This window comes from Pongo abelii, chromosome X, assembly GCF_028885655.2.
Source record: "Pongo abelii isolate AG06213 chromosome X, NHGRI_mPonAbe1-v2.0_pri, whole genome shotgun sequence".
Classification (NCBI taxonomy): domain Eukaryota; kingdom Metazoa; phylum Chordata; class Mammalia; order Primates; family Hominidae; genus Pongo; species Pongo abelii.
In genome coordinates this window covers 160,268,674-160,322,360 of record NC_072008.2, presented here as the reverse complement: position 1 = coordinate 160,322,360, position 53,687 = coordinate 160,268,674, and the positions used below count along the sequence as shown (strand labels likewise).

General features: G+C 55.0%; 2 protein-coding genes across 7 annotated transcripts; one reads left to right on the top strand and one right to left on the bottom strand.

The window, feature by feature from the left end:
* Window positions 1-7,643: 7,643 nt before the first annotated feature.
* On the bottom strand, window positions 7,644-28,209 carry ABCD1 (ATP binding cassette subfamily D member 1). Of its 5 annotated transcripts, none has more exons than XM_063721119.1 (10): window positions 28,117-28,209; window positions 23,004-23,184; window positions 16,144-16,286; window positions 15,885-16,053; window positions 15,147-15,241; window positions 12,163-12,308; window positions 11,681-11,826; window positions 9,328-9,412; window positions 9,053-9,178; window positions 7,644-8,910 (listed from the first exon to the last, which is right to left on the bottom strand). In XM_063721119.1, the coding sequence occupies exons 2-10, from the start codon at window positions 23,098-23,100 to the stop codon at window positions 8,664-8,666; spliced, it is 1,254 nt and encodes a 417-aa protein (XP_063577189.1). In that variant the 5' UTR covers window positions 23,101-23,184; window positions 28,117-28,209; the 3' UTR covers window positions 7,644-8,663. The 5 variants fall into 5 exon arrangements, 2 of the variants coding, with proteins under 2 accessions (XP_063577189.1, XP_024096876.1); XM_024241108.3 differs by lacking the exon at window positions 28,117-28,209 and adding an exon at window positions 26,155-27,683; XR_008518218.2 differs by lacking the exons at window positions 7,644-8,910; window positions 28,117-28,209 and adding exons at window positions 10,920-11,045; window positions 26,155-27,694 and having other exon boundaries at window positions 9,107-9,178.
* BCAP31 (B cell receptor associated protein 31) lies at window positions 27,931-51,419 on the top strand. 2 transcript variants are annotated; one of them, NM_001132651.1, is made up of 8 exons: window positions 27,931-27,989; window positions 29,049-29,184; window positions 31,355-31,455; window positions 36,731-36,878; window positions 47,792-47,927; window positions 48,818-48,941; window positions 49,769-49,869; window positions 50,941-51,419. In NM_001132651.1, exons 2-8 carry the CDS (start codon window positions 29,093-29,095, stop codon window positions 50,977-50,979), a joined length of 741 nt encoding a protein of 246 aa, NP_001126123.1. In that variant the 5' UTR covers window positions 27,931-27,989; window positions 29,049-29,092; the 3' UTR covers window positions 50,980-51,419. The 2 variants fall into 2 exon arrangements, with proteins under 2 accessions (NP_001126123.1, XP_024096095.1); XM_024240327.3 differs by lacking the exon at window positions 27,931-27,989 and adding an exon at window positions 28,226-28,829.
* The last annotated feature ends 2,268 nt before the right edge of the window (window positions 51,420-53,687 follow it).

Genomic DNA, 53,687 nt, shown 5'->3' with positions numbered 1-53,687 from the left:
TGCAGCTGAGAAGAAAGCGGATTCTGCTGCTGCTGGATGGAATGTTCTGTGTATGTCTGCTAGGTCCATTTGCTCTAGAGCAGTGGTCCCCAATCTTTTTGGCACCAAGGACCAGTTTCGTGGAAGATAATTTTTCCATGGATGGAGGGCTGGGGGGTATGGTTTCAGGATGAAACTGTTCCACCTCAGATCATCAGGCACAACCTCGATCCCTCACATTCGCAGTTCATGATAAGGTTCGTGCTCCTATGAGAATCTAATGCCGCTGCTGATCTGCCAGGAGATGGAGCTCAGGCGGGAATGCTCGCTTGCCCACCAGTCACCTCCTGCTCTGCAGTCCAGTTCCTAACAGGTGACAGACCGGTACTGGTCAGTGGCCTGGGGTTGGGGACCCCTGGTCTAGAGTGTTGTTCAAGTCCTGCAGCATTATTTTTTTTTAACTTCCCTATAAATGGAATCATACTGGATATATCTTTCTATAACCTGCTGTTTTCACTCCACATGACATTTGTGACAGACATCCAAGTTGATGCACATAACTGTAGTTTATTCAGTTTTTTATTTTTTATTTTTTTAGACTTCTATGGACTGACTCTGGGACATTTCTATTGCTGTATACTCTTTCATTGTATGACTCTAACATAGATCTTTTATCTGTTCTTCTGCTAATGGACACTTGGGTTGCTTCTGGCTTTTGACTATTAAAAAACATTTAAACATTATTTTAAGCATTGTAAACAATGATGCTGTGAACGATTTTGTGCATGCAATCTGGTGTCCAGGAGTGAAATTGTTAGGTTCTAAATGTGCACATCTTCAACTATACTGAATAATGCTCACTGTTTTCCAAAGTGGTTGTCCCAGTTTGCCTGCCCCGGGGAAGTGTGAGTTCCTGCTGCTCTGTAGTACTGCCAACACTTGGTATTGTCAGACTTTACATCTCTGCCAATCAGTGGATGCAAAAAGATACTTCACTGTGGGCCGGGCGCGGGGGCTCATGCCTGTAATCCCAGCACTTTGGGAGGCCAATGTGGGTGGGTCACCTGAGGTCAGGAGTTTGAGACCAGCCTGACCAACATGATAAAACTCTGTGTCTACTAAAAAAACAAAAATTAGCCAGGTGTGGTGGCGTGCACCTGTAATCCCAGCTACTTGGGAAGCTGAGGCAGGAGAATCGCTTGAACCTGGGAGGCAGAGGTTGCAGTGAGCTGAGATTGTGCCATTGCATTCTAGCCTGGATGATAGGGTGAGACTCCATCTCAAAAAAAAAAAAAAGGTATTTTACTGTGGCTTTAATTTGCATCTCCACAGACCTTCTGTTCTATCTCTGGTCTTCTGTACAAAGTGGGGCAGAGATATGGGCATCTAGCATCTTCTTTGTTTTCTTTTTTAATCTGCATAGCCAGTGCAAGGACAGCAGCTTCTTATAGAGACTTCCAATCAATCACGTTGTTCTGCGTTCCCCAACACATACACACACCTTGTTTCTGAGATATCTGGTGCCTCCGATTCTTGTGCAAACCCACCTCTGCCACTGGCTGCCTCCCACTACTTTTTTTCCCCTAAGTGTTAAAACATTTATTTGGGATGGCATAATTGCTACAAGTTTTCCTAGCATGTAATTGAGCAAAATAACACAATTTTTGTAATTATTAAATGTGAAGGGAAAATTCTTATGGACATATTTCTTTTCCTGAAATGCAGAGGTGGAGATGTCAGGTTGGTGAAAGGAGGCAGTATTTCAAATGGCTTCTTTTCCTGGTGCCTGGTAGCCTCTGACCCCACGGCGTATCATGGTGCAACACCCTGCTCTTGTCAACTGGGGTCAGGTTCCTGGAAAAGGCAGGTTAGGTTAGAGGCCCTGTGCAAGCTGAGGTGGGACATTGGCTCCTTGGGACCATCCATGCTGAGCCCCTCCTGGACAGGCCTCATAATCCTCAGGGGAGCATGTGCCCCGGCATAAAGACTACTCTTCTAGAACGTGAAATCAGAGCACTGGCAAGGGAGATGCAGGGTCACATGGTGCCTTCTCCCGCCTTTCTGGCTGGAGACTTAGACTGTTCCAAACAGATGATGATTTACTGCATCACCGCGCATGGGCAGCATATGAGACCGCAAACACCCTCACTCACATCATTCTTGTATTCACCTAGTGGTCGCTGTGTACCTCCCACGTCAGGCACTGTACTACCAGACACTGAGGATCCGGTGGGGAGCGAGAGGGACTTTGGGGACTGAGTCAGTGGGACACGGGCTGGTGGGATAGGGAAGGATGAGGGAGACAGAGGGTCAGATGATCCCCATGGTTCTGCCTGGGGCACCTGAAGGGAAGTCAGAAAGGAATCCAGGTTGAAGAGGGATGGCAACGAGTTTTGTGTTTGGTCTGCAGGACAGGGATGCCGGGTTGGGGGGAGGACAGGTAGGAGGTGTGCGTCACAGGTAAAGGCAATTGCTCTATGGGCCTGGGGTTTGATGGGAAGAGACGCTAAATCATAGTTCATGATTCTTTTTCAAAATTGTAATGCAAAGAGCCCTCATTGAATCTGCATTTTATAGCATGTACTGTGCAAGTTTCGGGGGTATCAGGAAGAAGAAACATGCTCCTTTGTCTCCTGAAGCTCACAGGCTAGTGGACATGGCAGACACGTAAGACAAGGGACAAGAGGTCAGTCCACAGAGAACAGCTTTGGGTTTGCCTCTGATGCTGGCCTTGGCCCAGATCAACCAAACCTAATGGAAACAGAGAGCTGAGAAAGCGGGAGAGTTGAGCTCACTGATGCTCGGATTTTACAGATGAATCCGGAGGCAGTTTCTCCCAGTGCTGACATCCAGGCGCTGCGGGTGCCACAGAGAAACATGGAAGGGCCTTCTGGAGACCACCGCGCCCGGCATCCTTCCCCCTTTTAGAACTGGAGCGAGACAACCATGTGTGCTATCACTACTTCTTTCTTTACAGTGTTGGTCCAACACCGTAATGGTCTGACAATCCTGCAGGCTGGAAGCCCGGGATCACGGTGCCAGCAGGGTTGGTTTCTTCCAAAGCCTCTCTTCTGGGTGGTGGCCTCACGTGGCCTTTTCTCTGTGGGCACGTGCCCTTGGTGCCTCCCACCACTTTTTTCCAAGTTCACGCTGATCCCTTGAATCAGTTGTCACTCCCCCACTTGTTTTCCAGCTTCTGTGATGTTCCTGGCAGGCGCTCCTCTCACTCTCTGCTGTGAACTCTTCCCTTTTACATCTGCAATCCCTTTGCATTCCTTTTAGCGGTGTTTGGAGGAGAAGCAAGGGCTAAAGTTGTTCCCACTCATGTCTTTCGCTCCCAGGTGCCCCGATGTTTCAGCTCTTGGTGGTGCCTGCAGGGAGATCCCTCTGTACTTCATAATATTATTTCTATTTTTTACACTTTTTTTTTTTTTTTGAGATGGAGTTTCGCTCTTCTCGCCCAGGCTGGAGTGCAGTGGTACAATCTTGGCTCAATGCGACCTCCGCCTTCCAGTTTCAAGCAATTCTCCTGCCTCAGCCTCCCAGGTAGCTGGGATTACAGGCGCCCGCCACCACGCCCAGCTAATTTTTGTATTTTTAGTAGAGATGGGGTTTCGTCATGTTGGCCAGGATGGTCTCTAACTCCTGACCTCAGGTGATCCTCTCGCCTTGGCCTCCCGAGGTGCTGGGATTACAGGCGTGAGCCACCGCGCCTGGCCACACTTTTTTTTTCTTTTTTAATTTCCTCGTAGTACTGCTTGGGCTACATGGCTTAAGCTTTTGTACATAGTTTTCATTGTTCGGTTCTAAATGCTTTTAGATTTTCATTCTAATTCTTCTCGGACCAGTGCATTATTTTTCATTTTTTTAATTTAAAAAATAATTTAATGTAGTTTTATAGAGTTGGGGGGGGTCTCACTATGTTGCTCAGGCTGGTCTTGAACTCCTGGGCTCAAGGGATCCTCCTGCCTTGGCCTCCCGAAGTTCTGGGATTATAGGTGTGAACCACCGTGCCTGGCCAGTAGTGTATCTTTAAATTTCCAAACATAGGAGAGCCCTTAATTTTAGTTTGGTTGCCAATTTATGCCTTTATTCTGTTGCATCAAGAACATGGCTGGTGTGATGCAAGTTCTTTTGCTATTTGTTGAGTCTTGCTTTGCAGCCTAGGACATGGTGAGTGTTAGTAAATGTCCAAGGTGAACTTGAAAACAATGTGTGGTCTGTAGTTTTTGGGTGTCCACTAAATCAAGCTTGTTCAACTTTTCCATATTCTTTTTTTATTTTTATTTTTTGACAGAGTCTCACTCTGTTGCCCAGGCTGGAGTGCAGGGGTGCAATCTCAGCTCACTGAAACCTCAAGTTCAAGTGATTCTCCTGCCTTAGCCACCCGAGTAGCTGGGATTACAGGCATGAGCCACCACATCTGGCTCATTTCTGTATTTTTTATTTTAGTTTCAGCATGTTGGCCAAGCTGGTCTCAAACTCCCGACCTCAAGTAATCTGCCTGCCTTCGCCTCCCAAAGTGTTGGGATTACAAGCATGAGACACTATGCCTGGCCTAATTTTTCTATATTCTTACTCATTGAGTCTGCTTAAACCAGCAGTTCCAGTGAGAAGTGGTATAATTTCCTGCATGGAGAATGTGCTCATTTATTAATTTTTCCTTTTCTTGACACTTTTTTGTTTTGTAGTCATTTGAGGCTCTATCATTATGCAGGTGCACACAAGATCAGAATGGCTAATGCTTCTTTTTTTTTTTTTCCTGTCGCCCAGGCTGGAGTGCAATGGCGTGATCTTGGCTCACTGCAACCTTCGCCTCCTGAGTTCAAGCAGTTCTGCCTCAGCCTCCCAAGTAGCTGGGACTACAGGCATGAGCCACCACGCCTGGCTAATTTTGTACTGCAGTAAAGATGGGGTTTCACCATGTTGTTCAGGCTGGTCTCGAACTCCTGACCTCAGGTGATCTGCCCGCCTTGGCCTCCCAAAATGCTGGGATTACAGGCATGAGCCACCATGCCTGGCCACTAATACTTCTTTTAAAATAATTAACTTATTTATGTATTTATTATTTTTCCCCCGCCCCTCCCCCGCCAGTGAATGCTTTGGAATGAATACTCATCAGTATGCTGCAACCACTTTTAATCCTAATAATGATTTTGCCCTGGAGCCTACTTTGTGCGATATGAGCTTCTCTCCATTAGCTTCCTTTTGGATGGTCTTTGCCAGATGTGTCTCCTTCTATCTGTAGTAATTAGAGCCATTCCAGCTACGTGTCAAAAATAAACAAAAGGGGTTTATGATCAAGCATGGGCGACTTACACAATCGTCAAAAGAAATGGAGGAACAACTCCCAGCCCTCCGAATCGGCCACCTCCTGGGATCAGGAATAAATCCTAATCTCAAAATGCAGGTAAACAGTCTACCTCTTGTTCCCTAAATGAGATGCCAAGCATGCCCCTCCCCTCAGCCAGGCTGTCTCCATCCAAACTTCAACGACCACTGGCCTCCCTGCTGACCCACATCCCACTGAGGAGCCCCAAGCTCTGAACCAACTGCCTACACACCATCCCCTCGGGCTGCACCTGCTCCCCAGGCCTGCCCCTCCTTTGGAGCTGCCTCTGTCCACCAAGGGTGCTGTTGCTCACCTAACCTTCCAAGCCAGAACCCAGTGGTACCTTGCTGCCCCCTCCACTCCCTGAAGAAGCTGCCCCCATGCCTGTTGAGTTCTTCCAACTGCTCGAACCTTCTGGAACTTCAGGACTCAGCATGTCTTGTCTGGGTGGCTGCAATGGCTATGCTTGCTTCTCTGTCTCTCTCCATCAATCAGTCAATCGCTCAATCGTATCAATCAACTATCCACCTATTAATCTATAATCAATAATCTATCTATATCATTTACTTATATAATCAATCATTGATCTATCCCATGTATCTTCCTATCTACCTTTTATCATGTCTATTCATCTATCTATCATTTATGCCTCTATCATGTCTGTCTTTCAATCATTTATCTATCACCAGACACAGTAGCATGTGCCTGTAGTCCCAGTAACTCAGGAGGCTGAGGTAGGAGGACTGCTTGATGCTAGCAGATCGAGTCCAGACTGGGCAAGATAGTGAGATCTCATCTCTAAAAAAAATTTTAAAATCATCTATCATCTCTCTCTATTCATCTATCTATCCATGTATCTATCATGTATTTTATCTATCACTTATCACCTATGAATCATCCATCATCTATCAATCAATTATCTGTATCAATCATGTCTCTATATCTATATATCTGTGTATCAATTTATCCATCAATCATCTATCTATCTGTTTTTGAGGCAATATTCACAAAATATACAATCAATCCCTTTAAAGTGCACAATTCAGTGGCATTTAGTATGCTCTATAGTTCCAGAACATTTTCTTTGCAATAAAAAGAAACCCGAGGCTGGGTGTGGTGGCTCATGTCTGTAATCCAGCACTGTGGGAGGCTGAGGCAGGATGATCGCTTGAGCTCAGCAGTTTGAGACCAGCCTGGGCAACATAGTGAGATCCTGTCTACAAAAAAAAAAAAAATCACAAAATTAGCAGGGTATGGTGGCACACGCCTGTGGTTTCAGCTACTCAGGAGGCTGGGGCAGGATTGCTTGAGCCCAGGAGATCAAGGCTGCAGTGAGTTACGACTGCGCCACTGCACTCCAGCCTGGGTGACGGGGTGAGACCCTGTCTGTCTCATTACAAAATAAAAAATAAATACAAATTTTTTTTAAAAGGACTCCCCCTGCCCCATTTTCCTTCCCTTGCCGCAGCCCCTGACACCCACTCATCTGCCTTCTGTCCCGATAAGCCTATTCTGGACATTTGTGTCTGGCTTCTTTCACCCAGCACGAACTCTTTTGAGGTCTATCCGTCGTGTTACGGCGGAATGGCACTGCGCCTTATGGACAGGCTGTTTGTCCATTTGTCTGTTGATGAACACTCAGGCTGCCCCACCTTTGGGAGGCTATGGCCATCCATGCATAAAGGTATGGCCGCACAGCTGTTCTCAGTTCTCGTGCCTCTGAGGCCAGATGGGCTGCCGCACCCTATTCCCACCAGCCACCCTCACATGCAGCCACGTGGCCCGCACTACCTGACACTGCTTCCCTGTTGCTGAAAGCTCCTCGGTGGCCTCTGGGCTAAGTCCTGTCTCTGCAGTGTGGCCTCCAAGGCCCGCCAGCCGCAGCCCTCCCTTCCCCTGCATGCAGCATGAACACCCTTCGCTGTGCTCCCGGCTCCCCCCCAGGCCCCTGCACAAGTGGCCTCCTCTCCCTAGAAGGGCCAGCAGCACCCTGTGTGGCAGCTTAGACATCCCTTCTCTTGCCTTCATGCGCCTCCCACAGGGACCAGCATGATCCCCTCCCCTAATCCTATTTGGGCTCAGCCAGTATTTCTGTGCAATGTTGTTGCAGGTTCCGCCCCGCCACCGTCACGGGAATCCTAAGAGCATTGGCGTGAGGCTCGGCGGAGGGCATGCTGGACCATGTCTTCTGGTGACTTTCCCCCGCGGAGGGGCTTGGGGGTCAGGCCCACTCCTTTCCCAAACTCACTCTTTCCCCCACAGGCAACCCACTCCCTCTCCTCCATCTCTGCCCGAGACCTGCAGCAGACAACACCAGACTCTGAGGCAGGGAGGAAGGACTGCATTTGCCAATGGAGGCTTTTACTGGGGGGACTGGGGGTGGCGCCCGGCCCGAGGGCTGAGGGCCCGGGAAAGGCACACGGTGGCGGTGGGGTCTCTCTCGGGCAGGCGCTGGCTCTGCAGACAGCTCCCCCCTGGTGACCCCTCTTTGGCACTGAGCTGGGAACATGGTGTCCGCACTCCCGGCTGGCAAGCAGAGGCCCGTGTGCCCCGGTGGCGGCTGGCAGTGTAGGCTGGTGGGGTGACGGCCGCAGGGGCTGGGTTTGGCACCGGTGGGAGCCGGGGCCCCGCGGGAGTCAGAGGCTGGGCCGCCCCCGCTGCTGGCAGGGTAGTCACATTGGCCACGGAGATGGCTACGAATAGGGAATCCAATAAATTAGGCTGTAGAAAGAGGAGGTGAGGGGCCGAGGGGGCGGGGCTGGCAGTCTCGCTTGGCAGGCGGTGCTGTGCGTCCCTCTCCCCTCTCCCGTGGGATCTTCGGGGCTCTTGTAGGGGAGAGGATGCAGGTGAGGCGCTCTGTGTGACCGTGGGTCCTACTGGGCGGCTTTTATGGCATCCCATGGTACAGGAGCCTTGGCTGCCACCCTCAGGGGATGGACCATGGGGTCTTTGAGAGACTGACGAGGAGGGAATCATGGGGACTCGAGTCTCCGGAGGGAGGCCACCTGCAGCACGAGGGGCTGTGGCCTGAGGGGCTCCTGGGGCTCGGCTGCGCTGCTGTGTGGCCAGCACTGGGCCCCTTGTACCCCAGCTTCCTTCACGGAGCAAAGTAGAGGACTCACTGCCCTGGACAGGGCCCAGTCACTGTGGAACAGCCCCCCCAGGGAATGGGAGGGACAGGGTGAGGGTTACGCAGGGCGCCACCCTCCACATCTACTTTCCCGGGGTCGGGAAGGGTCTTCTAGGAGGAGGGGCCAGGCATGCAGGGGCGGGGTGCGTGCGCGGGTGGGTGCTGCTGTCTCCTTCATGTGATCCGAGCTTGGGGGCGGGGTAGGGGCCGGGGAGGGTCGCGTCAGGTGGAGGCACCCTGGAGGCCACCAGGGCCTTGCGGGCTAGGTGCCGGCACGTGCGCTGGGGCCACGGCCTCGCCCAGTATCTGGCAGAGCTCCTGGAGGCGCCGCTGCATCTTGGGAATGCCCGCCAGCTGCTGCTCCAGCCGCTGCTTCTCCTCCGTCAGGCTCAGGCGGGCAGCCGGGTCCAGCTTCTCGAACTTCCAGCCGCCCTCCCCATCGAACTGTAGCAAGTGTGTGTGGTACTTCCTGGCCAGGAGAGGGACAGGGTCAGGGGCACGGCACGAGGGCTGCTGATGACAGCCGCCTGCTGCTGCCGGGCCCACCAGGCCACCTCCTTCCCTCAGGCAGCCACTCCCACCGACCCCAGGCAGGGAGAGAGGGCACCTACCACAGGGAGGGCCGGTGGGTGATGGAGAGCAGGGCAATGCCCGCGTCCTTGGCCGCCTGGAAGATCTTGCCTTCCACGTCGATGCTCACGGCGCTGGTGCATTCATCCAGGAGGGCGTACTTGGGCCTGGGGGTCCGGGCCGAGAGGAGAGTCTGTGCACCCTCCAGGGCCCAGCACCCCAGCCCGGCTCAGGCTCCACTGAGCCCAGGCCTCCCCACGGCTGCTACTTCCCCTTCCAGGGGACCCCAGGGAGCCTGCCGGCCCGGAGTGCTCACCTGTGGTAGAACATGCGGGCCATGCCGATTCTCTGCTTCTCGCCACCCGACAGGACGTCCTTCCAGTCACACATAGCCTCCCAACCTAGGCAGGGGCAATGGTCTTGGCTCAGTTCCACCAGCACCCAGACTCGGGGGCCAGCCGGGAAGCTGGGGGAGCTGCAGGAATGAGCTAGCTGTGACGACAGGGCCCCTGTGCCTCTGTGTCCTTGTCTGTCTACCAGGCATTAATCACGGAGGAGTGGGGCCTGGAATCGTGCCTTCGCCGAGAAGAGATATGGTGGAGTCCAAGCCCCAGCACTTCAGTGTGACCTTATTTGGAGACAGGGCCTTCGTAGAGGTGATCACACTAAGATGAGGTCATCAGAGTGGACCCTAATATGACTGTGTCCTCATAAAAAGGGAGTGTGCGGGCAGAGGATGTGCACAGGGGAACATGAGGTGAAGATATACAAGGAGAAGTGGACCATCTGCGAGCCGAGGACAGAGGCCTGGAACACATCCTTCTGTCATGGCACCCGGAAGGAGCCCACCCTGCTGGCACCTGGATCTCGGACTCCTGGATCCAGGAGATGATCCACCCCTGCGGTTTATGGCAGCCCCAGGGCACCCATACAGTTCCTTGGCACAGAGCTCCAGAGCGGCCTGAGTGCTCTCCCCAGACCGGGGGCTTGTCACCCACAGGGGTTGGGCCTCCTGTCACTGCCCCGTGCCAGCACTTGGGCAAGGCTCGAGTGGGCTGCTTGAACGAGCAGGTGAGCCGGCTGCTCCATTAGGCTGGGGCGCTGCGGCAGAAGTGCCCCTCCTGTCTTCTCGCCCATGCTGCCTTCCCTGGCGGCCCAGGGCTAGAAGTGGCGACAGGGTATATGGCCACCCAGAATAGAGATTACACTTCCCAGGTGGCCTTGTGGTGAGGTGTGAGCATGAGACTAAGTTGTGGCCAATGAGATATAACTGTAAGTATTCAATATGGCGGCTTCCTTAAAAGATAGAAGGCACATACCTTTTGCCCCTTCCCTTCTACTTCCTCCATCCTACAGCCTGGGACATGATGTGAGGGCTGCAGCAGCCCTCCTGGATCATGAGGTGACTTTGGGAATGGAGGCCACACACAGCAGAGTGACCTGGTAGAAAATTCTAGAGCCCTGGGGCCTTCACAGAGCAGGGCCAGCCCTGGCAACCGTGGCCTGGCTCTCTTGGGACCTAACAGCTCAGTAGGATAAACTCACAGATGATCTTAGCCACTATTGCGGGGAGGCCGGTTCTGTTCCTCACAGCTAAACTCCATCCTAACGGCTCATGCTGGCTGGCCACAGGCCCTGGGCATTCAGGCTGCCACAGAGGCGAGACGGGCCATGTGCTCCCAGGCCGAGGGCAGCAGGAGCAAGAGGCAGGGCCGGGCCAGGGGCTGCTCCACGCCTTCGCCACCTGTGTCCCTGCTTCCTCCACAGGCAGGTGACAACACCCCGGCCATTTCCTGCAGGAGCCACTTCTTCTCATGTTGCCACCGAGGGAGGGCTTGGTGCCTGTGCCCTTGAACCGTGAAGGGGAGCCCCAGCAAGGCAAAGTCCTTGCCCAGGGCCATCTCGTACCCAGCAGTGGGGGCTGGAAGCAGAATCCAGAGGCTCAGAATTCAAAGACAAAATTGAACACTCCGTCTACTGTGTCCCTGTAGCTGCACCCCGCTCTCCTCCTCCGCTCTCCTGGCCCGACAGACACTGTGGACAAGCAGTATTCCTTGATAAGCCCAGGACAAGAAAACAGCTCAGTCTGGCCTCCTTTTCAGTGAACTCATCTCTGAATCCACCCCAGCCCCCTCCAAGCGTCTGCACAAACCTCCTGACAGTAGCCATCACTGCACACATGTGCCTGCCCCTCCCAGGCTGCCCCTGCCCACCGACCCATGGTCCTTCCAAGAGCGTCTGATCCTGATCAGGGAAAGCCTAGGCTCCCGCCTGGTCCGGAGGGCCCTCTGTGAGTCAGCCTCTCGCACCACCAAGCCTGCGGGCCGCACTCCGCCCTGCTGCCCCTGGCTCCCGGACGGGGTAACCACTCAGCATTCTGCAGGGCTCAGCTCAGACCTCTTTTCTCTGGGAGAGGGTATCCTGGGTCCCCCAATGAGGTGTGCATCCTTGCTAGGTGCCCCCTTCCCTAGAGCACCCATGCCACGTGGGGCCATCTGTGTGGTGCTGGTCTTCCCTGGTAGGCGGGCCTCAGAGGTAGCACCCTCTGTCCCGCCCCTGTGGCACCTGGCACTTTAGACTCCTGGATGTTGAGCTAATCTTCACTCCCTGGAGGCCAAGGGAGAGGCCAGGGTGGGACAAAGGGCGGCTGCCAGCCCCAGGCCTCCTACCTCCCTCCCGCTGCAGGATGTGGTGCAGGTGCACGACGTCCAGGATGGCTTCCAGGTCCTGCTCTGAGTAGCCCTTCCTTCGCATGTCCTCCACTGAGTCCGGGTAGATCACCTGGTCACGCAGGGAGCCCACAGACATGTAGGGCCTGTGGGAAAGCTGGGTGTCCACGGAGGGAAGGGCCGGCCCTGCCTCCCCCAAGATACTCTGCGTCTCCCAGGCAGTGTCCACATGCCACGCTCACACGCACCCACACGCTCACGTCGCCGCCCGTGCACACACCCCACACAGATCCAAAACAGGGCAGTGGATCGGGCGGGTTTGGAGGGAGCAGGAACCACAGCCCGTCTCTGGCTCTGGGGACAGTGCCTCGGTGTCCTCTCCTGAGGTGCTGACTCTTCACCACTTCCTGGGCCTCTGCAGGAAGCCATGTGTGAGCGCACAGGCAGGAAGAGGTGGAGGAGAGACACACGGGCTTCCTCACCTCTGCGGGATGTAGAACATGCGCTGGGGTGGAGGCTTATAGAGCACACCACCGTACGTGGGCCAGAGCCCACCCAGGATCCGGAACAGGGAGCTCTTGCCGCAGCCGTTAGGGCCCGTGATGAGCAGATGCATGCCTTCCTCCACCTGCAGGGGCAACAGCCACTGACGCCAGAAAGCGCAGGCCCCTTCCCGCACCCTATGGCCTCCTGCCCAGCCTTGAGAGGCTCCCAACGCCCGAGGCCAGCAGGCAGGCCATTCTTGATCTCTTGATAAGGGACAGCAGGGCCTGGGGGATGGGGTCCAGCGTCCACAGCCCTAGCTAAATTTAGCTCTCGCTAAATGCCTGGCCCGGGACACAAGAATGGACAAGACCCAGCCCTGTCCTCAGGCCCTGACATGCCCAGAGAACATGGTGCCAGCACAAGAGGAAGGGCCTATTCTGCCACAGCTGAATGAGCAGGTGTGTTCCAACACAGTCAGCGCCGTCCTCAGTCCCATCCGACTCCCACTTCACCAGGAATCCAAGCGCAGGGTCAACTCTCAGCATCCTTTAAGGAACTGCCCTGAAAGGCACTTTGTTTTCAAGAGACGAGATCTCACTTTGTTGCCCAGGCTGGAGTGCAGTGGTATGATCACAGCTCACCACAGTCCCCAACTCCCGGGCTCAAGTGATCCTCCCACCTCAGCCTCCTGAGTAGCTAGGCCTACAGATGCACGCCACCATGCCTGGCTAATTTTTAAATGTTTTTTTAGAGACAGGGTCTTGTTATGTTGCTCAGGCTGGTCTCAAACTCTTGGCCTCAAGCAATTCTCTCACCTTGGCCTCCTGAGTCACTGGGGACAAAAGGGCAGTTTCTTTCTTTTCTTTTTGAGACAGGGCCTTGCTCTGTTGCCCAGGCTGGAGTGCAGTGGTGGGATCATGGCTCACTGCAGGCTCAACCTCCTGGGCTCAAGAGATCCTCTCACTTTAGCCTTTCAAGTAACTAGAACTACAGGCACGGCCACCACACTTGGCTTATTTTTGTATTTTTAAAAATTTTTGTAGAGACGGGGTTTGCCATGTTGCCCAGGCTGGTCTTGAACTCCTGGGCTTAAGCGATCTGCCCACCTCGGCCTCCCAAAGTGCTGGGATGACAGGCATGAGCCACCACGCCCGGCCCAAAAGGCACTTTCTTTATGTCTCTAGACTGACAGCACAGACCCCACTGCCTCCCCAGGTGCCAGAGTGGCCCAGAGATGCCACAGTGGCCCCTGGGCTCTGCATCATGGACCTCAGGCTCCTCAATTCACTGATTCCATGGTCCTCGCTGGAGCTAGGAAATGCCTACTTTAGGAAAATGCCGGCCAGGCTGGAGGCGGCCTGTGTGCAGGGAGGAGGCCAGGGGCCTGGAGTCAGTGAAATTCACGGTAACAACAACAATGCTACACCGGGCTCCTGGGAAGACTTGAGGCCATGGTCTTTAGCTTACCTCAGGCAGTGTCATGGGTGGAACTGTGTCCTCTGAAATTCCTATGTGGGAACCCTAATCCCCACTACCTCAGAGTGTGAGCTTATTTGGAAACAGGGTCGTTGCGGACGTGATGAGTTAGATTTGGATGAGGTCATTCTGCAGAGGGGTGGGCCCTAATGCAATGTGACCTGTGTCCTGACGGAAAGGGGAGACGGAGACACGGACACACCCAGAGGGAGAGCGCCGTGTGGAGACAGAGGCGGAGGCCGACCTGCCGTGGCAGAAGCCAAGGAAGCCCGCAGATGGGCAGCAGAGCAGAAGCTGGGACAGGGGCCCCGAGTGGAGGCGCCTTCTCGGTCCTTGGCAGGAGCCCGCCCCGCCTGTGCCTTCCTCTCGGACTGCTGGACTCCTCAGCCAGGAGAGAGGCCATCTCTGCTGGGAAAGCCACTCAAAGTTTGTAACGCTTTGTGACTGCAGCCACAGTATGCTAATGCAGCCATCTGACTGTCCCCTCCTGAGGGGCGGGGCCTGGGCCTTGCCCCATCTCGCATACCCGGCTTCCTGAGCAGCTGTGGCCCTGCGCACAGGGGCCCCATGAGCTTGCCTGCTGCCCGTGCCTGCTTGTGCTGCCCGCAGCCAGCCTGGAAACCACCCTCCTCGGACTCACTGGTGATCAGCTCCCCCGACATCCTAGGAGGGGCCACTGCCGGCGGTGAGGGATGACCACCTGTGCCGGCCCCCGCCTCCCTGGCATGCCCCTCCTCTCTGCTTCCTCCTGCGTGAGCTGCCCCTCAGGCCCACGTCCCCTCACTCCTCTACCCTCAGCTGCCTGCCCACTCGCTCGCAGCAACTCCTGGGCAAGGCTTCATCCCACCCCCACCACCCCCAGGGACTTTGACCACTCTTCTTGTGACCCCCACTGTCCCTTGAACAGCTGTCTACCTGGAGACCTTTGTAACACTTTAGTGCCCCTCCACAGTGAAGACTCCCTTAGTGCAGGGCTCCTGATTTACCTCGGGTTTCTGGTGCCCGGCTCAGAGTTCAGGGCACATTGGTTAAATGAGTGAATGAATGAGTGATTCCTTGTCACTTCTCTACCTGTCCCTCCACCCCAGTCTCCCCCTCACTCCATTACTCCCCAAAGCCCTGTCCAAACCCCTGGCTGGGGACACAGGTGATCTGTGGATTCCTTGCTGTGGCCTTCCCAGGGAGGTCGAGCAGCAAGGTTTGAACCAGAGCCCCCTCGCCTGGGTCTTGGCTTTCTTAGGAGTGTGGGGAGTTGGCATCAGATGATAGGGCCAGGAACGCCAGGGTGAACCTTGGTCAATCCTGGTATCACTAGTCTCTTTTATCAGCCCTGCCTCTGTTGCCCTAGGATGAACAGTCAGAGACACATTGGTCTCTCACCTTGACCTTGGCCCACCTGCCACGTAGATCTAGGGACAATGGCTATTGCCAGCACAGACAGGCAGGAAGCCAAGGGCTGAGGCTTGCATATGTGCGTGGCTGACACCCTCCCCGCTGGACCTACCCTGATGTTGAGGCTGGCCACCACCACCTCTCCTGAGGGTGTGATGATGGGGATGTTCTCGCAGATGATCCCCTGCTCCACATCCACCACCTGGCCTGCAGAGACAGCACAGTGGGGGTGGGGTGGAGAAGGAGTGGTGGCGACCCCTCTGCATTCTGGGGAGTCTGTGTGCCCCCGGCTGCACGCCCTCATTCCCATCCCTGGCAGCATGGCAGCTGGTTCCTGACCAGAAGCCTGTGGTCCAGGGTCCCTAGGGAACACAGCCAGGTCTTCCAACAAGCTGAACTCTTCCTCCAGTGTCTAGTACGGTGCCCTGGGCCGCCACCCCCTTCTGCAGCACCTGCCTCCCATGGCAGCCAGCAGCTGGCACACTGACTGGAACTTTCTCTTGCTGTCCTGCATGGGTGAGGGGACCACATCCCCCTTGTTTTGAATGAATAATCCAGGCTGGGGCCCTCAAAGGGCGAGTCAGTAGGGTGGCCGGCAGCTACTGTCTGGGAAGGAAGGCGGGTGGACCAGCACCTCTCCCCGGGAAACCTTCCAGGGGCCCAGCTCGACCAGGCCAAAGTCCTCAAAGACCCTGCCAGGCAGCCCTCCCGTCCTGGGTGGACTGGGATGGGCCAGAAGCACATGGAGGTCCCTGAGTGAGGGAGCGGGAATGGGAGGAGCTGGGGCAGCAGGTCAGCACCTGCAGTAGCAGCAGGGGCGGGGTCACTCATAGGGAGGGGACAGCCTTACCTTGGATCTTCAGGGGGCCCTCCACGCGGACACCAGACCGGCCTATGGTCCCAGACCCTGCCTGAGCGTCCTCCAGCTCCCTGGGCCTCTTGAAGTGACAGCGCTGAACATCTTCAAACACCTGGAACATCTCGTGCACCCGGGCTGTGTAGCCAGCCAGCTCCGTCACCTGAGGGAGGGTGACCCTGGCTCAGCCCCTGCCAGTTGCAGGGAGAGAAGCATGGCAAGGATGGCAAGAGTGAGGCTGGGCCAGGGGTACCTCCTTGTACGACGACATGATCCGCTCAATGGCATCTGCAGCCGCTGTCAGGAGGTTGCGGGCAATAGTGAAGGCTTCTGTGCGCTCGCTCACCAGCTCCTCCTCCTTCTTTTCCAAGGCTGCCTTCTTCACAGCCTCTGCATCTGCAAAGCCCCAGAGGGGTGGGTGGCGGGGCGGGGAGGGGCAGGGCAGAGATAGCGTAAAGTCAAAAATGAGCCACTGGAGAGAAAGGCGAGGCTCTTCTGCAAACGGTGCCGGGGCAACCAGATCTCCCTCTCTTTCTCTCCATGTGCAAGAGAGGGACCCCTCACACCATACAGACAAACCAACCCAGAGCACATCAAAGGCTGATGTGTAGTGTAGCCCAAAGTATGAAACTCTCAGAAAAAAATGGGATAAAACTTTATGACCTTGGATATGGCAACAGTTCCTTCACTAGGACACCAAAAGCATGAGCAACGAGAGAAAAACAGATCAACTGAACCTCATTCAACTCAACACTTTTGTGCACCAAAGGACAACACCGAGACAGTGAAAAAGACAACCTACAGACTGGGAGAAAACTCTGGACTGGTGAACCACACATCTGATGAGGGTGCAGTATCCAGAATATACAAAGAGCTTTTAGAACTCAACGACAGAGATAACCCGATCACACATGGGCGAAGGACGTGAACAGACATTTCTCCAAAGAAGACATACAAATGGCCACTCAGCACATCAAAAGAGGCTCAGCGTCATTAGTCATCAGGGAAATGCAAATCAAAACCACCAAGAGATACTGCCTCACACCCACTAGGTGGCCAGAATACAAAGGAGATGATAACCAGTGCTAGCCACGATGAAAAGGTGGAACCCTCCAACACTGCTGGCGGAAAGGTAAAATGGGGCAGCCACTGTGGAGAACAGTCTTGCAGCTCCTTAAAAAGTGAACCGTCCAGTTCCCGTGTGACCTGGCAATTCTACTCCTAGCTACACACACCCAGGAGAAACGAAAATATCTGCACACATAGAGACTTGTCCATGGATGTTCACAGCAGCGTTATTCACAATAGCCAAAACATGAAGAAACCCAAAATGTCCATCAAGGGATGAATGGATAAAGAAATTGTGGTCTATGCACACAATGGAATATTATTCAGCCATGAAAAGGAATGAAGGACTGATTCATCTTATGACATGGACGAATCTTGAAACCATGATGCTCAGTGAAGGAAGCTAGTCACAAAATGCCACAGCCCACATGATTCCATTTCTAGGAAATGTCCAGATAGGCAAATCCACAGAGACAGGAAGCAGATGAGTGGGTGCCAGGGGCTAGAGAGAGGGAATGAGGAGTGACTGTTCATGGGTCTGGGGTTTCTTTGGGCGATAAAATAAAAATAAAACATTCTGGAGTTAGTGGTGATGGCTGCACAGCTCTGTGAATGAATTTAAACTGTACGTGGAAAAGGATGAATTGTATGGTATGTTAATTACGTCTCAATAACGTTGATTTTTAAAATGCACCAGTAGGCATCTGGTTTTGTTTCTGGGTACAGCCAGCTCCTTCTACCGGCCCTCTGTCCTGCACCACTGATGTCGCCCCTCCTGGGGCACATCTGAACTTTGTCATCCAACGCCCAGGGCTGTTTGGCTTTGAAACGACAATTTCTTTTTTTTTTCTTTTCTTTTCTTTTTTTTGAGATGGAGTATTGCTCTGTTGCCCAGGCTGCTGTGCAGTGGTGTGATCTCAGCTCACTGCAACCTCTGCCTCCCAGGTTCAAGGGATTCTTGTGCCTCAGCCTCCCGAGTAGCTGGGATTACAGGCGCCTGCCACCAAATCCACCTAATTGTTTTTGTATTTTTAGTAGAGACGGAGTCTCACCAAGTTGGCCAGGCTGGTCTCAAACTCCTGACCTCAGGTGATCCACTCGCCTTGGCCTCCGAAGATGCTGGGATTGCAGGTGTTGGCCATCACGCCCGGCCTTATGTCCCACTTCCTGACTGCCCCCTTTATGCCACGGTTTTTGACCTCTGGGTCAGCAGCCGTATTGTTTGGTGTCTGCTTCTCCCAGGAGCTGCTCCTGTCTTAATTTGCTTCTCTGTCACACTCTAGGCCCCGTGGCAGCACCCCTGACCCTCATCAATGGCCTTGACTCTCAGTTTCCTGATCCTTAGAGTCCCCACAGGAGCAGAGGTGGGGAGCAAGGGCGAAGGCCGCCTCTGAGGGTGCTGGGGTGTGGCTGAAGTGGTGGGAATGTCCTGTGAAGGACCTGAGGACTGTATCAAGGGGCGTGTGTGATCCTGAGGGGGAAGCCTCAGGTATCATTGGCTGGGGGCTGGGGGAAGACATGCAACGTGGTATCTGCTCAGGGCCATGCAGGGTGGAAAGGGGCCTGGCCCGGGAAACCAGGGAACTAGATTGGGCTGGTGGGGTGGGGACATTAATCCTAAAGGTCGAAGGCCTTGGACTTTCCTTCCCACGGTGCTCTCAAGGACACAGCCCTCCTCCCCAGGTGTTCTGAGAGCTGGACAGTCGCTGTGGACAAAGGGAAGGGTCTGCAAGTCTTTGTGCCCAGGGCATCCTGGCGTAGAACCAGCTGCCCTCTGCGGGTTCTCTTGGAGCCTTGGGCGACTAAGGCCAGGGCCCCAGAGCTGGACAGAGCAAGGCCTCAGGGCTGGAGTGGGAGCCACAGGCCTTGCCCATCTCCTGAGCCCACCTGCCTTGCACACCAGCCCAGCAAAGCTTATCTAAATCTTCCCCAACCGGTAAGAGCCTGCCTTCCTACCCAGTGCGCTCCACCTCCTTGAAGCACCTGGAGCCCTCACTAGCCACCCGGTGTAGGGGACACAGCAGGGACAAAACAGACAAAAATCCCTGACCCCACGGAGCTTGCAGTCCATGGCAGGGAGAGAGAAAAGCGCCACTGACGGGGTGTTGAGTGCTCGGGAGAGCAGTGGGGCAGGGAAGGAGACAGGAAAGGTGGCGGTGGGCAGGTCGGGCCTTGCCTAGGGGGTCTGCACCACAGGGCAGCAGAGGAAAGAGTGCTCCTGGCACAGGCCCCAAGACAGAGCAGGCCTGGCATTTGGGGAAATAAGAAGGCCACAGGACCAGGCACAGTGGCTCACACCTGTAATCCTAGCACTTTGGGAGGCCGAGGCAGGTGGATCACTTGAGGTCAGGAGTTCAAGACCAGCCTGGCCAACATGGCGAAACCCCATCTCTACTAAAAATACAAAAATTAGCCAGGCATGGTGGCGTGTACCTGTAGTCCCAGCTACTTTGGAGGCTGAGGCAGGAGAATCACTTGAACCCGGAAGATGGAGGTTGCAGTGAGCCGAGATTGTGCCACTGCACTCCAGCCTGGGAGACAGAGTGAGACTCCATCTCAAAAGCCTCCCCCCCCAAAAAAAAACAGAAGGCCACAGGACAGAGCCAATCAAGCCAAGGGAAAGGGAGCACTTCACAGCCTTCAAAGGCCGCTGGCTCTGACGACCACCGGAGCAGGGCCAGGAGCCCACAAAACCTGGCACAGCAGAGGCTCAGAAAAGTCCTAGGCCTTCAGGGCAGGGAGCACCCCGATGCAACCAATGGCAGCCATGGAGCGAAGCGGCTGCAGGTGCTGTCTCGCAGGCTGTCTCGGTGCCCAGGGCTAGGTGTGCTGACTGGGCTGGGCACCCATGCCGGCATCAAGGCTGCCCTTGATGTGCAGTCCCTGAATTAGATCCTTCCTCTTGGTGAGTCACCCAGAGGATGACACAGACAGTTGAGGGCATGGAAGCCCCGAGGTGGAAACAGGAACAGGGAGAGAATCAGACTTCTGTTTATAAATTGAAAACCCTCTTCCCACCAAACTGGGTAAACTATGACACTATTTCGAGCAGAGCCAAGCTTGACGGAAAGCAAGGGAAACTCCCGGGAGCAAAGAGAAGCAGACAGCCAGGTGATCCTTTGAAAGCCCCAGAGGCAGGCAGGGCAAAGACCAGGAAGCTTTCCTTGCTTAGCCTGGGCTCTATGCGCAATGAACAAAAAGCCTCCTCTAAGAATTTGTAACAATGTGCCTGGAGTTCAAATGAATTCAAATGAAACCACCTCTCAATTCAGGAACCATCCCCTCTGCACTAACTAACGGCCTCCAACTGCTTACCCTGGAGTGCTTGGGCAAAACAGAAGGAAATATGGACTTATACCCTCCATTGAGGCCACACCAATCCCCATAGAAGTTCTGTTGCAAAACCCACAAGGAAATGATCCACCACGAGTGAAGACCAGCAGACAGAAGACAGGTGAATGATACTCCCAAGAACTGAAGCTAACCAAACCATTGGATAGAGACGGTGGGGTAAGTATGACTAACGTGATACACAGCATAAAAGGAGCAGTCAAAAAGATGAGCAAATAAGACACAGAAACAGCCTGACATTTCTACTTGAAAAAGGAAATGTCCATTTTCAAATTTCTATTTGAAATAGAATGAAATAGAACTTACAAAACAGCCACTGAAATGTGAACAAAATTCCAATTAGACACGGCCAAAGAGAAAACTGGTGAACTGGAAAATGAGCAAGCAGGAAGAAGGCCTCAGGGCATCCCCAGAATTCAGCACAGACAGTGTGAGATGGGAAACAGTAAACAGAAACCAAAAGACACAATGAAGAGAGTCAGAAGTCCAGCACTGGCTGCCAGTTCTAGAAGAACAGGAAAAAAGAATGAGAGTCAGGCAATATCTGAAAAGCTAATAGCTGAGAATCTTCCAGAATGGTTGAAAAACTCAAATATTCAAAGGACATATAACAAGTCTCAAGCAGAATCAACAAAAACTGACACCTAAACATGTCATAGTGAAACTGCAGAATGCCAAAAAGAAAGAAAGTGATCAAAGTACCCAGAAAAAAAAAACACAGGGTACTCAGGGAGGACAATTTGTTAGTAGCTACAGATTTGTCAGCAGCTACAGAAGAAGCAGGGAGACAATGACACATTTTGAAAGGGCTGAGAGAAAAGAACAGTCCACCTAGACTCCATTGCGTAACTCAACTTTAGCTTGGGAATGAGGGCGAAATAGAAACATTTTCAACAAAAACAATCAAGAATTACAACAGGCTGGGTGCAGTGGCTTACGTCTGTAATCCCAGCACTTTGAGATGCCAGTGCGGGAGGACCGCTTGAGCCCAGGAGTTCCACACTAGCCTGGGCAACACAGCGAGAACCTGCCTTTACAAAAAACAAACAAACAAACAAAAAAATGAAACAACACAAATAATTACAATAAAATAATCAAGAATTTCCCATGACAAAATCCTTGCTAAATTCAAGAACCTTTTTAAGAAACCAACCACAACTAGAAGTACTGATGACTGTTTGTCCTGAGTATAGTTGTGAGTTAAAAAACAAATAAACAAACAAAAAACTAAAAACATGTCTATCTGGAGGAAGATAACGGAACATAGAAGAGAAATTGAGATGTAGGAACGAAATGGTGAGCACAGAACTCAGCAAACGTGAGCGAGTTTCAACACGCGTGGATAAGGCGAAAGCAAAGAGGAAAAACTAGGTACAAATCCAACTCTTGGCTGGGCTATGACGCCATGCCCCACGGGGCTGCTTCTGTGTTCTAAGGTCCAGGAGGAGGCGGAGCTATTGATTAACCTAACAAGTATGCGTGTTGATCTTTTATTTTTTATTTTTATTTTTATTTGAGATGAAGTCTCGTTCTTTTGGCCAGGCTGGAGTGCAGTGGCGCTATCTCGGCTCACTGCCAGCTCCGCCACCCGGGTTCATGCCATTCTCCTGCCTCAGCCACCCGAGTAGCTGGGACTACAGGCGCCCACCACCGCGCCCGGCTAAATTTTTGTATCTTTAGTAGAGACGGGGTTTCACCGTGTTAGCCAGGATGGTCTCGACCTCCTGACCTCGTGATCCGCCCGCCTCGCCCTCCCAAAGTGCTGGGATTACAGGCGTGAGCCACTGTGCCGGGCCGTGTGTTGATCTTTTAAAGGGTAACCACTAATGGACTAAAAATCAAATGCAGAAGTTGCAATCCAGCAGAGGAACAAAACAAGAATGCAGGCTGGGTGCGGCAGCTCACGCCTGTAATCCCAGCACTTTGGGAGGCTGAGGCGGGAGGATCACCTGACCAGGAGTTCGAGACCAGTCTGGGCAACATGGCGAAACCCTGTCTCTACCAAAAATATGAAAATTAGCCAGGTATGGTGGCTTGTGCCTGTAGTCCCAGCTACTGGGGAGACTGAAGTGGGAGGATCACTTGAGCCTGGGAAGTCAAGGCTGCAGTGAGCCAAGGTCGCGCCACTGCACTCCAGCCTGGGTGACAGTCAGACTCCTGTTTCAAAAGCCAAAAAGAAAATAAAACAAACAAACAAAAACAACAAGAATGCAGAAACCTAAATCTTGAATCTTATCACTAAAATAACAGGTAGAACAGGCTTCCCACTCCTCTAAAACACCTTAGGGTGGAGGTCTTTCCCTTTGCAACCTGCAAGAGCTGTTTCAGGGCGAGGAAACCAAGGCTGGAGTGATGAAGTGTGGAAGTACCTCTAAGTCACAGTTGGGTTGAGGACAGGGACAGGTGGGTGAGGGTATCTGTGCCTGGAGAAGCGACACGTAGTGTTCCTGACTTGCAGTCCTGGGCTTGGCTGAGTGGTAACAAAGGGCGTGAGGTGTGCGCAGGGCAAAAGGCAACAAGGAGGGGCAAGGCAAGCCCAACCTCTGAAAGCATCAAGGATGGCAGCAGGGCCTCGGTGGCCCCGGCAGCAGAAGTGGGCGGCGGGCTGGCTGAGTTGGGCCCTCGTGAGCTCAGCACCCAGCAGTATGGGGGACGGACCCCTGGCCTGGATCCTCTTGGAGCCCTGGGTCTCACCTGACTCTGAGTAGCCAGTGGCAGTGATGATGGGGACAGCCACCATGAGCAGGCCCGAGGCACTCCACACATACTTCATGAGGAACTGCTCCAGCATGACATACCACAGGCGTTCCAGAAGGATGAGGTTGATCTGCGAGGCCAGGTCCTGGTAGGAGTGCTGTAGCAGGGCCAGCTCCACCTGTGGGGGGTGACAGACACGATGGTCAGGGTCTCCCCGTGCCACTCACACACGCTGTGCCATGGTGGCCATCAGAAGGCCGAGAGCCAGAGGTTACGATTGGGTGGGGCCAGGTCTCCAACTCAAGGTGTGAGGGGGTATAAGGGACTGGCTGATGTCACAGTGCGGCTCCCGTCCCCTCTCCACTCCCTCTCTAGTCACCTTGTTTCTGTCCTCTGCTGAGCCCATTTCTTTCAGCTCCCTGCCAGCCCCCTCCTCCTGGCTCGAGAGATCATCCATCAGCTCTAATTTTTCCCCCCTAAACTAAGCAAAGAGCAGCATAGGACAGTAAAAGGCAGTGCTCTTGGGCTGAGTGCAGTAGCTCACACCTGCAATCCCAGCACTTTGAGAGGCTGAGGTGGGAGGATTGCCTGAGCTCAGGAGTTGGAGACCAGCCTGGCCAACATGGTGAGATGCCGTCTCTACCAAAAATAATTAAAAAAAAAAAAATTAGCCAGGCGTGGTGGCACACACCAGCTACTCGGGAGGCTGAGGTGGGAGGATCGCTGGAGCCCTGGAGTTTGAAGCTGCAGTGATGGCGCCACTGCACCCCAGCCTGGGCAGCACAGTGAGACCCTGTCTCTTGGTTCTGAAAAACTCGGTTCAACAGTCTGGGCCTATTTAGGCCCCCTCTCCCCTCAACTTTCCCACAGTTCCTTTTGGTGAGAAATTTGCATGGCATTTTCCCACTGAAACCAGGAGGATGCGCTCCTGAGCTGGGCCCTACAGGACTTGCCCCAGTGGATATCCCCACTGCTGAGCCTGGACCTCGCTCCCTCAGCAGTGGGTAGGCCTCTCCTGTCCTTCTGTCCCCCTTCCTGCACTGGCCACCACTACGTCAGGACACCAGCAGGTGGGGAAAGGGACATCCGCAGGGAAGAGGTGGCAGCAGCAGTCAGACAGGCTGGGGAGGTGGGAGGTGTTGGGAAGTGCTCCCAGCAAGGTAGCCAAGGGGTTGCGAATTTCTGGGCTCAGTCCAGGGGCACGCACCCCAGCCTTGCCTCCCCACAGCCATCTGATGACAGCTGCCTAGCCTGCCACTGTTTGCCAAGTGCTTTCACGTCTCTGCATCTGATTCTCCCCACGTCCCACTGCATGTGTATTCACATGCCCACTGTACACAGAACACTGAAGCCCAGGGAGGCAAAGTGGCCTGCCCAAGCCCATACAGCCTGATGGTGGCAACCAGTGTGGGAATTTGGACCACAGTGGCAGAGCTGCCAGGAGAACCACATTCTTGTAAATGATGCTTAGACTTATCAAGAGAGCTTTACTTTGTTCTCAAGCAAGAGATCGTGTGCATGTGTGTTTCAATAAGCCTCCTCGTGGCAATCCCAGGAAGGACAGAATACTCTGCTGAGTGCCCTCCAGCCAGTCAGCTGCTTCTGCCCTGATCTGAGCCTAGGCCAGTGTCCACGGGGACATCAGCCAGTGGGACTGCCATGGGCCACATGCCACCCGAGGGGTCCTATCACCCCACACAGCTTTCCAGCCGAGGCCTATGCAGACAGGCTGTGAATGCACACGGGGCCCTCCTGCCCTGGCCAACAAACCCTCTTGGCCAATGTGCTACTTCCTGAAGCTAGCCCGGACGAAGGCCTTCAAAGAACCAGTGATCTCTCTTCTGTCCCCGCCACCCAGGTCGGCCTGCACAGCTGAGCTTCCTGCAAGCCCGATCTCCCATTCCTGAAGCAAGCACCCTGGCAATCCAGACTCGTGCTGAGAGCTGGCAGGGGTGCCAGCCAAGGCTGACAATGTAGCTGCAGGGAATGTGCCAAGCGCCTCGCCCAAGGCTGCGGCTGCTTGCCAAGGCCCTGCAGCCCAGCATGCGGGAGAAGAGGAGAAGGAAGCCGGGGTGGTGGCTGAAGTCCAGGGACCTTTTATCTGAATCTGCAGTCTGGCCCACACCCGGGATGCCCCCTCCGTGGAATTCGGGGACAAGCCTGCTTCTCTGCTGGTGCACAGCCAGTGAGACAAGGTCCCAGGGCAAGAGGCCACCTGACCCAGGGAGCACACACAGGCCTTCGGGGGATGGATGCCATTGTGCCCCTCCTCCCAAGAAGCACCGGGAACCGAAACTGAGTCGCAGAGAGCAGGGCCCAAGGCAGCTGCAACCCCAGGCACAAGGAAGGGGAGGGGCTGAGGCGAGATAAAGGGAGCATTGACCTGGAGTAACCTTTCCCAGCGCCTGCCTGGCCCGCCGGCCCGGCCCACCAGGGAGCCAGGAGACAGACAGGGCGGAAGGACAGCCACGCCACGAGCAGGAAGTGTGTCCCGTCGCAGTGGCGGCCTGGGCCCGGCATCTCTGGTCTGGGGGCCCGGGAAGGCAGCTGAGCCAGTTGGTAGCCGGGCAGGCCTGTGGGCTCAGGCGGGGGTGGCCTTGACCCCAAGTCCCACTGCTGCGCTGGGCGCTGCTCATTAACCTCCGCTTGGGCTGAGTCATGCCCATAATGCCGGCCTGCCTGGCCAGCCAGCTCTGCTGGACGCCGGCCTTCAAAGGGCCCAAGGGCCCAGGAGGGGCTAGGCAGCAGGCTGCGTCCCTCGGTCCCCGCTCACGAATGGCAGCCGTCTCCTCCTGGCTGGCTGTAGGAGTGGGGCGGGCAGGAGCTCTCGGGGCTCAAACCGCTAGGATCGCAGCTCTAAGGCCAGGACAACCTCCTTGAGGAGGAGAGGAAGCAGAAGTGGCCTCGAGCATGCAGGCAACCAGCACAGGACAGTCCCCACCCAGCCTTCCTGCCTCTCCACTGTGGCACCTGAGTCCACGGCTGCCCAAAGGCCCTGCGGACCCCAGCCCCGCTCTCCCATGGCCTGCCCACACCTTTGGCATCAGCCCCGGCCCGCCCCGGACTGTCCCCACCGCTCACGGCTGCCTGCCCCCAGGCCTCCCTGCCACACGCTTCCCTCTGTGCCCAGCACCCCAACCTGCCCCACCTCGTGGCCCCCATAGAAGGCGATCTCCTCCGAGTTGGCCACCACACGCGAGTGCATGTAGCGCAGCTCCCCCTTCCGCCGTGCCTCCTCTGCCACCAGCTCCCCGAACTTGGGCGAGAAGGCCCGCAGCACGTTGGCTGTGAGGAACACCACGAGGCCGGCAATGGCCGAGGGCCAGGCTGTGCCAGCCCCACGGGAGCGGGCTGCCCGAAGCAGGGTGTAGGAAGTCACAGCCACGTCCAGGAGTGGCTTGGTCAGGTTGGAGTAGAGGTGAGCCACAGAGGCGGCAAAGGCCACCACGTCCTCCGTCAGAGACTGGTCAGGGTTGCGAAGCCGTCCGTCCATGTTGCTGACCCGGTAGTAGGTCTGCTGGGAGAAGTAGAGGCGGTAGGCGTGGGCCACCAGACGGCTGCGGAACGACAGGGCCAGCTGGCCCTCCAGGTAACGGATGGCACTGTTGACGAAGGTAGCAGGGAGGGCGATGAGGAGCCACTGCAGCAGCTGCCAGCCAAAGGCCCGCGGGTCCTTGCGCACGATGCAGCGGGCCAGCCTTCCGTCCAGGCGGGCCACATACACCGACAGGAAGGTGCGGCTCACCAGGGCGGCCGAGTGCAGGGCCAGCAGCCCCGTCTCCCGGCACAGGACCCGGGGGAACAGCAGCCGCAGGAGCCACAGGAGCCGCTGTAGGAATACCCGGTTCATGCCAGCCTTGGCCGCCGCGACCCCGGAGGCCTCCTGCGTGGGCTCCCCGGCGGGCGCCTGAGGACCCCTGGCCGAGGCCAGGCACTGGCGCACCAAGGGGTAGACTTTGTGGGCTCCATAGGCCGCGAGGGCCAGGAGCACGGCCGTGCGCTTCAGCGTGCTCCCCCGCCAGGGCCGGGGCCTGGAGAGCACCGGCATGTCACCTGGGCTGGCCGCCGCGCAGGGACTGGGGCTGGTGCCTAGGGCAGCAGTTGAGGCAGGTGGCTGGAAGGGTTGTTGCTCTGACCCTGGGCCTGTTGTCTAGGCAACTGGAAACCTTGCGATGGCCCCTGAGACTGTCGCTTTAGGCCCCCGGGGTGGTGCTGGGGCCCCTGGTGCGGTGGGCTCAGAGCCCTCCAGGGTCGCGGCCTCTTCGGGCAGCCCAAGTGGAGGAACTTGGCTCTCCTGTCCTGTCAGTGCCCTGGCCCCTGAGGTCAGGGCCTTGAGAGGTCTCAGGCAGAGGGGGCGTCTCTTCCTCTCCACCTTCTCCTCCTCCTCCCCTGGTGGCGCCCCTCCCCGGGGCACCAGGCGCGTCCGTCCGCTCCGCAGCCTGGCTGAAGCGACAGTGACTCCGCCACCGGCCCAGAATCCCCACCCACTCCTCCCCAGGGGCGAGTCGGGGGAAGGGGAGGAGGCGGAGGAGGGGCGAGGGGCGGAGTCCGGGCGCGGGGCCCCACCCTGTTCTCGCCCTCGGCGGGGTCCGCCCACCCCCCCACCTCCCGTTCTCGTCCCTCGGCGGGGCCCCTCCCGCACCACAGAGACGTGGGACGGCGGCGCGGACTAGAGAAGCGGCCGTCGCAGGCCCGCCAAAGCCCCGCCCCGCCCGCGTGCTCGCTCCACCCCGCTCTGTGCGCCCGGAGCCCGAGGCGCCTCTTGCTCTCGCGCTCGGAGCGCCGCCCCTCCGCTCCGGGGCGGGGCGGGAAGCGGAGGTGGGCGGAGCCTCCGGGGCCTCGCGAGGACTGGTGGGCGGTGCCCGGCGGGCGCTTCCGGTTTCCGGCCGCGGGATGAGGGGCGGGGCCGGGGCCGGGGCCGGGGCTGTTGTGGGAGAGTTCGGTTGCTGCGGCGGGGCCTGAACGCTGACTGTGGGAAACTCGGTGAGCGGGCTCCGCGCGCCGGGCTGGGCTCCGGGACCGCCGAGCCTCCCCGGCCCATCAACGAGGGAGAGAGGCGAGCGGCGCGGGGAGGCCCGGGGGCCGGGGAATCTCGGGGCCCGCAGCCTACCTGGGTGTGAGAGGCAGGGGCGAAGGGAAACCGGGCGGCGCCTCTAGAAGCTGGTCTTGGGGGCGGGGCGGGGAAGCCCCACCTGGAGGAGCGGCCGGGCTGGGCCTCCGGGACGGTGTGCCAGGCCGGGGCCAAGTCGGGGGGCCCCCCGGTGCTCGCGGTCGGTTCTCGCTCTGGGTGGGCGCTGTGGCCCGCGAGGGCTACTGGAAGGACCCCTGGCTTCTGAGGACACTGCGTCTAGAACTTTCTCCGTATGGGGCCTTGAGGTGCTTGGTCGAGACCTGCCTTTGCGCTTGGTCCCGAATCCTGCCCTCTAGGAGTCGCTCTTGCGGGCCTCCAGCCCACCGGAGGCGAAGCGGCCCCGGGCGGAAGGCCGCTTGATCCTCGAGGGAGGTGCCGGTTTCTCTCCGCGGGCGCCGTGGGAACGGTGGGAGGCGGGGGCGTCGGCAGCGCTTGGACTAGGTGCGGCCTTGGGCCCGCCTGGTAGCGGGGATTTGGGCCCCCCGAGCGCCCGCCTCTGCGGCTGAGTTCTGTCTGGCGGGGAAGGGAGCACCCGATGGGTGCCGAGGCGTCCTCCTCTTGGTGCCCTGGCACTGCTCTTCCCGAAGAACGCCTTTCAGTTAAACGGGCGTCGGAAATCTCGGGCTTCCTGGGGCAGGGATCGTCGGGAGAGGCCGCTCTGAACGTGTTGACACACGTGCTGGAGGGGGCAGGTAACTGACCAGCGAACGGAAGTTTGTGGGGCCTGTGAACGCTGCTGGCCAAGAGGCCCTGCCGAGTGGAGCCCTGCTTCCGCCAGCGCATCAGAGACTCTGAAGCAAAGTGCAGGGGGTCAGGGTGGAGAGTGGCGGCCCCAGCCTCGCAGGGTAACTGAACTGGATGTTCTTGGCTGCCCAGCGCTTACAAGTCCTGTTCCTTTTGTGCCCTGCCAGGAAACAAGCTCACATCTCCCTGTGGGAAACCTTCTAGTAACAGGATGAGTCTGCAGTGGACTGCAGTTGCCACCTTCCTCTATGCGGAGGTCTTTGTTGTGTTGCTTCTCTGCATTCCCTTCATTTCTCCTAAAAGGTATGGCCTGTGGAGCAAGCAGGCGAGTTAGGCAGGAGGGTGCCTGTGCCCTAGCCCTGGGACTGGTGTGTGCAGCTGGTGGACCCTGGAATTGGGACCCGATGGAACAGGTAGAACCTGTCTGGGGTGGGGGTGGCAGGGGTTGTGTTTGTTATTGCCAACCCTCCCCAGGGTTCTGCTTCGTCATGACTTGCTCAGTTCCTTTTCCTCTGTCCCCTGCCTTCTGGTCTTCAGAATGCCCCCGAGAGGCAGGAAGATCTATGCTACAGTTCTGGAAATGATGCCCTCCCACCTACTCTTGGTCCACGGGGTGCTGGGACGGTAGCGTGGGATTCGGAAGACTTGCACCACTGGGTCACGTTGTTGCTGATTTGGTGACTCTTGTCCTCCTAACTAGTCTCACTGGCATTGTGCAGTGGCTGCATGAACATTACTCAGCCTGTGGAGGATGAAGCCATATTCCCTTTTAATGAACAGAGGACCTGTTAAAAGTAAATTGGAGATTAATTTTAATTATGTATAATACCCGAACACATCCCTATTTAAATTACGATATTACGAATAAGGCCAAATCTCCACAGGTATTTTTAAAAGCCGTTTTTTTGTGAAAAATTATCTCTGATGTGATACCATAGAAAGTATACAGTGCTGTCTGAGGAGGATTCTTGCAGAAAACCACACCTTCGTACAGTTGACAAGACATGCAGAGATAGAGGGCCCCGGGGAGCTTTAATCTGGGAAGCTTTAGAGGACAGACAATCTGATTTCTACACAAAGCAAACTGGAAAAGCAAATGAAAGAGGGAGAGGGAAGGGGGAGCTTCCAGAATAAGAGGGATTTAAGACGTTTATCTACCGAATGCCAGATCGGTACCTTGCTGGGTCCGGATTCAAACAAATATCATTGCCTGCAGTGATTGGCATTTTCAGCTCTAGCCCTGATGATGAGGGCTTCTTGTTAATTTGAACAATATGTAAACACTTCTGAAATCTCTTCTGAGAGCTGCATCCCAAAGCATTTGTGGATGGAAATGATGTGAGGTCTGGGGTCCATCTCATCATAACAGGGTGGGGGGATATAGACAAACCAAGGTTTATCATGTGGAAAGACAGTTTAAAGAAATAACATGTATGGGGCAAACATTTGAATATTACAAAGGGGAGTACAATGAAAAGTAAGTTTCCCTTTTCGGAGACCACCAGTATGTTTTCTTTTTGTTGTTGTGGTTTTTTTGTTTGTTTTTGTTTTTATTTTGAGACAGAGTCTTGCTCTGTCACCCAGGCTGGAGTGCGGTGGTGTGGTCTCGGCTGACAGCAGCCTCCACCTCCCGGGTTCAAGCAGTTCTCCTGCCTCAGCCTCACGAGTAGCTGGGACTACAGGTGCCTGCCAACATGCCCAGCTAATTTTTTTTTTTTTTAAATATATATTTTTAGTAGAGATGGGATTTCACCATGTTGGCCAGGCCGGTCTGGTGATCTGCCCACCTCAGCCTCCCAAAGTGCTGGGATTACAGATGTGAGCCACTGCGCCCAGCCAACTACCCATGTTTAAGATTAGTTTTCCAGGCTGGGCGCGGTGGCTTACACCTCTGCACTCCAGCCTGGGCAACAGAGCAAGACTCTGTCTCAAAAAAAAAAAAAAAAGATTAGTTTTCCAGACATTTCGATCTATACGTGGACCAGCATCTTTTTTTTTTTTTTTTTTTTTTTGAGACAGGGTCTCGCTCTGTCGCCCAGGCTGGAGTGCAGTGGCGTGATCTCAGCTCACTGCAACTTCCGCCTCCCAGGTTCAAGTGATTCTCCTGCCTCAGCCTCCTGAGTAGCTGGGATTACAGGTGCCCACCACCACGCCTGGCTAATTTTTGTACTTTTAGTAGAGACAGGGTTTTGCCATGTTGGCCAGGCTGGTCTTGCACTCCTGACCTCAAGTGATCCGCCCACCTTGGCCTCCCAAAGTGCTGGGATTACAGGTGAGCCATTGTACCTGGCCTTTTTTCCAATAGTCTTGAACGGATGTCAAATTAGAGAATTGCAAGCCACGGAGGCTGACTTTGCGTGGGCTATTCGGCCATTGGAGAAGAGTGCAAAGCTGGATTTCCATTTTGCTCAGGGCCCTAGAGCCCGTGTGTGTGCTTTCTCTTCAGCTCCTGTCCTTTTTGTCTTCTTCACAGATGGCAGAAGATTTTCAAGTCCCGGCTGGTGGAGTTGGTAGTGTCCTATGGCAACACCTTCTTTGTGGTTCTCATTGTCATCCTTGTGCTGTTGGTCATTGGTGAGTGAGCTGTGGCTGAGGGTAGCTACCTGACCTAGACCCTGGTCTCTGCTGCAAAACCCTTTGCCGCTTTTGATGTGTAGCGTCCAGTTTTGGCTGCTAGGAGACAGACCAATGAAATACTGTGTCTTTCTCTTGAGGGAAGGAAGAGGCTCCCTTTGCCTGTGCTGCTGACTGCTACTCGGTTCTTCACTTTGAGGCCCCTCTAGGCTGGGCATGGTGGCTCATGCCTGTAATCCCAGCACTTTGGGAGGCTGAGGTCGGTGGATCACCTGAGATGAGGAGTTCGAGATCAGCCTGGCCAACGTGGTGAAACCCCATCTGTACGAAAAATACAAAATTAGCTGGGCGTGGTGGCAGGCACCTGTAATCCCAGCTACTTGGGAGACTGAGGCAGGAGAATTGCTTGAACCCAGGAGGCAGAGGTTGTGGTGAGCCTAAATCGCACCATTGCACTCCAGCCTGGGCAACAAGAGGGAAACTCCATCTCAAAAAAAAGAGGCCCCTCTAGCAGTGGGCGTGGGCTTATATCAAGCAGTTTGTATGCAGCCTTATGACAGCCACCTTACATTGCTTTTTTTCAAGACCTTGGGAGAAGGAACGCCTTAGGTTTCTGAGGCTGCTCCTCAGGTCACTCTAGAACTGAAGCCAAGAGAAGCTAACTGGCCTGTGACCTTGGTCTGAGTAGTGCTGCTCACCAGTCACTTAAACAGCAGAATTGCCTGGAGCAGGGCCTCTAATGGGGGGACTGAGCAACCAAGCACACAGTGAGCCTAGCTGGGAAGGGAAGTCCTGCCATTCCCTGTAGTAGTAGGAGGAGGACACAGAGATGTGTGGCAGCATATCTTGGAGAAAGATCCTAGACCTCTCTGCATCTGGGCTAGACTTGAGGTTTTCCCAGGTCGTTTCAGCTCTGTAGTTCTGTAAGCGCTGACATTGAGGTGTACACTAGCAGGTGCTTGAAAGATAAACTGGTCCAAGGGCAAGCAAGCTCTGGGATAAGGCCAGGCCAGGTGGTGTTAAGATGAAAGGCAGACATTTTGCAATGAGGTGGTAGGGTGACCATCTGGAGACAAGAATCAATAAAGCTCTTGTCTGACTGGTAGATGTTTGTTGTTTTGCTGTGGTAAGTGATCGATATGTCCCCCTGTTTGGGCTCCAAAGTATTGGCTTGGCTCTGCTGTGGACACCACTCTTGTCTCAGAGCTGTGGTGCCTGCCTAGGCGTGGAACACTCCTCCCACCGAGTCCCAGCAGAAACACTGAGCGGGTGGGGGGCTGTGGTTCAGGGGAATGTGCAAAGCCTCACCCACCAGCTTCAGCATTAGGCATTTCTCCTTCCTGATGTCTCAGAGCCTGATAGGATATGTTCAGGCAGGACTGCCTTTGAATAGGCCAAGTGTTACCTGACAGCTTCCAACCACACAGGGTAGGTGCCAGCTGCCTGAGCACCTCAGTGTTGTCAAAATACTTGACAAGGCCCCAAGAGGTAGTAGCTCTTTCTAACCAGGGTTCTCTCCCTGAGCAGCCTCCAAGCCAGTAGTAGGTAGGTAATATATGTGTTGTCCCCAGGCCACTGAGTTTTTGAACTGAGCATGTGTGTGTTGGCTTTTGGGTCTGGGGTGGGGGTAATAACTGGGGAAGGGAGGGACCATGCTGAGGATGATTCCCTCAGGGTCTTGCCCCTTCCCCAAACCAGAAGGAGTATGTTTCTTTCCTAGAGCAGCTGAGTGGGCTGGAGAGATCCTTTGCGGAATCCAGTAGTTAACAAAGCCTTCATTCTTTTTTGGGATCGGGGAACTGCTTGGAAGTTCTAGGGGGACATATGGCCATGATGACTGGCTGCTTCCTACTCTCATGTTAAGAAGCATAATCTAGAAACATCTGCAGAGCCTTCTTCAAACAGAAGTGTTAGTCACAGGTACTAGTGAAGGGTAACGGGCATAACTAGCTAGAGCTGTGGCCTTGCTTGGGGGCGGGGAGGGTTGAGCAGATCCTCCTGGAGGATGGAGTTGCTGAGGGTGCAGGATCTTCCCACCTGGGCTGAGGCCCAAGACAGGGAGGGCCGGTTTCTACTGTGGGACTTGGGTTAGTATTGCTCAGTCCCCCATCCCCACTCTTGGTCATTGGCCGAGGTGGTCCTTAGGATGGTGGGATTCCTGGATGCAGCTGACAGTGTAAGGAAACATGTTTGTCTTGTTTTTCTGATTACAAAAATAATGGGTAATTCTTAAAACTTCAAAAATTGAGTTTAGAAAGTTAAACTCCCCGTAATCCCATGTCCCACAGGTAACCATCATAAATATTTTGTTATGCATTTCCAGAGGGGTTTTCTATGCTGACATCTTTAATAAAATGTCTACAGCGGTGGGATCATATATACAAAGTATTTATGTTTCCACATTCCTGCTGGGACATGGCAGGAGGAGCATTCCACGCCTGAGCTGGTAGCACAGCTCTGAGATAAGACTGCTGTCCATAGCAGAGCCCAGCCAATACTTTTGATTGTGCTTTTTCTACTTGCTGAACCTTAGACGTCTTTTTTTTTTTTTTTTTTTTTTGTGAGATGGAGTCTCACTTTGTCGCCCAGACTGCAGTGCAGTGGCGCCATCTTGGCTCACTGCAACCTCCGCCTTCCAGGTTCAAGCGATTCCCCTGCCTCAGCTTCCGAGTAGCTGCAGATTACAGGCATCCGCCACCATACCCGGCTAATTTTTTTTGTATTTTTAGTAGAGACGAGGTTTCACCGTGTTGGCTAGGCTGGTCTTGAACTCCTGGCCTCAAGTGATCCACCCACCTCGGCCTCCCAAAGTGCTGGAATTACAGGCGTGAGCCACTGTGCCTGGCCAACATCTTTTTATAGCAATCTCATTCTTCTTAAAGATCATGTAGTATTCTCTCGTGGTTGTGCCATAATCCATTCTTTATAAGCATCTTCGAATCATTGCAAATTTATGCAATTACTTTTGTGGAATAAATTCAGAGGTGGATTGTTGAACCCGAGGGTGTGAACATTTTGCATTTTATACAGGTGTGCTGTTTTTACCTCTGCTAATAGCGTTTGAGAGTACTTGCTTTGTGGTGCCGAGGGATGGGCAGATTTTTATAATGCAAGATCAACATAAAAACCAAGCAGCCTAAAACCGGAAATTAAGTACCCCATGAGGCCAGTACCCTGACTCACGCCTGTAATCCCCACACTTTGTGAGGCCGAGGCAGTTGCTTGAGCTCAGGAGTTTGAAACTAGCCTGGGCAACATGGCGAAACCCCGTCTCTACCAAAAATGGAAAAAGAAAAAATGAACTGAGTGTGGTAGCACACACTTGTGGTCCCAGTTACTGGGGAGGCTGAGGGGTGGAGGTTGCAGTGAGCCAGGATCGTGCCACTGCACTCCAGCCTGGGTGACAGAGTGAGACCCTGTAACCCACCATACAAAAAGAACCTCGATACCCATACAATGATACCTTTCCCCTCTCATATGGGAGTCTATTAAGAGGATTCTTTAGGTACATCTTAGTGTATTGACTTAAAACGATGTCTCAAGATGCATGGGGAAAAGCAGTAGGTTTGGCGTGGCTCAATTTCTACATTAGAGACAAATATAAATATATTTTTAACTGGAGTTCTATATGTCTAGCAGCAGCTCTTTCAGGAGCAGAGGCCGCTCACTGACTCAGCAAGTAGAGACAGATGTAAATATATTGTTAACTGGAGCTCTATATGTCTAATAGCGGCTCTTGCAGGAGCAGAGGCTGCTCACTGACTCAGCAATTATTTCGGTGCCCACTCTGCACCCAGAACTATCCCAGGCCCTGGGAATATAGTATAAAAGATTTCTGCTCTTATGAAGTTTGTAGTCTACTTTGGGAGAGATGGACCCAAGAAATGTGTTTAAGATAATTTCAGAGATGGATGTCTATTAAGAAGCAGGTAACATAGTGTAATGTGACTAAAAATGACTTTAGATGAGGTGGCCACATGTTTATTATATATACTGCTAGATGTGATTATGTTATGGGATCCTTTCCCTTTCTATATTTTGGGTGTGTTTGAACTTTCGATGAGTGTGAATTCCTTGTGTAATCAGAATAAAACATTATACATAATAAAACCCATTGTAAAGCTTTGAAATGAAACCCTTGACCCCTAGCTCGCATCCTGCAGGTCTTAACTCCTATTTTTTTGTTTGCTTGTTTAGTTTTGGCTTTTTCGAGGCAGAGTCTCGCTCTGTTGCCCAAGCTGGAATGCAGTGGTGTGATCGTAACTCACAGAAGCCTTGACCTCTTGGGCTCAAGTGATCTTCCTTTCTTAGCCTCCCGAGTAGTTGGGACTACAGGTGTGCACCACCATGCCCAGCTATTTAAAATTTTTTTTTTTTTTTTTGTGGCGAGAGAGTCTCCCTGTTTTGCCCAGGCTGGTCTTGAACTCTTGGCCTCAAGCAGTCTTCCTGCGTTGGCCTCCCAAAGTGTTGGGATTACAGGCGTGAACCACCACATCTGGCCTGGGTCTTGACTCTTAAGCACCTTAGGTCCCCGGAGCAGGCATTTCCATCTCCAGGTTCAACCTGGCTTATCATTGTGGGGGTTGGGGGGGCTATGGGCCAACTTGAGATGAACAGAACAAGACGTGGTTGGGGGCACCATGGGAAAAGGAAGTCACCCCCATTTCCAGAAACTCTTTAGGCTTGGTTAGCATCTTGAACTGCAGAGCAAGCTTGGGGCCTGTGTAGAATGGGGCCAGGGATTGAAAAGCTGGAGGAAGGAGTGGGTCTGAGGGTGGGAGCTTCCTTTTTTTTTTTTTTGAGATGGAGTTTCACTCTTGTCCGCCGGGCTGGAGCGCAGTGGCTCAATTTCGGCTCACTGCAACCTCTGCCTCCCGGGTTCAAATGATTCTTTTGCCTCAGCCTCCCGAGTAGCTGGGATTACAGGCGTCCACCACCACGCCGGGCTAGTTTTTTTTTTTTGTATTTTTAGTAGAGATGGGGTTTTGCCATGTTGGCCAGGCTTGTCTCAAACTCCTGGCTCAGGTGATCTGCCCGCCTCTGCCTCCCAAAGTGCTGAGATTATAGGCGTGAACCACTGCACCTGGCCTGAGGGTGGGAGCTTCTCATAACAGCATCCCATGAGGGGTGTGTGTGGGTAGAAGTGGGAAGAACTGGGAAGGCCGATTTGAGGGAAGTGAGTCTGACCTGTCTCATGCCGCCTGTCTGCCTGGTATGGCCTTACCTTGCCTTCTTGTCTGCTAAATGCCTATGTCTCCTCTCCGCTCCACCACAGATGCTGTGCGCGAAATTCGGAAGTATGATGATGTGACCGAAAAGGTGAACCTCCAGAACAATCCTGGGGCCATGGAGCACTTCCACATGAAGCTTTTCCGTGCCCAGAGGAATCTCTACATTGCTGGCTTTTCCTTGCTGCTGTCCTTGTGAGTGGGGGTTGAGGGGGCAGGTGCTGTGAAAGGAGCCATGGGCTAGCCATGGACACAGAACTCAGTGGACCCAGTCTCCCCCTGTGACTTTGATTCCTCCTCAGTCTGTGGCCTGGATCCCAAAGCCTTGTCTGTGTTAGGGAAGCCACATAGTTTTCTCCTGACCTCCAGAGGCAGCGTGGAGAGTAGGAGAGGGCTGCCCGAAATATCAGAAGACCCTCACACACCTCATACTCTCAGGCAAACAGATTACTATCTCACGGTCTGTTTGCATGGAGAGTGAGGTGTAACGGTAAGGCCTTGCCCTCCTCTGGGAGAGGACCTTCAGAGTCCAGCTCACAAGGGAGCGATTGAATGGGGGGCTCTTTGTGTCCGGGGTGCTGACCTAGGGACAGCAGGTAAAAGTGGAACGAAGAGGCTGGGCCTCTCCTCGCCTCAGGGCCTTCCCCACGTGAAACTCGTAATGAGGGCATGTTACGTTCCATGGCAGCCAGAGTATTTCTGATGATTTTTTTGGTAAAACTAAGTACCTTGATCAGGGCTAAGGGTAACTAGTTGGGCAAAACTAGACCACTACGAAGTGCCTATTTGAGCCTGGGGCCCTGTTTGCTGCCTCCTGCTTCACATGGCCATTCTGATCAGCAGGGCCTGGCTGGGAGGTGGATGGGAGCTCAGATCAAGGGCGTATGAAGGCATTGGAAAGGTGCTTGCTTTGAGGGTGGAGCTCTCATCACTTAATCACTTCTCAAAAGACCCCACCTCTTAATGCTACCGCAGTGAGGATTAAATTCCAACACATGAAGTTTGAAGGGCACTCAGACCATAGCACCCAGTGATTCTCAGGCTCATGGACAGTTATTCCCCACTTGGTTTTGTGCCCCGAGACTCAAGAATCTCCATGCCTAAGAGATTCTTGCTCTCTAGTCACCTGGTGTGTCCTGCTTTACTAGGCGCTACGATGACTGCTTGTCTTAAAGTCTGTCGTTTAGATGATCTTGTACTCTCTGCGACCAAGTTGGAAAGAGGGGTGGAGCTAGAAAAGGCAAACACATTTTTTCAAGATAATGGGTTTGATCACAGATTTAATCTACAAGCTTGCTATCTTCAAACTTAGGAAAGTCAGGAAGGCTGGGAGGAGTCAGACACATACCCTAAATTTTTCAGGAAGTTCCAAATAAGTATTATCTTGTGGTCTGAGGCTGAAAGGGAAGCAGATCTGGAAGACTGAGTCTCAAAACCAGAATTCTGAGTGTGACAGTCAGCAAAATGAGGAAAAAAGACCACATTGAGGAGGGAAAGAGAGGAAACTAGGCCATCTACCAGAAAAGCATCTAGAGCTTTAAGAATAGTATGGGGGAGGGGTGGGCTGGATGCGGTGACTTACACCTGTAATCCCAGCACTTTGGGAGGCTGAGGCAGGTGGATCACCTGAGGTCAGGAGTTTGAGACCAGCCTGGCCAACATGGTGACACCCTGTCTCTACTAAAAATACAAAAAAAATTAGCTGGGCTTGGTGGTAGGTGCCTGTAGTGCCAGCTACTCGGGAGGCTGAGGCAGGAGAATTGCTTGAACCCGGGAGGCAGAGGTTGCAGTGAGCCGAGATCACACCACTGCACTCCAGCCTGGGCGACATCTCAAAAATAAAAAATAAAAAAAAAGAATAGTATTGGGAAGGTGAAAACCTGCCGGGAGCTCTGAATCATGAAAGACATGGAAAAGTGGGGAGAAGGCAGTCCCTTTTATATGTCTATGTAAGGAAGGAGATGGAGGGTAGGTGGTCAAGGGCAAAGGAAACACTAGGATGAGAAAATGGAAATTACAGGTGGGCAAGAGTAGCATCCCTAAATGATGTACTTTGCACTTAGGCTTGATGAGATTATGTCCAGAAGCTGTAGAGATCATCTGCAGATGAAATTGCCACCGATGCTTGAGGATTTGCAGAGTGGGAGAGATACTGGCAGACTGCAGCCTGGCAAACATCCCAATTTCCAAAGGGAGGAGAAGGTAGATGAGGAATTGACCTGGGGATGGTTGACTTTGATCTCCAGCCATGCTCTAGAAAGAATAGCTTGTATGCTTTCGGAAAAGAAGAGCAGGATCATTGGTGACTGCTGTGAATTCCTGGAGAAGTTCTGTCAGCCTTCTATAGATGGAGTGTAGATGGATTTTTAGCATGATGCTTGCCAGTCTGAGTCTGTTCTTAAGGACCGGATGCCGAAGTGTGGGGAAGGTGCCGGCAGAACAGTGTAGTTAGGTGTGGTCCTAACCCACATGAGTGGCTGCCATGTGGATTGGCTCCATCCACACATACACATAGAAGCCTTAGGGGGCTCACTCTTTTTTTTTGAGACAGAGTCTCACTCTGTCGCCCAGGCTGGAGTGCAGTGGCTCAATCTCGGCTCACTGCAAGCTCCGTCTCCCGGGTTCATGCCATTCTCCTGCCTCAGCCTCCCAAGTACCTGGGACTACAGGCGCCCGCCACCATGCCCTGCTAATTTTTTGTATTTTTAGTAGAGACGGGGTTTCACTATGTTGGCCAGGCTGGTCTCAAACTCCTGAGTTCAGGTGATCCGTCCGCCTCAGCCTCCCAAAGTGCTGGGATCACAGGCGTGAGCTACTGCGCCCGGCCTGCTTTGTTTTTTAAGTGTTTCCTGCAAGCTGCAAATGGGCTGCGTGGCCGTAAGGCTGGACAAGAGCATCACACAGAAAGCCAAGTTCCTCTAGGGTCACAGCCACCATCTTAGGTTTAACTCTTAAGAGACTAGCAAGGAGTATATATTTCTGGCAAAATTCCAGAAATGATTAACTAGATCGCTTATGGGCAACTGGTGAATCCACACTGATCCCTGGGATCACCGTTTCCTTTTCTAAGAAGTCACGCAAGACCAACCTCATGGCTTTTTTGGATCAGGCTACTGGATGGGAACACGGGAGGGTGCAGCAGCTGAGCCACCACGCCCAGCCTCCACATGCTTTTTAAAAACATTCCCGTGTTTAAAAAAAGTTAACCACGGGACTTTAAAGCACCACATGCTTTAAATGCCCCTTGGTGACTTGAATGTTCTACTCAGTTTATCATGAATGTTTTTTTGGGACAACTGACCTGTTTCCAGCATATTTATTTATTTATTTATTTATTTTTGAGACAAGGTCTCGCTCCATCACCCAGGCTGGAGTGCATTGATGTGATCATGGCTCACTGCAGCCCTGCCCTTTTGCCTCAGCCTCCCAAGTAGCTGGGACTACAGGCACATGCCACCACGCCTGGCTAATTTTTGTATTTTTAGTAGAGACAGGGTTTCGCCATGTTGGCCAGGCTGGTCGTCTCCGACTCCTGGCCTCGTGATCCGCCCACCTCAGCCTCCCAAAGTGCTGGGAATACAGGCATACGCCACCACACCCTCTTTCTTTCCATGTTCTTTATGTCCCACTGAGAGGCTCAGTTCTTGAACGCGAGCAGGTACTCATGGCGTGAGCAGGTACTCATGGCCCGAGCAGGTTAGATGGTTAGGAGTTAAGGGTTCCAGACTTCGTATGCAGCTTTTCTGAGTGGTAGAGAGTCTGCTTAGTGGGTATTCCAGTACTGCTGGGATGCGGTCACCTGTGTGGATTAGTATTTTGCAAGGGTGTATGGGATGGAGTGGAGCAGGAGAGCCTAAAGTGGGGAGACCAAGTTGGAGGTTGTCAGTGAGACTTGCTGGGAACCTGAACTGGGGCAGTGGTAGCAGAAGTGGGGTGGAGGGGACAGACCTGAGAGGCCAAGGTGGAGTTGAATCAGCAGGCTTTTCCAGTCTCTGGGAGTCTGAGATGATCTTGGTTCTGCTCTGGACTTGCGGAATGCGAGGACGCAGCCCCCTGCTGGAAAGGGAGCTCTGGCTGCCCATGGAGTAACACTATCGTGCTAGGTGTGAGGGCTGGTTGCAGAGTGGGACTTCTGGCCAGGCCTGGGGACAGCAAGGAAAGGAGGGGACAGGGAGAGCAGGGTTGAGCAGGGGAGACCTGGCAGATGAGCAGGATAGGGTGCTTCCGGGCAGTCGAGCTTGGGTTGCTGGCTTCACAGAGGTATTGAGGCCGGGACAAAGGGAATGTGCTGGCAGGATGGATTCCAGCCTCCAGCAGAGCGATAGAAGATCGGGGAGCAGAAGGAAGAGGGAAGCAAGATCAAGAGGGAGGATGTGAGCAGGTTAGTGGCCAAGGAGGGGAGCACATTCCAGAGAAAGCCTGGTGCTTGGCACTAGTTTTCAGCAGGACTGGGCTCAGAACACATAGGAGGTTAGCCTGAGAACCCCCGAGTAGCCCTTGTAATTGGGAAAGGGGGCCTGGCCTGAAAGGAAACATCACACCTAGAAGCAAGCCTGTACCCTTGGCCCCCATAGTCTGCTGCTGCTGCCTGGGATAGCACTGGGAGAGTCCCAGCTTCCCAGCCAAAGCCTTCTGAGCTTTTGTCCTGCCTCTGCCACTACTGTCTCAGTCCTGTCACTTGACCCAGAAGCCTGGGGCTGCTCTGCCCTTTCTTGTCCCATGTGACTGCCCAACCATCGTGGCCATTTCTCAGTGTGTGGCCCAGCAGGGTGAGGCGCTTTCACGTTGTCAAGTAGCCAACCTCCAGAAGTCTTCAGCCTGCAGAGCTGGACTCCACCCATGAAACAGCCTGTAGATGTCACCTCCTAAGCCTCTCTCTCACAACCCTTGGGACCACTGCTGTGGTGGGGCCACCACCATCCCGTATAGACCAAGCGGGCTCCCTGCCACCTGCCTTCCCCCCTTTGGCCTGTGCATCCCACTTCCAGTGGCTTGCTATCACATGGATCCTCCAGGACGCGGCTCCCCCACAGTCTCTGCTTCGGCCTCCCCCTGTCATGAAGCAGTCATGTGGGTCTCATGGGAGAGCCTCACGTAACACATGCTCTCCCCCAACTCGATTCTCTGAGCATTTTGGGGGCCTCTGTGCGGAACACCCCCTCCAGCTGCTGGCCCAGCCGGCACCTCCTCTTCGTGAATCTCCGAGGCTTCCCTGTGGAGCCTGTTCCGAGGGGCCCACACCATGTCCCTGGCTGACCCATAGTGCTGTCCTCGGGTCCCAGGGCAGCCTGCACATGCAGCTCTGAGGCGTGGTACTTGGCAGGGTTGCCCATCATGGAAAACCTGGGCTCTTCCCCTTTAGACTGTTAAGCTCAGTGCCAAGGGCCTGGCACATATGAAGGGCCGCTGAAACCTTTGGTGACTGAATGGGCTGTCCCGGGCTGACGGCGACAGCTTTAGGTGTGTGTCTGGGTTGAACTTGTCGGGCTTTTTAGACAAGAAGCCCAGCTTTTCAGGTCTTAGGAGCTATGACAGTTTGTGCAGACGGATGCTTCGGGGCTACCTCCAGGGGACCACACTGGATGAGCCACTGGTTTCTGCTTGTGGAAGACTCCGGCAGTCGCTCCTGTTCCCTTCCTGCCAACCTTGCACTTCGGGGGCACAGCTAGCGAGAGGCTCTCTTGAGTCTTGGAGTGTATTGGGGACGGCAGCTCCCTCTGGGCTGGGGTTTGTGTGTTCAGAGGCCCTGCACTGCCTTCTCTGCCTTACTCAGCTTAAATGGCGGTCAAGGTTAGGCCCAAAGTGCTGGTTAGCAGCCAGTCGCAGGAAGGCCCCTGTTTGTGTGGAAGCCCCCTGAGTTTTTGCTGACCTGAACGTGATCCACAGGCATCTTTTGTTTCCTCCTTATCCCTCCAGGGTAGAATCCCATCGCTGCCGTTAGCCCAGAGGGAGCTGCCCGTGCTTCTCTGCTGAACTGCTTTTTCTTCTTTTTTAGGTTGAGTCATCTAATCGCAGACTACCTTTGCCTAAGTTGTCTTACCTCACTCGGTTGCTCTCTACCCTCCAGCTTACCCCAAACCCCTCAGATAGCTGGTTTTAAAAAATATACACAGCAAAACCCCAGAAACCCAGCTGGTCTATGTCACTTCTTCTCAAGAAGAAGGGAGGACAGGCCAGACCCACACCTGCCCCTTTGCCCTGCGCTTACTGCACTGTCCTCAGGATGGGCGAGCTCCATCTGGGTCGTGGGCTGGAGCTGCCACAAGGCATGTTCTCATTTGAAACGGCCTCTATTTCCCCCAGCTCTAGACCTCCTCTTCCTGTCTTCTCCAGCGTCTGTGTGCTGGGAGGCTACAGGGAAGGCCACGCAGCTGTACCAAAATGGACTTGGGGCAGCCCTTTGGGGCAGCCTTATCGGGTCTGCTGTAGGTGACTCTCCCAGTTGTAACCTGTTTTCCTGATTCCAGACTGGCGGGTAAGAGTTGCTGAGGGCAGTGGAAGCCCTGATGTTAGTCATTTCTTCTTCACTGAAGCCTTCCTGAGGCGTCACCTGACTTGCTTCCTTGCCTGGGCGCTGCCTCATTTTTTTCTTTCACAGCTGGGGCGTGTTCACCGAGTCCACTGGCCACCCTGCGGTAGGCCTGGAAAGTCAGCAGGTGGCGCTGGGACACCGGCTTTCTGCCGGCTGGGGGCAGAGGAGTGAGCTTATGTGAACACCATGTGTATGCAGGGGCTGGGGGATGAATGACTTGACTCGCCTGAAACCCGCCCGCAGCAGGGTGGGCCGGGGGTGGCCACAGCATGGAATCTTTTGGTCGGGACTTGCTCCTTCCCCATTTCCTATTAAGCCCACGTCCTCTTCCCCTTGCTCATGGGGGAAGACAGGGCTGCCGAAAAGTGCTTATGAGCCATGGCTCTCCCCACTTGATATGGTTGGCCCTGTTTCTCTAGAGTCTGTGGAGAGGTTCTGTTTCTCCTGCCTTTTCTGGTTTACTCAACCTTTTATAAAAGCACGATAGCCCTGCTCAGTGTCCAACAACATTCTATCAAGAAGGCCCAGTCAGATTGAGGCATTTGGGGCTGCCATGTGTCTGCCAAGGCCACATCTGGATTCTGTTAAGTTTCGTTCGCTGGCCTTTTTTTGGACCCCAGGCCATTCTATTGGTGACCACCCTGTATCTGTAGGAGATGCCTTTGGCTCTTAGGTTCTTTCCTGTTTTCTGGAAATGAATAGTTAAGAACGGTGATTCGGGTAAGACTACTTGGGAGATCCAGCAGAGGCAGAAGCTAAAGGCCATGTTCCGTGCCCTGTCCTGGGAAGCTATAAGGGAACAGACAGAAGCGCACATTAACGTGCCTGAGTGACCCAGGGTGAGGGAGCAGGAAAATGTTCTAGAAGGCTGGCTCTCAGGCTGAAAAATGCCAGTGATCAGAGAGGACCTGGTTTGCATTGCTTGGGCCCTAGATAGGGGCTGAGGGTGTGAGGACGCAGAGACTGGAGCTCTGGGTTGTGCCTTCAGGTCGCGGCAGTGAATGTTTTTTCCCCCTGCAGCCATGAGCCTGGCTTGCCCATCAGAACGGGTCTGAGATGGCGCCTTCCCACTCCTGTCTTCTGTCTCCTCTGCTGCTAGACTGAGCAGCTCTGTGTCTGCCTCTGTCCCTCTTGGTGCCAGGCTCCCAGGTGAACACAGGTGCAGTCTAGGCCTAGGGAGATTCTGTCCAGCATTACGCGCAGCCTCAAATTTGCCCCCTCACCTGTCAGGGAGCACTTCCTCTCCTGGGAGTGGGATCCGGTCATCTGGAAGCCCAGCCCCGCCCCCCCTCCCTTTTTTTTTTTTTAGCTAGACTTGCTGGAGTGGGCGGAAGACCCCTTTTCAGTGTGCCAGGTATGGGAGTGCAGAGATGAAGCCACAGTGCCCAGCCTAAAGACCTTCATAGCCTGGTAGGGCGGCCATATAAACGGATGGCAGCCACGCAGAGAACAGAGAATGAGGTGCCTAGGGGGCTGCTGCAGGAGCCCCCAGAAGGCGTCCCTCTGATGGGGTGGGAGATCCGAAAGGGTTTCTGGGGGGAGGTGAGGATCGAGCTGGGTCGAGAGGACATTCTGGCCTGGAGGACTGCCACACAGAGCCAGGCGTGTTCCAGGAATGGTGAGGGGTTAGGTGTTACTAGAGCAGGGGACCATGTGGTTAGTGAGGGAGGAGAGCTCACTGAGGGTGTGCGTGCTGGCAGCAGGTGGCTTAAGCAGAGGGCTGATGTGGTTGGATTTGCCTTGCTCTGGGAGGTGGATGGGAAAGCCGTATGGCGGCAGATAGGGAGGAGGCGCCAGCAGTGGGGATGATGGCTGGCATGTTTGCAGTTGACATGGAAAGCACTGGGTTGTGGCTTGGGCTAGGGGGGCCAAGAGGGCCGAGTCTAAGGCAGTTTGCCTGCCCACCACTACATCAGGGGCTACACGAGGTGGTCGGGTCAGGCAGGACAAGAGAAGGCCCGTTTTGGACAAGCTGAGTCTAGAATGTCTCTGGGGACATCCAGGAGCCAATGTTTAGCAGGAGGTTAGGTATGAGTCTGGGCCGCAGACAAAACCCTTTCAGGGATAAGAGTGGCTGGGAAGAAGGTATAGGGTGTCAGCTGAAGAGTGCAGACCCCAGAGGGAGCAGAATAACAGTGGGAAGAGGGTGTTGTGAGGGGACCTCAGGAGGGTAACGTAGCAGCAGAGCAAGGAGTTCAGGGTGACCGCCTGCCTGGGTGGTTAGGAAGCCACTGGTGGCCCTGCTGCTGGCTTGCAAGGGCAGGCCTTGGCCAGCCTAGGTTGAGGAATATATGTGAGGGAAAAGACCAGGGGCTTGGGCAGGGTGACTCCAGGAAGGAGGCAGTTGAAGGTGAGGTTCCTGGGGGGAGACCGATCTCGGGTCATCCAGCAGGAAGAGAGAGGACCTAGAAGGTGTGAAAAAGAACTGTCGGGCTGGGAGTGCAGTGGGAAGAGTATGCCCAGGGTGCTGTGGGGGTGGGGAGCGCCTGTGAGGGTTGGCAAGAGGAAGGGGATCCGGGGCCTGGCAGAGGGGAGCCCCAGACTGTCTCAAGGCTGGGAACTGAAGGCCTGGGCTGGGGCTGAGCAGGGCCAGGCTTTCGGACAGACATGGCGTGGATCTTGCGCTGGACTTTGTGTATGCCCTGGCCTATCTTGGAAGCCCTGGTTCTCAATAGCCGGGAAAGGCCTGGGATGGTCTGCAAAGAGCTGGGCCTCTGCTGCCACTGCCGCGGAAGCATTTGTGTTAGCTGTCTCCCTGGGTACTGGGGTGACAGCCATGGGCACTCACCAGCAGCCACTTGCCTGGCCTGGTGGTGGGGAGTATAGCCTTCAGTCTTGCTTGGTCCTCTCTCTACCACCAGGTGGCATGACCCCCACCCCTCAATTCCAGCTGGGAGGAGCGGTCCTCTTCCTCTTTCTACATCACTGGGATCCGCTCTGGGGCTGGGCAGCTCCTTGGCGGGGGGCTGGGTCTTAGTCAGACTTGCCTTTCTTTCTAGGCCTCTCCAGTGACTTCTGGCCATGCCGATGTGAGTCAGATGGCGTTGTTTCTCTCTGGCTCCTAGGGTGCTCAGTAGCTTCCTCCACTTTCAGGCTGCAGCCCAGTGGGGGGCAGGCTGGTGGGCAGCTGGGGGCTGAGGCAGGGAAACCTGAGCCCTAGGCCACGAGGTCCTGGGCTGCTAATTTTAGAAAGCACATGTCACTGGAAACGCTCCTTCTCTGCCAGGAATCAATGGCCTGGCTCTCCTGGTGCTGCCAGGGGCCACTGGAAGCCTCTCCCCAAACCAGGAACCTCAGGGGCATCTCCTGGCCCGGGTGGGTATTTTCTGTCCTGAGTACATTTGGAAAGGGGCTCTGCTGAGGCCCTGGACAGCCATGGCTTGGGCCAGGGAGGTCTCACCTTGTCTGCTCTCTACTTTCTCCAGCCCTTCCGGGCTGCCCCTGGCCATGAGCAGAGGCTGTGAAGTGTGCAGGCCTGGCTGGGGCAGGAGGCCACTTCGACTTTTCTGAGTAAGCTGTTGTTGAAGCACCCTGGACTAAGCAGATTTGTCTCTTCCTTCCCCCAGGCCCTGTGTGACCCTTGCCTTCTGAGGTGTGTGAGAAAGGAACCCCTGCCTTGTTTTGACTGTTTGAACGAGTCCTTCCTTCCTCTCTTCCTGCCAGCTAACATCTCGGGGCAAGGGTGAACCAAGGGAAATGAAGTGGCCATTCCAATCTCTGTTTGGGGACTAGCATCTGCCTCCAGCTGCCACCTGTTTGCCTGTCTCTCCTGGCTGCTTCAGATAGGCAGCGTGCGCCTGTGTCCTGATTCCTCTACACCCTCCAGCCCAAGAAGACCTCATTCGGGGTGCTGTTACATAACGGATGTGTTCCAGCGCAGCCTGCATGACGGGTTGGGAAGGAGGCTGGCCAGAGAAGAGAGTTCTATCTTACGTTGGGACCTGGGAGCTGTTCCCTGTTAGTTTAGAGAGTAAGAGTGGTTCTGAGCTCAGGTTCTGGAATCAGGCAGACATAATTTGGAATTCCAGCCGTGCCCATTTTTGGTTTTTGGCCTTGGGTACATTGATTTACGCTGCTGAACTTCAGTGTTTCCTTCTCTATAAGCTGGGGCAGTCATAGTAACTTCCTCATCAGGTAGATGTGAGGATGCGGCCTGGCATGTTGGAAGTGCCCGGATTGATTAGCTTCTCTCGTTACCTTACCAAGGCAAGCCCAGCCTCGCAGGGAGGAAGGTGGTGCTGTGGCTTGTCTGGCACGTCTAGGCCCCGACCCGGAAAGTGCCGCGTTCCGGGACCTCATGCTGTAGCGAGGCTCTTCCCAGCCCCCAAGGCTCCTGCTTCCAGCCCCTCCCAGAGCCGAGGGTGGCTGTTGGGCACAGCGGCAGAGGACAGCTCCTGGGCCCCACCTTTTCCCTCATGCTGCCAGCACCAGGTTGGCGGCTTCTCGCTCGGCTGCCTTGGCAAGAGGGCAGGCCCAGGCTGGAGCCAGGCGTGGAGTGGGGGCAACCAGGAGGTGCTCCTGCCAGCCCTTCATGCTCTTTTTCTCACTTCTCCCTTCTTTTTGTAAATAATTGCAGCCTGCTTAGACGCCTGGTGACTCTCATCTCGCAGCAGGCCACACTGCTGGCCTCCAATGAAGCCTTTAAAAAGCAGGCGGAGAGTGCTAGTGAGGCGGCCAAGAAGTACATGGAGGAGAATGACCAGCTCAAGAAGGTGAGCCCAGCTTCCCGACCCACCATGGGGCGTCCTGGTGTTACACTGCGGGAGCCACATTCTTTAGGGCCTCAGTGGCCACTGCTAGCCTGTCACACTGGGAAATGTGCCTGACAAGCCAGAGTTGGGTGGAGGCACAGAGGGGAAGTCCTCAGTGGGGAGGGTATGGCCGCTGGAGGCGTCTGTATGTGAGGGTCCGGGTGAGGAGGAGGGTGTTGCTGCTCTCGTTTCCATCCACTGCTTCCAGTCAGACCCTTCCCTGAGAAAAACGGCCCCTCAGTGAGCCAGGCCCTCTGCTGTGAACCGAAGGCCCTCAGCTAGGCCCTTGTTCCCTGTAAGATTGCCGCACCCCCTCTGGAACTCGGGGTCTGTGGCATCCCTCAGTGCTGGAGAGGAGGTGGAGGCAGGGTAGTTGGCCAGTCTTAGACGTCCTGTCAGGAGGTGAGCTGCAAGGCAAGCTCAGAGGGATGTGGATGCAGAGGTGGGGTAGAGCTGGCCAGGCAGACTGGGGGCTCCTGACTGCGGTGAGCGGCACCATGTGGGGAGCACAAGGCACCGCCATCCGTGGAGGGGTTGGTGAGTGCCATGGAGCTGCTGAGCCCTGCTGCTCAGGAAGGAGGCAGGGCCAGGGGCCAGGGCAGGCAAGGCGTGCCCGGCGAGCTGCAGCAGGTGGCCCCGCTGGCGCTTCTCTTTCCCTCGGCGGGCAGCCACGCCCTGGCCTTTGACTAGGAGCTGGGAGCAAGTGGTGGCTCGGTTCCGCGTTGACATTTCCGAAGGGGCGAGTGGCCAGGGCAGCTTGAGGAACCGCAGCTCAGTGGGGAGGATGGGGCTGGAGCCTCTCCCTCCCTCCCTCCCTCCTGAGTAACCCTGGCCTTTGGCACTTTTCCCAGGGAGCTGCTGTTGACGGAGGCAAGTTGGATGTCGGGAATGCTGAGGTGAAGTTGGAGGAAGAGAACAGGAGCCTGAAGGCTGACCTGCAGAAGCTAAAAGACGAGCTGGCCAGCACTAAGCAAAGTGAGGCTCGACCTCGTGTCCTTTCCCGCAGGGAAGTCCAGAGGAGCCTTCTCTGCCCGCTGTTGCCCATTTTGTGCCAAAGTATTAGTAACAAGCCTTGCATGCACGCTCGAGGGCTGGCTGAAAACAAACAAATAGCACCCTGCGCCTCCAACCCCAGTGCAGCCACGCTTAGCCCGCAGGCCAGTGAGGCTAAGTGGTTTGAATGGGGCTCAGGAGGAACCAGGCTGCAGTTGGTGGGCCTCGATTGCCCTGCGCTAGAGCAGTGCACCCTGGGGCTTTCCCATCCAGAGTGTGGCACGGTAGCCCCAGCATGCCTGGGGGCTGAGAATGAGGGGAGTGTGGGAGTGACGTTCAGGAGGGGAGTGGGCGGCTCCCAAGCGGCCTGCCTGTCTTTGGTCTCCCACACATAGACTTAAGTCTGGGGCGTTTTCCCCCAGTACCACAGGCCTTGCCTGCTGCTGCTGTCTGCAAGGCATGGGTGTCATTGGGTCTCGCTTTCAGGCTGGGATCTTGCTCCCTGTCTCCCACTCTCAGCCTCCCTGGAGGTTACCCTTGCTGAGAGCCACTAGAGTTCCCCTCCATTAAAGGGACTGGGGGATGTCCTCTGTATTTCTTTTGCTTTATCTTAAGCTTTTTTGTCAGCCCTTTCCCTCTACTTTGGGGGCCTGCAAAAGCAGAGGGGCTTTATTTTGAGAAGTAGGCTCCTGTATAACCTCGTTTGAGATAGATTTGGGCCAGTTTCTGGTGTCTGTAGCAGTCGGGTTTTTTCCCCCTAATTCCTGTCTTTTCGTTTCTGTTTTCTTGGTCATTTACATCATTTCAAGAACTAGAGAAAGCTGAAAACCAGGTTCTGGCCATGCGGAAGCAGTCTGAGGGCCTCACCAAGGAGTACGACCGCTTGCTGGAGGAGCACGCAAAGCTGCAGGTCAGCCCTCCCGTATCGTTGCGCCCAGGGCAGGAGAGCAGAGCAGGATGAGGCAGCCCCTGCGGGTGCGGAGGGAACCTTCCAGGGGTCCAGGGGCTGGCTGCCCTCTCCCTCACTCCCCCTGGCCACCTCTGCCCTACTGAGTGGGACCCTTCACTGGGCAGGAGAGGGGTGGCCTGGCAGCAGATGTAGGCACTTGCCAGGGTGGCCTGGCAGCAGATGTAGGCACTTGCCGAGGCGGCCCTCAGGAGTGGCACTGGCTCACTAGGCTCTGAGCCTTCCTAACTTCCTGCTCAGGCTCAGTCCATGGTTTGGGGCCCAGTCAAGAACAAAGAAGCAGGTGAAACTCTGGGACCCACTGCTGGCCTTCTTTCCTAGAGTGCTGGGGGGTGACGTAGCGCAAAGATCCCTGGGCAAGTGAGGGCACAAGGTGTCAAAAAGGCACCTCTCCTAGCAGGCGCTAGTTGTGGCCATCGCCTGCTGCCCTAGGCCTGATCTGAGTCCTCAGACTAGCTTGGGTGCACCAGGCCACATCTGGAAGCCCAGGCAGTCTTGACGTTGGGAGTGAGGGCCACATAAATACTCCTAACTTTGGACAGCTGGCCTCAGTGCTTGGTGGCCCAAGTTTGGGAACCACAGCAGGTGGGGAGGAAGGGTCCAGCCTCAAAGGGGGCACCCATGCCCTCTGTATGGGGCAGGCTTGGCAGACGGGACTTGGGCTTCGAGGGCACCTGTCAAAGGTGTGCAGAGTTGGGAAGGGCCTGATCAGGTCTTGAAGGGGACTGGATGCCTTGCTGTTCCCTGCAGCCAGGACTCAGCCCCTAGTGAGGTCCTGGCAGTCCTCCCTGGCTGGCGTTAGGTCCAGGGCTTTCCCTAGAGCATGGCCAGGGCTGACGCTCCCACCCTGGCAGGCCTTTGGGTGCAGCTGGGGAGGGGGCCCCTTGCTCACTTGAATAGCTGTCGTTAGGAGAGAGGGGAACCGAGCTGGACCTCTGGGGCATGGGGCTGGAGGTGGCAGGGGAGGAGTGGACCCGGCCAACCTACTGCTGTGGGATTTCTGTCCCTTTCCAGGCTGCAGTAGATGGTCCCACGGACAAGAAGGAAGAGTAAGGGCCTCCTTCCTCCCCTGCCTGCAGCTGGCTTCCACCTGGCACGTGCCTGCTGCTTCCTGAGAGCCCAGCCTCTCCCTCCAGTACTTCTGTTTGTGCCCTTCTGCTTACCCCATTCCCTTCCACAGCTCATAGCTCGTCATCTCGGCCCTTGTCCACACTCTCCAAGCACATTACAAGGGACCTGATTGCTACACGTTCAGAATGCGTTTGCTGTCATCCTGCTTGGCCTGGCCAGGCCTGGCGCAGCCCTGGCTTCCACGCCTGAGCGTGGAGGGCATGAGTTAGTTGTAGTCTGGCTTGCGGTGGGGCTGACTTCCTGTTGGTTTGAGCCCCTTTTTCTTTTGCCCTCTGGGTGTTTTCTTTGGTCTCGAAGGAGGGTGGGTGGAGCAGGTGGACTGGAGTTTCTCTTGAGGGCAATAAAAGTTGTCATGGTGTGTACGTGGTGCGGTGTGTGACTGCGGCCGTCGGGAGGGCTCTGCTTTCTCTCCTGCCTGGAGCCCCCAAGCGGCCACAGCCCTTCAACCTGTTTCCCCCACTGAAGGCCAGGCTCACACCTGTTCTCGAAGGCCCTGCCCTCTCTGTCCTCCTGCTCCCCGGGCTGGGCCGGGCCTCGCTTCAGGGCCACCCGCCGAGTGTGTGTCCTGTCTGCCTCCCTGGGTGTGGGCAGCTTGGGAGGCTCAGTAAACCGGCGGGGCTTCCGGGTAGAGGACTCGCTTGCCTTCTCTGGGTTCCTGTTCGTCACATTTGGGACAGACAGAACGTGGCAGAGCGCCACTAGTCACTCCCTGCCCCACCCGCTCCTGAAGGTTTGCAGGATGACCTCTGACTAATGCCAGCTGGGAGAGGAGACTTGTCCTTGGCAGTGACCTGGAGCTGGCCCAGGGCAGAGCTAGGCAGAAAGGGGCTGGGAATGGGCTGGGGCCCTTGGCCCTGAGAACGTGCTGGGTGTGTGCCTGCCACCAGAGCGCTGTGCTGGCTCCAGGACATCCCTCCCGTGGCTCCCTCAGAGCTGTGTCTTCCAGGCCCACAGCAAGCCAGGCCAGAACCGGGGCTTCCTGCCTGGCACCAGTGCCCAGGCCCCTGCACTGTGCTGCTGTCCAGTAGCACATGAGGAAGGCAGCCCCCGCCCGCGGCACAGTGCTCCCACCCTGCAGGGCCTCTGCCATGCCTGGTGTCTGCATGAGGACTGGGCGGAAGGGTCAGGGGAGCAGGTTAGAGGTGTGTCTCCTGGAACTGGGGGGACCCCTGAAGGATGTTGATGCTGGCAGGGTAGCTGACGGCCTGCTGTGCATGCTCGCTTCTGCCTGCCCTGTCCGGGCCCAGGCCAGTGGTTCCCTTCTCTAGCATCCTGTCGCCCTTCCCTTGTGCTCAGAGTACAGCCACCTCATGACGAGTTCTGTCCCTTTCCAGGCGGTCTGAGAGGTGGTGTCTGAGGGAGTAGGGGACACGTGGGCGATACCCTCTGGTTGCTGTGCCAAGGCCGAAGTCTGATCCCACTTTTCCAGGAAGTGTTCTCGGCTACCTTGGGCCTCCCTGAGCTCACCTTTCTCTGAGCTTTGAAAGGCTAAAGTCCAAACGGGTGCTTCCCTCACCAGCCCTGATGGCTGCTTCTGCTGTTCTGCCTAGGCCAGCAGCAGACAGAAAGCTGCACGAGGCCAGCTTCTGGAGCGCCCTTTCTAGTGGAGTGATGGAACGACAATGGGGCGGGGGGTGTGGGCACAGGCTCTTAGAGATGAAAATTGAGGCGCTTGCCCAGCCTAGACTGGAGGGCGGCCTGCAGGCTCGCGCTTTCCTGTATCAGCTTCTGTTCCAGGGCATCTGCACCCGTGGGCGTCCTGATCTGTTTTCTTACCCATCTTCCACTAGACTGCGAGCTGCTTGAGGGCAAAGCCTCCTGCTTGTTGATCTCTGTGTCCTAACCCCTGATGCAGGAGCTAAGTCCTGAGGAAATGGTGTCTCTATTTCAGGACCCACTTTATGTGACACGCCTCTGTGAAGTTTCCTTTTTTCAACGTCTTTTTGCTGTGTGTGTGGTGTCATCGTGGTGCATGAGGTGGCTTGGAGGGCATTTGGCCTGGAGGTGCGGAGAACAATTAGCAGAGGGTGATTGTCATCCAGGCAGAGACCTGGCTGACAGTGTATAAAGCAGTTGGCCTGAGCTCAGGGGTCCTGAGGGTGACTGTGGGCTACAGGACAGTTGGAGTCGGTTGGGGACAGGGGCTGTGTGAGGACCTGGGGCACCCTGGGGAGAGGTCTTGCCAATGTTGGGAAGCACCTTTGCAGCTAAGGAGGGCCAGGCTGGAGATCTGGGAGCTGCCAGCAGGCGGGGTTCTTGAAGGTGCAGGCATGGTGAGAGGACAGGCTTCTCGGGGAGAAAAAGAAAACTGGAAACAGCGGTTGCTGAAGAGATGGGGGCCAGGGACTGCAGGACAGGCTCCAGAGCCCCCGGCTGAGCTAGGGTGGGACTGTGCTGTCACTCCTTTCTCTGCTGCCTGTCTGGTCCATGTATTTCTCACCCAGGCTCTTGGTTGGCCGTATTCCAAGCCAGGTCCCTCCCCTGGCTCCAGAAGTTTAGGGGTAAAGCCCCTCCATAGGGGGTGCTGCCTGCTGAGGAGCAGGGCCTCTGGGGGTTCTCCCATAGCACGATAGCAGTCCTGGGCAGGATGCAAAGGGAGCAGCCCAAGCTGTCACTTTGTTCTGAGGGGC

Coding starts and splice junctions, on each gene's coding strand:
- ABCD1 (XM_024241108.3), bottom strand. CDS start 27,054: ATGCCGGTGCTCTCCAGGCCCCGGCCCTGGCGGGGGAGCACGCTGAAG. Junction 16,287..23,003: donor CACTGGCTACTCAGAGTCAG/GTGAGACCCAGG, acceptor GGGGCTTTGCAG/ATGCAGAGGCTGTGAAGAAG. Junction 9,413..11,680: donor CATCCTGCAGCGGGAGGGAG/GTAGGAGGCCTG, acceptor GCCCCTGCCTAG/GTTGGGAGGCTATGTGTGAC.
- BCAP31 (XM_024240327.3), top strand. CDS start 28,673: ATGGGTGCCGAGGCGTCCTCCTCTTGGTGCCCTGGCACTGCTCTTCCC. Junction 47,928..48,817: donor AGAATGACCAGCTCAAGAAG/GTGAGCCCAGCT, acceptor CACTTTTCCCAG/GGAGCTGCTGTTGACGGAGG. Junction 48,942..49,768: donor GCTGGCCAGCACTAAGCAAA/GTGAGGCTCGAC, acceptor CATCATTTCAAG/AACTAGAGAAAGCTGAAAAC.